Genomic DNA, 56,852 nt, shown 5'->3' with positions numbered 1-56,852 from the left:
GCTTTTCCTGATTCCTAATATCTGGTTCTTTGAGTTTTTGAAGTTTCCTTCTAATGTAATTTGTGGATTGTCCCAAAACCAAAGACACTAACTGTTGTTTGGCTGATTCTGATTCCGGATCCATAGTGGTAAATTTTCATACTGCAGCTCAGACACAACTAAATATTCAGTCGGGGTCTCATTCTGCCCTTGTTTAGTAGCATACAATACCGACCAATTAACGGCTTTAGGAATTGTATGCTCTATTCCATACTTCACCCATGTCCGATATCTTTGTAGCAATCGATACTGGGCTGGGTCATTAGGATCCCAACCTGGGTCTTCTATTGGTACATGGTTATCTACAGTACCCTGTAAAACCTGTGCATCAATCTGTGATTGTACGTGTATTCGAGCCGCTTTTATTATCATCTGTTTTTCAGTTTCAGTTATAGCCTCCAGCATCAACTGAGTATCTTTCCAATCCGGATCCAGATTCTTACTAGTCCACCCAAATCTCCTGGAGACTCCGCTAGGGTCATCCCTATAGTCTTTAACAGCTTCTTTCCACCTATCCATGCCTTCCATTTGGAAAGGCACCCTTATCGTTGTTGGTCCTGTGGGTCCCATTGCCTGTCTCAGAGGTGCCTCTATAATGGGTCCTATTTTATTGCGGGTTCTAGCGGTGATTGGAGTAAACCCCGCAGTCTTCCCGATTGCCCCTGCTCCTTCCCCCTCTGATTCCTCATCTTCACTACTATTAACCATCAGGGCGGGGGAACGAACAGTCGGGTTCACAGGGGGTGCCACAAAATCCTCTATCCTTTCTTCCTTCCTTGCCTTCAAACACCTTTGCCTGATACTACATGCCGAACAACATCGCTTCAGCTTGTTCGTCCCTCTTCCCTTCTCTAGTGCCAAAACTAACGGATCCCGGGGGGGCAAATTAATACCACATTCTTTCTGCCTCTTTGGGTGGTTTCTAAGGGTGAAAAACATATCTGCATATGGGACTTCATCCCACTTTCCCTCTCTCCTCAGAAACAACATTAGCAGTAATAATGTATTATACTTCAATGTGCCATTTAATGGCCATTTTTCCCCATCGTCCAACTTATACAGTAACCACCACTGATTACAATACTTAATCAATGGTTTCTTATTTACCGCCCCTCTGGGTGGTCCTCCTATTTCCTTCCAATGTTGCAAAATACAACCTAGGGGGCTTTTCTTAAGAATACCTCCACTCTGACTGCCACCCATTCTACTGGTGTTTTAATTCCTTCCCGTCTGTCCCACAAGAAACGCCTACGGGTTCCAATTCCACTACTATATCTCTTTTGTCCCAAGGAGTCCAAGTTTTACACTTCCCACATCCAACGTCCCACTCAAATTCTGCATATAACTTTCTCCTACATAATAAGCATTCAAACACATATATCGGTTGGCAACTATTATCTGCATGTAACACACAATAATCTGGTTTCCACATAAGACTTCTGATGTCTTTCTCTTTGTCCGTCTCCGGCCGATTCCCACGCGGGATAACAAAAACGCGGATCGGGACTCCGCACTCGCTTCGCACAAATATGCGCATCTCACTCATTCACACACAAACCGGACAATATTCGTTCGTTCGGCAACAGAAATAACACGATATTAAAACAATCGCCACTACTCCAGAAACAATAATACAAAAAATGAACACATGTCCCGGTAGCATTGCAATAAACGTTAAACCAAACTCCTTGTTCCCAAAGCTAAGATTCGTTACCCAAATACCATGCCTCCAAGTGTATCACAACGATACTTCCAAACGTGTACCTTCAAGGCGCTAGCAGCCCGGTACACTCCACCACGCGTGTCTCCGGCACGACTTACAGGGGTCCCAAACCAAAGACCGGTCCCAAACCGAACACCGAACACCTAAAGAATACCTTTTTGCAGTGGTCCTTGTCTGTCCCCGCGGCGATCCGATTGAGGCGAGGAGTCCCTGCGGAGAATTCCCCGGGGGTACCCGAGGGAGTCCTCTTCTCACCGGGTCCCGCAGCCGAACAGAGAAGGTCCCATCTGGGTCGCCAATTTCAAACAAAGAACTCGGAGACTCAACAGCAGATTCGCTACTGTTAAGCAGGTATTCTTTTATTGCAGCGCTGGGCACGCGGGGGATCGCTCCACCGTACGTGCGCACCGTTGCCTTTAACATACATTCTATAGAAGTGGTTCATTAATACATATTCATCAGATTTCCGAGAATCATTTACCTGCGAAGCGGAGATACATTTACACGTTATAATTGGCTCTGGCGCCTGCGCAGATGTCTCTGGTGGTCGTTGAGGTCCTCTGGTGGTCCTTCTCTTCTTCATCTTCATCTTCCTCTTGCTGTCCCTTTGTTCACCCTTCTCTACGCTCATGCGCGGTCTGCCTCAGGAATGTTGCCAAACTGCAGGTCTGATCAGACCCGCTTTCTACTTTGATAAGTTCCTGGCTTCACGGCTAAATTCCTGCTGATGAGGTTTGTTTTGTCCTTCGTTACAGCAATAAATTCTGTACGTAGCTAGGGTTTGTAACATACAGTGCTAGTCTAGGCAATACCATCCTTGTGACACACGATCCCCTTATCTTATACCCATTCTATCACCATCTGGAGACTTGGACAATTTCCCTTGTCTCCAGGGCCTTAACCCCTTCAGTGACACTGAAGGTTAGTTAAGCAATTCTTACGATAGTTAGACGTTTATACAATAGACAAAGTTTCTTTATTTCAGAACAAAGTAGTATTTAAATAGTGCTGCATGTGAAGATGACATGTTGCTTCTGGACCCAGAAAACTGGAGCTATGGAAGGAGAGATTTAATAGCTGTTAAATAAAAAGGAGGAAAAAGAGAGAAATCGTTGTATCTTTTGCTTAATATAAGGCAAGCATAGGGTTAAAAAAATTCCAGATCAGACAGCTGATTAGCAAGCTCCTGCAGGTGTGCCCATTGAGTAGGTGTTAACTGGGGAGGACTGGAGTACAAATAGGAGAGCCCAAGGCTAGGAAGGACTTTTTCTTCTTTTGTGTCTTTCTCTTTCATCAACTGAAGACAGGAGAGTGCTGGAAGATTAACTTGAAGAAAGTGAGTTGTAGTTAGAATTTTGATGTCTGTTAATGTCTTACCTGACAGGCTGTGAACTGCAGGATGGAAGCTGGTGGTGAATTCTATTTTATGGAAGGTATGTCACTCAGCAAAGTATTACAGAAGATAGCACAAGGTTGTCATGACTGCCTCTTCAAAGAGAATTTCCTTTCTAGTATGTATATTGGGTAGCTAAACCTAGTGAACAGGTTATTTTCTATAAGCCTCTCTTGCCATAAGCTGAACTAATTTCAATCAAAATATAAATTTTAAAGCTAGCAATGGATTTCTCCTGTTATTCAAGACAACAGCTTAAAGCTGAATTTGTGGGAGAGTCTGGGAATGCAAAAGTGAGGTTTTGTAGGAAGAGGTAATAGCTTTTTCTAGACAAATTCTGTTAAGCTTTCAGCTGTGAGAATAGCTGAAAGAAAATTGCCCTGAGCTTTAATGGAGAGATCCAGAGATATGGTTCTGAGGCTGAGTGTCATGTGCTGCTGTTCTCAAAACCTATGTGAATTACTTTCATAAAAGCAATAAAAAAGGATGCCAGACTCCTTCCTCTTTCTGCAGCTACATGCATGCCTTTTGAAGTATGTTGTGAATTTCCTGGATGTGAGAAAGATATTTACAAAGCTTCAACTGCTTGCTCAGGAACAGAAAACGTAAGCCCCCAGGGACAGCTTAATAAATGGCAGAAACCTCATACTCCATACTCCTGTAAGTAGGAGAGCCATCAAATTACCCAGCTTCAGTGGCTGCAACAGAAGCCTCCTGGCAGGAAATCGCGTTGCGCAAATCTGTTTCCTTGTTGCTTCCTGTGCTGTAATTTTTTTCAGAAACAATCCATCTCTTGAATGCTGTGAAGGAGTGAGGGAACTGAGTTTTTACTGTGTCTTAATTTATTCTTTGCTTGACTTTTCTCTCAGGTCCTTTTGAGAAATCCTAAAGCCAAACTTGTTCTCTCCAAGACGCTCTAGTGCTCTTTCTGCTCACTCTGGAAAATTTGTAAGTATTGAATTGTGAGCTGATTTTTTTCTGTCACTCAGCGATTGAGTCCTCTGTGAACAGAGCACAGATGTGAAAGGCGCTGATAAAGGAGGAATGCATTGAATGGTGACAATGCAAAAGGCAGTGAGAAAATGCAAGAGTTCGCATCAGTTCAGATAAAGAAGTTCTTCAGGGGAGTAGAGCGGATCTTCCTCATAGCTTTTGAAGTTGTGCCACTGATAATTGCTCAGATGTGCCTGGGATGCCTGAGACGCCTGAAACTCCTTTCTTTGGTGCAAAAGGAAAGATGTGTTGCTTCTGTATATGTGACTGTATACTTTATATATTGAAAGGACTGTGATCTTTTATGTTTTTACATATACATACATACATATGTAAAGATATATATAAACCAATATATAAGTATATTTTTATATATATATAAAAAGTAAGTTGCTATCTACTGAATCATTCCTCTAAGTAACTGCTGAGGAGATAAAAATACACACACGGCAGATGTATGTCTGCCTTGTTTAATAGTTGTATTTTCCAATAGCCCAAATGGCCTCATAGCCCAAACTCCCCGAAGAGCAGGGATGTTGATGGTACACTGTGTGCGCTGGTCGTATTTAACAGTACTTCTGGATGCTTTAGATTCAAATGCGAGTGTTGCCGTGTTGTGAATGCATTGTAGAATGTCATGGAGCTACAGAGTTTGTAAAATAAAAGCAGGTGCCCAGTTTATCCTGTTACATGGAGACTGGAAGATGGCTGAACCACATGGAGAGAGAGAGAAATAAATGCAGCGTACCTCTAAGACTCAAACTAGTAAAAGAGGCCCTTCTTGCTGCAGAGCTATTTTTCTTATGGAAACTTTCTTGCATGTCTAGGCTTCTAAATCCAGTTAGGCCTTTAGGAACAGCCATGAAACAAGAGTAATCTACCTAGCTTTCTACAGCCTCTGCTCCAAAGGCTCATCTGTAATCCTGCACTGATAATGGCTAGTGAAATTGTAAATGCAGGTCTTCCATCTTAAGACCACAGTTTATCTTTTAAAAACAGTACTACTCCATAAAGCAGTTCTCCAGTAAAAAAGTCACCAAGAAAAAAAAAAATCCAAACCACCAACAAACCCCAAAAACTCCAGGGGCTGCAGAGATTATGAGACTCTATTTTTAAAATGCAGTAGTAATTCTTCTGATTGCTCAAGAATATTGTGCTCTCAACTTAGCAAGACCCACTGCTGTTCATCTTGCCCAGATACTGCTCATTCATTCACAGACACATTCTAGTTAATTTTACAGCACATGATGCATGCCAGCACGTATTACATTCCACCTATGCAATACACTGATCTCCTCAGACTGCTAACATATACTTTCACTGACATTGATTTTTGTGCTTATCAAGCCAAATGAGAAATCCTACCAAAGCAGAATGCAATTTACTTCTTACTAAAACTTAAATTGAAGTCAATATATCACTGAAAATCTCTTTTCAATGTGATAGTAATTAAAGCTATATATTACTGGAAGCATTAAAACTTTAATACACTTTCACGTGTATTTATATAGCTTATATTTAATCTTTGTACATGCAGCAAGAGCCTCAAGAGTGATTCCCTGCCTCCTTTTTCTCTCTCCCTCCCATTCTTCCTGTGTGAAAGGTATAGATAATGTTTGCAAAGCCATGGAAATTGAACAAGATTTAAACCTTATTAGCTGTAATTCATATAATTATCATATTTGATAAATTTACCTTCAACTAAACATGCAGAAATAAATGTTTCATTAAGAATGATGAATATTTATGGTTTTCCACCTCCTACCTTAGCATGCTTTACAAATATTTGCATATGAAGACACTGTTATGTTTTATAACAAAGAAGGAACACCTAAGGAGAGAAAACCCCCAAATCTATAATATCACTTGTACAATTTGCAGAGTGCAACTTCTAGGACTAGAAAAGTTTAGGTAACAGACATCATAAATTGCCATGAATCTCTTCCATGTCCACATAGGAATAGCTTAAGTGGAAAGCTAGATTCTCCTCACGTAACAAATCAGCGGGGGGGGGGGGGGGGGGGGGGGGTGTGCATGGGGCAGGCGGACTGGGAATTTCTTTAAATACAGTGGAATCTACAGAATTTTCAATCAGTATTACATTCATCTATACAAATTGCTTAGTTCTATAGATTATATCTGTACCTGGATAATTTTTTTCAATACTTTTTTCAGGCAAACATTGTCTTTAATACTTAGGATGGGACAACCTGCTTTGGAGATTATGGTCCTTTGGTTACACATAGGTGTTTAGACTGATTACACTACATAATATTTATGGTCTTAAATTTCTATGCAGAATTATAGTTCCTTACCAAAGAAAATATAAAGGTGCTTACCTGTCATGTTTTGACCTTCAACTATTAGGGGGTTTTATGCATTTAAAAGCTGCATTTTACAGTTGTCATTTACACAGTGTCAAAATTTCAAAATTGTATATCAGCACCTATGTGGTCAAAAAGCACATAGGATCATTGTATCACAATATGGGAGAAAGCTTTTTATAAAATTACTAGAAATATATGCTAACATGTAAGGTTCTATCATAAATCTAGACAAAGCTAACAAATAACATTGTTTCAGGAATGAATGGTCCAAGTGATGATGTAATGACATTCAGGTTCCTCCCAGCCTGATGCTTGCTACCAAGGTCATACACTGGGCAGTATTTTCCAGCGTGATAGCTGTGCTCAGAATGGGGGACAAAGTATGGAATAGCAGTCACAAATGCGAGATAGCAGCTCTTGGGTCTTACTAGCGTGCTGCAGGTATAGGACAAAGGCAAGATAAAGGTGATGAGCAATTCCCAGCATGTCCAACTTCCACATGAAGCCTAAAAGGTTTTTAATTTGCATGCCACAACTGTTGTCAACCTGCAAATGTTGCCTAATGGCAGAACACCTGACGCAAATGAGTAGTTGACTTAGAAGTGCCAAATTTATATATATATGTGCTCCAAAGTGGTAGGATAGCTTTAGAATTGGGGAGGTTGCTAGTCCTCGTATACATGCAAAATAGCAACAGATTAAAGGGGAAAAAAATAAACCACACAAAAAGCAAGCCATAATAATGGCAGCACCTTGCAGAATAAACTTGCTGTGCCTATGGTGCCTAATCTGTGGTTTGCAGATATCTGAGAATGTGTAGATTACTTCTAAGGGATTTACATATCAGTATTTAGCGAAGGAAAAAAAAGGTCTTTTCTCCTGTACAGGAATTCTTCATAAAGGACTCTATACCTCCATTAGAGAAAAAATAGAAAATCAGAAAAGGTTGAAAAGCACCGTACAAAACAGAAGTTTTCAAACTTCTATTCTTTAGTTGTATACTACAATAAAAGTAGTGTAATTACACAGGCAAAGCCATTTAGCTATCTGACAAGTGGTATGTTTACAATAACACATAGCTTTCCACTGGTGTCAATAAAACCACAAGTACAGCAGTAGATTACTAGTGAGAGTGTGGTAGTACTTTTTACAGTAAACATAGTTGTAGAGCTTTGGTTTCCATATTTTGAACAGAAAGAAGGTTTACCATCGACAGGGACAATATTGTATGCTTCTGACCTTAATGTTTTGGGTTTGTTTTTTTTTTTTTAAACAAGAACAATTTCAGTTTTTAAGCAATATTCTTATTAATACTCGATCACATTTTCTTGAACTGCTTTTTGTTCTCATGTGCTTTTATCTTCAGTTCTTGTTGTATTTCTCAGGATAAAACTTGAATTTCAGCTGGTATATCTTAAATACAGACTCACAAAATATTTTAAATGGAAAGGTACTTCTAAGTTTGCACTGTGAAATTAACAGGCAGGAAAGTAATATAGGGTGGTTCTAGCTTGGGGGAAAAAAAGGACTTGAATTCTTCTGTCATAATTTATAGCTACCTTGGACAAGAATAATTTCTTGTTGTTTTTGAATGCCTTTTGTTCATTATCAGACTACATGTAGCCTGTGAATTGCTTATCTCATACCCTACTGTAACCCAGACAGCTATTGTGCCCATCTGTTGTTTTCTTTTGAACTCTGGAAACATCTCCTGTATCATGTATCAAGTCTGTGACTGCTTTTCATCTGTCTTCTACTCTTAAACTTTCAGGATTTACCATAAAAAGCAGTTGTGATTTCATTTTCCTTTCTAGACCACCACCTTAACAGAAAAAAATGTTTAAAGGCAACTTGTAAATAAAGTATAGCTGGTAAGTCAAGTGATGTGCATGTTCATCCTGGTAGTATTAAAAATCCCAGCTTAACAATAATAGGAGAGCAAGTTACTTTGATGGTACTATATTAGTTTCAAACTGTCCATGAAAATTGGTCTGGAATTGCCCCCTCCCCCCCAAAAGTTAGCAAATGGAAGTAAAGGGTGTATTGGGAGCAGAAAATGTTAAGTAAAGGGCTTCTACTTGATGGGAGCATCATGCATGGCAGCAGATAGACCTATTGTTTTAGTTCAAATGGCTAACACTTGAAATATCCTTTGGCTTGACTGAAAGGTGTTTCTTAAGGAGGTCTTTAATCCCCATAAATCATAATAAGAAGTCAGGGAATCCTATTCATATTTCTCAATTAACAGTTAAGCAATCTCAGAATGACAACTGTTAAACTGCCTCAATCTATCCAATTGCACTAGTAATATAGTTCTGAAGGGTTGCTATATGTGTCAGGAATATATCAAGATGTTTCCCCAGTTAACAGAAACATTGCCAGTGGATTAGCAGACCATAAAATTATGTCAATGCTAGTAGTCATTCTCTTGACAAGGCAACTAATGTTTTCACTTCTGTTATGTAGGTCATATCTGCTCAAGAGCAATAACTTTCTGCTTGACTCCCTAGCTGTGTGTCACCCAGGTACTCTTCCAGGAAAAATACAGGATGAGCAAATGTATTTGTGAAAGAAAGTATCATTTACCATCTGGTATGCATTGTTTGAGTCCTATTACAAATTTTACAAATAACTTGTATGTTCTTCTTAAAAACAGAAAGCTTTTGAGCTTTTCCTTAATATTTATGCAAATCTACGAATAGACTTTTATCATTTAAAGCTGATTTGAAAGAGAAAAGGCTTAAGCGTTCCTACTCCTGCTTTCATCAAAAGCAGACCTTTGAAACTGTCAATATGAAGTCAGCAGTGCTTGCTTAGTGAAGAGAAACCCTGGATATTTGAGATGATGTCGTTTAGAGGCACTGTGAGGGCAAGCAGCCTAATAGATAGAACTCCAGAGTAGAAGATTAAAGATCATGACTAATTTGGGGCAATTTGAATAGAGGCAAGTACATATAAGAACTGATGCTTTAATTTACTGGAAGTCTAGTATGTCAGCTCTGGGAAAACTTGTCAGCATTGGTACAGATGGTGTTATGCTCCACATGAGTCAATATTCCAAGCTTTTTCCTTAAGGATATGGTATTCACTGAAAAATGTCATCAGTCAAAGAAATAAGGAATAAAGTATGCTCAGAGGCATCCAGCTTTCTACAATAACCTGTAGTCTCATCCCCATTCCTCAAATCTATCAAAGCATCCTTTCAGACAGCAATATCAGAAGGCAGTTGGTCATTGTCTGTGCCGATGAAAGGAATGAGGTTACCTGCTAGTGTGCCTTAGCAACTTTACAGAACATCTTTCTGTAACAGCAGCTGTTGCATAGAACAGAAATCTCTCTGAAGAAAATCGCTGCCTGAATAACTGCGCACTGTATTTTCTGCTTTGTTTCAGAGCTGCTATGTAACATGCAAAGTGAGAGTGTTTTCACTTTGTCTCTTAGGGGAAATCTTGGTAACTGCCTCAACCAATTGTTAAAAGCCACAAATCAGGAAGTCTGAATGACAGAACACTTTAGGGGCAGTTGTGTGCAGAACAAGACAAGTCAGGAAGCTGAGTACAGAAATCTAATTAATATAACCACTGCAAAAGCAAGGCTAGGCTTAAACTTGCAAGATGCTGAAGTACCTCCTAAACGTAGCAGAAACAGTGCGGTTTCCTCCCAGCTATACAAACTTCTGGAGATGCCTACATATGACACAGAGATACTGGAAATACCCTACAGAGAAAATGGATAATATGATCTAAAAGGGTATTTTTTTTTCCTTTCTCACAGCCTGACAATAGAGTTGGTAGATTAGATCTTTCTGTTAAGCAACATGCAATAATAGTTGTTTTGTTTATTTTGAAGCAATTTGTAATTCTCTGTCTACTAAAGGAATGTTAATTTTGACACCTTTTCTGCCAAGCACTCAAACCCATATGCAACAGTTAAAACCACTGAAAAGTTATGTCTGCCAACATCACTTTGAAGAGATGTCTGGACATGTTGTGTGAGAAAAGTTTAATAAACAGAGCTGAATGGAAAAATTCAATATAGTAAGAATTATTTTTAAAGCACTATTGAGGTATAGTAGATATATTTTGAAAAGATTTTATTAATCATGTATCTGGTTGTAGTTAATTGTCATAGTAGTTTGCACTTTTTCACACAATGAAACTTTCCATAATCTCCCATTTTTCCCCCACCTTCAGACTGGAAAGGTCACTGCAAAAAAAGCTGTTTGAACTGTATGTCCCGTTGATTTACTCACTCTTTTGTTCTGGTAAAATATGTGCTCGTGAGCAGCAACCTAGTTTTGAAGGACTGCACTTTAGTTTTAGTGCTGCAGTGGCAATACAATGGGACCAGCCAGAAAGACAGATATTTAGTGTATTCATTTGTTTTGCCAGCATCTACAATTCTTTTCCAGAAATTTGATTTCACAGCAGTGCTGCCCTCTGAGTTATGGGGGGAAAAAAAACAAAAACCAAAACACCCCACCAAAAAACTTAGCTATGCCTGTCCATGTGCAGAACTTCTTTCTGCCTCATAAATTAAGATGTTTGTTAACCCTAAATTCAAACCTCACAATTTCTACCTTTCCTTCTTCTATCTATAAACTCGAAAGTAGCATATCTTGTCCTGCACAGGCATGTTGTAGAGAAAGATACTGAGTTTTACAGTGTAACCATAGGTACCGAGTTTTACAGTGTAACTATGGTTATGGAGAAATGTAATAAGTTTGGGAGTCAACTAAACTATTCATAGGATTTAAACCACAGCCTCTTACATGCATTGAATGTTAGGCAAGAAAAATTCCAATCACACTGTCACACTATGCATTCAGCCAAGTGTCCTATTTTGTGAAATGCTGATAGAAGGCTTGGGTGGGAAGGGATCACAAAAAGCTTACGAAGCTGCAGAACAAATTTCAAGTGACACATTTACAAAGTAATGCAAACCACAACACACAGCTAAGAAAAGAAGGCGAGAAACGTTTTTCCTGGCTATGAAGTCATTGTAAGTTTTATAGCTAGTGAACAGAATAAAAGGCAGAAGGTTTAATCTTTGAAGAGATAAGGATGAATTTGATATTGAGATGAAGTAGTACTTTTAAGTCAAAATACTTTGTCATAATATAATTTTATGTGGTTTTGCATCCAGTAACTCACTGAATCCAAAGGTATTTGAGAATCGTTTTAACTGCTGTTAATGTGCAAATTATGCATCTCAAAGTTCTGAGTAACTGCAAATGAAATCAATGATAACAATTTGTTTGAATTTTCAGCACTTGAGCTAGTCTGCATATTTATCAGAATCTGAATTCTGTGTATCATTGGGTGCTACACACAAAGAACAGAAAGCAAATAAGTCTGTCCACCCACTTTCCCCATTTTCATCTCTCTTTAGCAAAGCGTACTGAATTATACCATATATCCACACTTTGTGGGAGAAACTCTAGGACTGCTGTACCAAAAGTTCAGTGAAAGCTTTTTCCTGCTGACTTCTTCAGTCTTGAGAATAAGTAGTGCAGTTAAGTCTTTCTCTGAGATTCTAGGTTCTACTCTGAAACATTGCACCTACTTTGGAAAAAAAAAAAATAATCACAGTAAATTGCAGTTCTTCTGAGGAAATCTGTAAAGAGCTGCATTTAGTTTTCATCTGCACAGTTATATAAATATTCAGTAAAACTGAACATGAATTTTCTTGGTAAATATTTTTATTCTTTGTCACACTTAATTAGGCAGTTTCTTCCTTACTGAAAAAAATTTCCCTATATGGTCCAGGAGAGAGCAACTTTCAAATAATTTAAATATTTCAAAAACTTTTATTTTAAAAAAGCATACTAGAGAATTGGTATCTTTACCCAAATGATGTTTGGCATTGCCCATAATATTTGTATTTTAAATGTTACAAAACGCACTGCCATCTCAAACTTGGAGCAAATTAATCCTGCTCTTTAAGAGCTAGGTAACTTGTTGCGTGAAGGTGTAGATTTCAGATCAGAAGTGCAGCTTTTATCTTGCCTCCCGTTTGAAGTCTTAGTTTTGCCAGGAAGGGATCCTGCCCTTTCTGCCACATTTCAGCAGTAGTTAATTGGGCTGAGACGTGATGGTATCGGAGTATGCGTAGGCGAGCAGCTCTTTGGTGGGCGTCATCGTGTTGGACATGAGCGTTGCCCCGTGTTTCTCAAGGCTTCCTTTCTCTGAAATCCTGGTGCTTGTCAGGAGGCTGCTGTCAGGCAGTACCAAAGGGCTTGTGTAACTTGTAAAGGCTTGGGAGGAGTTCAGAGGCGCCGTAACCTCCTTGTGTCCCCTATCCCGACACTTCTTTAATGAAATATTTAATCCTTTCATCATGCTATCCCCCACTTGACAGAAGACCCGAGGCACGGGTGAATAGGCCTTCGCCTCCCGCCTGCCTACCTGCGGCTGGGTTCTCCCTCCCGGGGCGTCTGCGTCGCCAAGCAACGCCTAAAATGGCCGCGCCCGCGCCAGGCACACCGGGAGTCGCAGTGCCGGGGCCTGTCTCCGGACGCGGGACTCCCTTTCCCAGGAGGCACCGCGCGCAGGAGAGCGGCGCCGGCGAAGACGCTGCGGGGAAAGGCTGAGGGAGGGGATTTACCTGCGGGGAGGAGGGCACAGGTAGGGCGCGGCGCGGAGGCTGCTGGGACTTGTAGTTCCGAGCGAACGGGCCCGTTCGGGGAACCTGAGTGTCGGCCGGCGGGGGGGGGGAACTACAACTCCCAGGGCGCCGTGGGAAGGAGCGGGCAGGGCGCCGCCTGAGGGCGGGGGGTACGAAAGGGAACCTGCCGCCGGTGCTGCCGGAGGTTGCTTCCTCAGGTAAGGAGGCGGCGGGGGAGGGCGGCCAGGCCCCTCAGGCGGCGGAGGGGTGCGGGACGGCGGGCGGGAAGGAGGGCGGAGAGCCGCAGGGAGGGCGGAGAGCCCCCGGGCGTTGCCCCATTGTTCGGGGCGTGGGAGGCGCCGCCGGGCAGGTGAGGCGAGGCGGTGAGGGCGCCGCTGCAGCCTTCGGCGCGGCCGCAGGCGGTAGCGGGCCCCGCCAGCGCCGCCGGGCGGGGGAGCGGTCTGCCAGCCGCGGCCCGGGGCTCCCCCCCACCCCCCCACCGGTGTCCCGCTGCCGGTGGAGGCGGCGGAGTGGGGAGGGGTGTTGGGGCCGGCCCCCGAGCGGCGTCCTGGGGGTGGGCAGCGGCGGCAGAAGTGTACTGAGCGGCGGCAGCGCAGAGCGGGCGGGGAGGGCGCGTTCCCGCGGGAAAAGCCCCCCGACCCTCTCGGCGGGCCCGGGGCGGGCGAGGGAGCAGCGGCAGTGGTTTGCCATGTAGGGTAAAGCTGGGGAAGAGTCGCCCCTCGTTCCTCCTTCTTGCCCAGCTTTTTCAAGGCTGCTTGGTTCCTGGTAGGTTTTACGTTGAAGTGCGGTGTTCTCAAGACGCATTTGGAAACGAATCATCTCTTTCTCATGGTCCAATACAACTTTGGATACTTTTTTTCCTAATAAACTAACTCAGTTTACTACAGTTTTTGGCAGTCTGAGACTTTTTAGGGTTGTGGGTGTTCGGCGTTTTTTTGGTTTTGTTTTTCTTTTTTTTTCTGGATAAATTTCAAGCCAATATGTACCTCTATAACACAGATTTTTGTTGCACTGTTTAGGGGGGGAAAAAAAAGCCCTAAACAGGCCATGCATATGTTCAGTTTCCAAAGCATCTTTCCCTGTAGTGTATAGCTATACTACTGGCAACCAAATTGCACTAGTATTCATTTCTGCTCAGTTTTTAAGCTTGCAGTGACTGTTGTAACAGCAGAATGTGTTACTGCCAAATTTCTGTTGACTGAACAACAGTAAAGGTTGGTGTTAATTAGTATTTGCTCTAGGCACATTCCAGGTATGTAACTTGTGAAGCAAAGCCTACCTTAAGGTAGATATCTTCATTGTCTTGAACAGAAGGTGTGTATTTTTAATTGTTGGTTGCTGGCCTATTACAAAATCATTTTGATGTAAGAGTAGGGATAGTAGTTCTCTTCATGGATGCATGTTAAAAAAGCTGGAAAAACAAGTCCTCCTTCAGCTTTAATTTATAAAAGATTGTTCTAAGCACAACCCATATCTGTTCTTTTGCCGTGCAGGTTTATTGTGAAACAGTTGCAGTGTCAATGAGAAGTTAGCAGTAAACCACATACCACAAGCGTTCAGTGTTATCTGAGGAAGATGCAGTGTTCTAGTGCATACCTCTGAAGGAGCTGGTAAGTGAGAGTTGAGGCCTTTGCAAGTCTGTCGTTTGTGAGACTGCATTTTGACTTTTCTGGTATCAGTGTTTTATCATGAGTAATTCAAGGTCACATCAGAATTGAGAAGCCTTTGGCAGCGGAATGAGTGTGATCTAGTTTCAAACTCCGATCTGCTGAGTGAATTATAAAACCACCTGAAATTCAGGCAATGTTTCTTTTTACTGCCATCTTTTTCCATGTACCTGATAAAATTACCTTGCTCAAAAAAATGCTCCAACAACACTTTAAGCGAGAAAGATACTGATAATAGAACAGAAATAATAGATACACAGCTATATGTATAGAAAATGTAGACATAGAGATGAATTAAAGAACACTTGCTTCCAGGAGTGGGAGGAAAAAGTCTTCTAGTGCTTAGTGTTCATGAATTGTTTGCGTTCTTTTTTAAAAGCAACAAGAGGAAGAATTCCCTTAGTGAATCTTGATGTGTTTAGCTTATGTGTATTGTGGCACTTGAGATCCAAGTTGACAATGATTTGAGATTTGTTTCAAATGTGGAACTCTGGTGTGAAATACTTGTTTTAATTAAAATGTCTGTGTTCTCAAAACTGTGTTGGCATCTCAAGCATAAATACTTTCTAATTTGGGCTACAGTTTGTGCGTGACATTATCTTTTTTTTCTGCAATCCAAAGAGAAAATGCTGCCAAACATGAAACGTGTTCTATGAGCTTGTAAATTGTTTTGCTGTGGGTGTCTGATCCTGATCAAATACACGTACTTAATTTAAAAACTAAAACTTCAGCTACCTCATTCAGAGGCATGGTTAGTATTCATGTATACTGAATGTCTTGGAGGCTCTAGGGCTTTTTCCTTTCTAAAGTTAAAATTATGGTGTAAAATACTGTTCAGGTTGGCAATAGAATGGTTATGATTGACTTGTGGCTGGAAAGCAGTAAAATGAGTTGTGTTACTTCCGTGGTTTTGTACGGGGAGACCAATTAACAGTACAAATCCCTGCTTGAAGTTGCTGTCTTGTTTGGAAGTTCTGGACTTGATTTATTCTTTGACTTACAAGTCACAAGCTCTTTCCAACCTTGCTGAGGTGTGGCACAACCAGACTTTAGGAACACATATATATGTTTTTCATATTATTACATATAAAGACTATGGATGCTTAAGTCTGATATCTTTCATGGGCATTACCCTAAAAAAAAGTAGATATCTAGTGTTACCTTCATGGTTTGAACTTCTGCCTCATTCAGACAGATGTTATTTATATATTATGTTAATAGACTTCTAATTTTTACTGGCCAATAGCGAATCCAGCAGGATGTGAAGAAGTGGTTCTGGGACCTGGAGTAAAATGTAAATTGAGTAAACATAACATACGTCTCATACGTTTGAAAGCTTTAAAGCAGCTTGTTCATCTCTGCTTTCCTTTTCCTGCAGTTAAAACTGGTTCAAACAAAAAACAACCAAACAACAACAAATATATATATAAAAAGTTTAGATATTGTCTCTCTCTCACAGAAATAAAAAATACTGGCCAATGATTTGAGGGAAATAGATCTCGTGTCCTATTTCTACTGGAACAGCTGCAGGGCAGATGTTCTAGTTTGTTAGAATCACTAGTGGCTGTGAACAAATATCTGCCCATAAACGCAACAGTATTGTTGATTAGTATCTTGATTTATTTCAGGAATGGAAATAACAACCAATATTGATCTTATGCTGTATAGCTATTTGCATTCACAAAGAGGAGGATTGGGCACTTAGAAGTGGATAGTTTCACGAACGTTTTCTTGTTTAGTATGACTTGTTCCTGAAAATAAGTATTTTTCTAGATAACAAGAATATACTTGTTTAAACAAATGCCGTTTTCATCTGCCTTTTCTTAGTATTTACAGCTATTATAATAATCGGGTATTGACAAAAATCTGTGCATAGCATCCAAAAAAAATGAAGAATTTATCAGCAAATGTCTTTACCAACTCTAACTATTTTCCCCAGAGGAAGTCTTTCTCAGCCAAGAAGCAATATCTCATTTCTGAAGATAGATTGTAGAAAACTGATAGGTAATAAGGCAAACAATATGTATGTATTTGTTTAAAATACATCCATCCATATACACATCCTGAGGATTGTTTTAACATTAGACTCTGCTGGACTGCCGTGAAAAACCCTGAAGTTATGTTACGCAACTTTTACTGCAATAGAAAGGCACAAAAAGAAAAAAACCTGTTTTTAAAAGGTTAAATGCGCAAATTAAAGTTACACCCAATGTGATCTAAACCAGAATTATTCATAGCATTTATGTAAGTACTCTTATACTGTCATATACAAGTGGAAAGCTCTCTGTCAAACTAGGTAAGTGTAAGGCCTACATCAATCATTTACTGACTTGTAAGTAGCTTCTGTTCTGCTCAAATATGCTGAAGAAGAAACTGTGTTCTTGGCTTTTGGGGATATGTACTGCACTCTAGAAAGGTTGTCTCATCTTCTGAGATGACTTCACCTTTTTGTTAAAACAGGTGTTTGCATTTGAGGTATCTTGTCACCTCAGGTATTGTTGAAAAATAACATTAAAGCTTTTTAATCAGCAATTTATAAGCTTAGCTGTAGATTAGAAATGTATCTTTCCATCCTTGTGTAAAATTCCCAAAGCTAAATTTTCCCTGCTGTTTTTGGCAGTGCCATCACTTCCCAGCAGTTCTGTAAACTTCCATAATCTATCTTAATTTTCACTCCAGGATGTGGTGGTGGTACCATTCCTGAAGCTAACTAGCTCTTAGTATCTCATTCTGGAGAATCTCTGTGTACAAAGGCTCCTTGCTGCGTCCATTCCTTGGTTCCTGTAATCTGCATTGCTAATGGCAAGGCTAATTGGGCGCTGTCTCAGCCTTTGTCAGCTAGCATCGCATGCATAGTGCACTTATATTGACTGTGTGCTTTTCATTTTAGTATAGGTGTCATTTTATTTACGTGTACGTAAATGTGAACTGATGAAATCATGGATGCTGCAGCTTGACGCTGACAGACTTGACATCCGTTGTTGTGCTTAAACTGGAAGGTATCATGACAGTGCAAGCTTTTCCTGCTCTGCCCAATCCTCACTAACTGTAGAAATTAGTTGTAGCAGTAAGACTGGAGTTTGGTTTTCAGGATTTTCAGTCCTTGATCTTGGAGCTTTCAGCTGATAGCAGGGGATAATAGTAAGTTTTCCCACTAAGCTGAACTAATCTTATTTTGAAGTTGAGGCAACAGGCTATGTGTAAGTGATTTAAAATACTGAGTGGAAATTAATCATAGGAACTGCGCAATGATTTTGTTCTTTAGAAAAAAAACTTGCCAAGGGTCATGATACATATTTTGTGGTAATTTAAAACTCATCCACTGGATTTTTATTTAACAAAAATAGTAATAAATTTCAGTTTGTGAAATAAGTCTCTAAAGGACTTTTCCCCTACAGTTGAAGGCTTTCTTTCAGACACTTTCCTCTTATTAAGCTCTGGTTAGAGGGCCTTGTCTGTCCCCATGTTTTATTTATAATATGAAAGACTATGTTTTCCCAAAGCTACCAGGCTGCAGGTACAGCAGTTCTGAGAACTGGATGTGGCTTCCAACATTATATTGACTAGAGAATAGGCAGATATTATAATATTGACATAGGGAGTATCTGAACAATGCAGATCAAGCATGACGTAGCGCCTTTTAGTTTATCCAAACAATTTAACGTAAGAAATGTGGACTTTCTTTAGGTTATGTGTGGAGTTATATAGCAAAAGCAGAGGGGGGGAAAAAGCAAGGCTTGTGGCAAACTGACCACAATATTCTGTTCCACATTGAGAAGGTCTGTTCTCAGGCAATTGAGAAATACTACTTATTAACAGACTTCATTAATGCTTCATGACTGTGCTGTCATGGGAGAAATTAATTGCAGTATTGCCTTTTCAAAGTGGCGTGTGCTCTCTGTCCTGATACAAATCCATCACAGTTCAATGCTGCAGCCAGAGGAGCCTGTAACTGTGGGGAGGCTTATCAGCGGTGGTGCCAGGCAGTAACCGTTCTATTGCAATCACATTGATTTTTAGATTCTGGGTGTGGAATAGTCTCTGCATGGCCCAGTTTGGAGCAGACTGATAAGACTCCTTGTTTCTTAGCAACCACAGTCTGCCATAGCCAGAAACCTGCCCCTCTGCAGCTGGAGGGAAAATTCTGAGTGTCTCAAATTTGTACCTTGAACCAAGGTAAGTCATTCCCCCCGGCATGTTTAATTTAAAGGCCTTTGCATTCAAATAAAAGGAATGTGTTGGCAAAGGTGCCTTAACAAAGGGAAAGCATAACTTCTCTGTCATTAATAAGACATTCTAATTTCTTTCCCTGTTCTTATTTAGACCTGTGTCTTTCCTGGGCATGGAGGTGCCATATGTGCTTCTCTTAACTAGACTTATAGCAGAAGTTGCCAGCAAATCTACTGAAAGTTCGGTAGGTACTTCATGTTTTTTGTCATGCTAGGCGCTATAAAAACAGAAGGATCAGATTATTTTCCTCTCACGCTGCAGTTTATAGAAGGCTAATTCAACAGAAATGACCTATACTGCTAGCAGTCATTAACTGAAACTTTTACAGTGGGTCAATTTGCTGTGATGGCTGATTGCCTATTAAAGCATTGAGTTCTTCCTAGTCATGTGCTTGTAGGCTAGCAGGGATGCAACTGATAACACCTCACACCATGTGGAAAAAGCACCCTGATGATCAAAAAAACACTCTTCAAGCTGCTTGGCAGTTTAACTACAAACAATCCAAAGCTCTGAAGCAAACACTGCTTCAAGTCACAGAAAAAGGTCAGAGTATAAAATTCTGCTTGCAGGAGAGTTCAACCAACAGAACTTTTTAAGAAACTGGTCTTAAGCATGTTATCTATAGATCTTCTGGTTCTTTACTGTAGTCTGCCTCCCCATGATGCACTGACAGTATGAAGTCAGCCTACTAATTTCAGTTTTGACAGTCCCAACAATTTCTCCTGATAGCCTTGATTTTTGTCACCCCTGGATTTGATGGGTTCTGCTGATAAGCAGAATAATACTGGCTGTTACATGTTAGGTATATTTAAGTTACTTCTATGACTGAATATAGATCAGGTCTTGTTACTTTTGGCCAAGAATACTTCATCCCTTTTTAAGACTGATTTGACTTGATATATTCTTTAGGGGAATGTACCTGTAAAACTTTAAAAGGCATGGGAGTTTTGTGGCTTATTTTTCTCGTACAGATTCAGAGAGTGGATATGCCCAAGTCTATATGGGATGTTACTAATATCTATCAAAAGAACCACAGAGTTTCTAACAACCATTTATCTCTAAGCTTATGTCACAGCTTGTTGTAATTTGTAAATAATTTTGAAACTGGCTTTTATATAAACAAACAAAAAAAATAGACTACATGCCTTCAGGATATGTGAAGTTATTCTTTTATATTAAACGTTGAAGGAAGAAGCTTTCATAGTTCTGCTGGATTGCTCTGCCGAATGTAGATGTTATCATCGCTTGCAATATGGGCATTCAGTGAAAACTGGGTTTTGCCAGTCATTTTGCCAATAGTATTTCTGAGCAAATCTGTTAGGGCATTTGTGTGGTGCTGTGGGAAGGCTAACTCCCCCTCTGAACTGCGCTTCACTGAAGAATTTAGCAAGTATATTTCTAAAGCAGTTTTTTGAGGCTTTGTCCAATGTCAACAGTACAGTGTGCATTTGTTCTCAAAGTGTTAGTTTGGGTAGCAGCTGCCAGGTCAAAATCAGCTTGATGGTGCATCTAACTTGTTCTCTCCTTGTAAGGTTGTTTAATGCAAAAAGAAAAAGTTACAGCAAGTTTTAACTGCAGTTATTCTTTATTCCTCTACGGTCTCTGTAGGTTTTTTTTTGTTGAAGCATTTTAGTAGACTTAAGAACTGTGTGAAATGTAACGTAATTTCTTTTCTTAGGTTTCAGAAACAGAATGCTGTGTGGATATGTTGGATTCAAACAGTTCCTGTCCAGTAACCAACCAGTGCAGCCCAGGTATAGTGTGTCATTGTTTAATACAATTCCAGATTGTTTTTGACAGTTAACACCAAAATACAGTGCCTGATTAATTGAGGAGTGAAAACAAAATAATTAGTGCATGTAGATATTGAAGTCTTTCTTCCTCTTCATACACAAGGTAATGCTTCTTATGACTCACAAATGTTGTTTGTGCATGGTAAGGAGAATAGACAGCTATTAATAAGATTATTCTTTATCTTTTTTATTTAGTGTGCAGTTGGATTATGTAAGAGCTATTGTAAATGCTTAAAAGCCCATATAATGAGCATAAAAAGCAAAAATGCTGTAATGCGTATCTAAGGGAGCATTAAGAATAATTTCAGTATTGTCTTGTTAGCACAGAATGCCTTTCTTCCTTGTGCCATATATGTAGAATTGTTTTCTTCTAAATGGAGTTAAAAACTTTTGTCACTCTCCAGCAGTAGCAAAAGGGTGGTCTTTTTTTTTAATGCCATTTTATTTAAAATCAGAGAGTAAAAGTGGGAAAATGGCTTCAGAGCCCACAGAAACAAGAGAATTAGTGACTTAAAAATTGGGGTCCACTTCTGGGTTCAGTCATTTCCATGTGACGGTTGCTAAAGCATTTTAAGCCTATCTATTTTCACTGCTTCGTTAGCTTCTCTAACTGTTGCTTCATTTAATGCATTCATTTCTGCTTCTAAATGATCTTAGATATGGTATAAACAATTGTCTCCAAGTTATGGGATTGTGTTTTCTTAAATCTTATTGTAAACTGATAATCTACCAATATCTTTGGTGTCACATAAGTACTTTGATGCTTCCTTCCTATTACTGTAGAAAGTCTTTGCCCTTACATTGGGTCTGTTTGTGTTTAGATTAAATGTCAGATGTAATTTATTACTGTGGGCATCAAATGTGCTGCTTCTCTCTAAGGAAAACGTAGCAGCAGAGCTGTTTTCAAATCAGCACTTTACTAATGGTTTGCTTTATGGGATAATTGATACTAGTTTGGCTCAAGGCTCTATAGAACTGGATTTTAGCCAGCACAGTAAGTTTTTTTTCCTTTAAATGTAGACTGTAATATGATCTAGTAGGAATATCCTTCTAATCTTCATGTCTCAAGTCTAAGCCTCAAGTGAAACCACCACAGCTTTATTGTATTAAATGAAGTTGTTATTGAAGATGTGCCCTAACTTTTTTTTTTTCCTTAACAAAGACATACAGTATGTGCATTTAAACATAAATTGAGAGATTTGAGCATCAAAGACATAGGCCAAGATGAAAGTTTAATCAGTTTCCAGCCTGCATGGTAGGGTGACTGATAAAAAACACTCGCCATCTGTCACAGAATAGTTTAAACAGGCTTGGGTTCTTCTTAAAGTGAAACAAATAGTACAATACTTGAGAGGACTGAGGCATGGGAAAAAGACTTTATTATGGCAGTATTCGTATTTTTAGCTTGCCATGCTTCAAGTGATTGACTATAGGGACGCCAGCATCTTTTTTCATCCAAGTACACTCTTTCTGTTTCTTAGCGTCTTTGTCCCTGCCTACTTCTATTTTCAATACTATATAGTAAAATGGCATTAAATTTTGTTTCAACAGTGTATGACCTCTGAAAATAAATGGTAAAATTCTGCTTCTTTTTTAGTATTGTTGAGGGTAGTTACAGGTTGTTAGACACTTCCCATTTTTCTCAAAACTAAAACACGTGAAGCAGTGAATGGAGCTATGTTGAAATTGCCTTCTGGGAGTTGTTTGCTTGTAATTCTTTCTCCTTTTTGCCCCTTGAAAGGTTATATCTTTTCTGGAATAAACACTTTGAAATGGAACCTGTTAACTTGTGTAATGTAATAGGAAGCAGGAGGTGTTTGTAACCAGTAGACCAAACGGAATTTCTGTTGCCTCTACCTCTTTCTGAAGACTAGGAAATATTGCCAGTGTTGCGTTTGTTGTTTTCAAACCTTTGTACATCTTATTCTTATGCAGGTTGTTACAGACGATGGAATGAGGATGGTAGTAGCAGCTGCATTAAATGCAAAAATGAAACCCTTCCTGTTTCATCTGTTTACAATCTCACTGAATGCAGAAATAGTGAGTCATTTACCATCCCTTTCTTTTGATGGATGTCTTTTGGTACTGAGATCTCTTCTTGCGTGCGTGGTCCAGCAAAGACTGTTCAAGGCGGCATCAAATGTTGCAGATTTTTTTTTTTTCCCCTCCCTTGTAAAACTTCAGCCTTTTCCAAAGTCCTAATATAACTTTGAGCTTTTGAACATGCAACAAAACCTATGGAAACTTTGAAATTTAGTTTGCAGAAACTGTGCAGTGCTGTAGAACCATTCCATAGTCTTGGGGCGGGGGGGGGGGGGGGGGAATCAAAATCTTGTTATGTATTAGAATACTTAATCTGCAAAGCCAAATGCAACATTAAAAAAAAAAAAAATCATTCTGCCCAATGTAAGTTCTTAAAATAAAAAGAAAAGTCCTAAACATCAAAATGATTAAACTTACAGGGTAGGACCTGTATCAGACATATGGTGAACACTGAATTTTGTGGCTGCTTTAATCTCTGCTGTAAGAAAAAGGCATTTACTGTGGGTGTTTGCTAGGGACTTCTCCAGAGCACAAAATAGCTCAAACTGTACTTGAGTGCTTTGAAAAATCTATATTAAGAAGGCTAGATTCATTTTGTTTGATTTGTGCTTTGTTTGAGAGGTGAGAACCATTCAATTCCTTGTAAATGTTTTTAATGAAAGAGATCAGAAACTTGATCTAAGTTTCTGGGAATGCACTAGTGAATTATTTTCTTTTTAGACAAATTATGATGATGCTTGTTTGCTTCCTTTTTTTTAAATTCTCGAAAGTGATACAAAGAATGAATTTTTCATGGGAGAAATCAGGATTCTTACTTTTCAGTAATTATTTGAAATTGTGTATAATAGCCTTTTATGAAGATTTTCAACAAATCTGTAGTTTTTGTCAGATTTTACTTTAAAAAATTCTTTTTGATTACAGCTGGTATCAGAGGAATGAATTTCCAAATGAATATAAGCACCGTAACTCCTTTCATACAGAACATAGGTGAGTAAATGGAAATAGCTATTGAGTGCGGGCTTTGATTATCCACTGCGTACCAGCCCCTTCATGACAGGGCATTTGAAACAAGTTGTAAAATATGTTTTTCTGTAGCATAGGTTTTATTCTAAATGTAGTAGCCATTTTTACTTTTTCTGGCTTGTTCTCAACAAGAATCTTTTATAAGTGTTAGAGTTGAATTTTGGGGTAACTGTATTTTACTGAATGGTTCTTTCATCTTGTCCTAGTGATCTTGAAGTGATTTTCTGGTACAGGTTGAGCTGGTTATTTATGAAACCTCATAACTTGAGTTTTGAACCTTATGCTGCAAGAGTTTTGGGGGCGAGGCAACATGTTACGCATCTGTTACATCTTGGTTAGCCTTTCCATAAGTTGATTTTTATCACTGCTGACCAGTCATTTCTGTTTAATCTCCTAAAAATACTTGTTCGACACTGGTAACAATAATACAAATTGAGAATATTGAGATAGCAACATTGCACACTTCAGCAGGAGATAGGATGCCAAATAAAGTGATTTAGTGTTACAGGCTGAATGCTTATCATCAGTGCTCTTAAAAAGGAAAGCTGAACAGCCATGTCAAACTTGGGTGATGCTGATCCCTTTCTAACATTTGTCTTGTCATGTGTGTATACTTGACCTGAAGTATTTAGTGCTCTTCAGAATGTGGACTTCTCAAGCAGAGCTTGTCAGATAGATCTGTTGTCCTAGTTTGTGTGCAACAAGATCATGAACAACTTTTGTTTCTTAAAATACATGCTCTTTGGCATCATAATCTTAAATAAATAAAACAGCAGAATAAATATGCAGGGCATTTTTTGAGGCAGGGAAAGCAGAATAGAGGTGAGGGAGGGCACCTTTTGCTAATGTCTGCCTCCTTGGGATGGTTTCTATGTGGAAAACATAGTGCTGGGTGTACTGTACCAGTCATATGTTGTCTGTTGGCAAGTTCTGTCTTTAGGAGATTTCATTTAAGGAATAAAAGAACAATATAAACGTTGAGTGCCTCCCAGCACTGGTTTTGAAAGTTATATAAAAGCAACAGAACGATGGATTAAAAATTTGTGCCTATCTTCAGGAAAGTAGAGACTAAAGCTTTCCTGACATTTGGCAGGTGGGGTTGGGGAAGTTGTTCATATAACGAAATGAGTATTGAAAGATCTTTGCAAATGTTTCAGTGAGGTCTGTCTGTATATTAAAAAAAAAAAACACTATTTTTTTTTCTCCTATGAATATCAGGAGGTTGGTCTGCATCTTTTGTTTAACCCTTCTATGAGAAGAGATTTCTAGTGAATAATAGTCCTTTTTTTTCTCTCTCTCCCCCTTTTTTTATATTTTTTTTGTACAGGGGGCCCAGAAGTGGCAGCCTCTCTCATCTTAGGGACATTTTTCATCAGTTTATTCCTGATTCTGTCTGTTGCTTCTTTCTTCTACCTCAAACGTGCCAATAAACTTCCTAATGTTTTCTACAGAAGAAACAAAGGTAAAATACCTCTGATTGTCTATTTAATCTCTAAAGCTTTGGCCTTTGCTCAGTTTCTTAATTTAAAACCTTTTAAATTTCTTCACGTCAGTGTTCTAACTTAATGTAGCTACTGCTATCTCTTTTGATCATCCAAAGCAATGCAAACTAACGAAAAATTTTCTCCTGCTATGTGTTTACAGTATCATGTTTTCATGGCAGTACAGAGGATGTCTATTCTCACTCCAAGTGTGCTTAGGTGCATATTACACAGTATCTCTCACTAACCCAGCTATTGTTTTTTGTAGCTTTCAAAGATTTGCCAGAGTACAATACTTGATGTTAGTTGTCACTGAATATTAGATATCTGATTTCAAAAAAAAAAAGAAAAAAAATCAATCAGTGCTTTTTGCACAGAGAGCATTTTTATAGAACTTAATAATACTTGTTTATTTCAGTACACAAAATGCCAGACATTTATAAAGCCTTACAAAAAGCAGTTGTTGTTTATTCTTGGTTTAGAGAGAAGGGAACTGTAATACTAAAGGGCAGTGTACTTCCCATGGATATGTCAGCAGCAGGAGAAAGGGAATGGAATTTGAAGTTCCTCATTGCACTACTCATTCAACTGTGTTTGCCCTCTAAATTCAGGATTTACTGGGGCTTGGAAGAGCTAACTGCCTGATTTTTTTTATTTTTTTTTTTTAAGCAAACACCCCTTAGCTTTTCTTCTTATAATGAAATTTATTCTTTATTTCTGCCATTCCTGTTACTGAGAAATGAAGCCATGTAACTAAAATGCAGTGACCTGACTTCAAGCCAAGGCAATTCCAGAAAAGCTAGGGAAAGAACACCTGGGATGTGCTTAGCCATAGGGCACCAAGACTTTATGTAGACATCTCGCTCTTTCAGATGTTTCAGTTTCTGTGAAGTTGTTTTATGTGTCCACATTTTACTGAAATTGGTCTTCAATTTCCGGGAGGTGGTGAGCAAAATAAGTGGAAGGTGATGTCTCCATTTTGCCCAGTGTTTTGCATGAAACTGAGGCTGATCTATGACTCTGTCTTGCCCCTTCTATGCAGACACTTTGAGTGATTCCCATGACAAACTCTAGCACAGCATTTGCTGTGTTAGAGCTCCTTCTGTTGAAAGCAAGCTGTTTACTGGTTAGGTCTGCTAACAAATAGGCCTCCTGTTATTTTCATTCATGTCTTACAGGATCAAGCTCAAGCTAGACTATCACAATAGAAATAAGCTTAAAAAGAGAAAAAGAAGGGGGTGGGTGGAGCAATACAATTCCATTGTTTGGCTAAGAATGTTGTAGCTAGTCATAGTAACTTAATGGAACATCACATTTCCAGTCTCTGTGGTATCATTTCATGTAAAAGTATACAACAGTAGCTGCCTAAGGTCTAAATTGATCAGTGCCACAGGACCTACTAGTATCGTAATCACAAGTGTCATATTGAAACCTCTAGGTTGCTTTTGCATGTGTCTTCAATTAAATTTAGTTAGTACAAGATTCTCCTTCAGTTTTTAAGTGGGTCAAGAGGTGTTGTGCTATGACATTTCTAAGCTGGCAGGACACCAGACCTCTGTTGAGGCTTTAGTGATACTGGTCTGACTTCCACATTTTGTACTGATAGTTTACTCTGGTCCAGCAGGCTAAAGCATTGATGTCCTCCTTTGAAGGAGAAGCATTAGAAACATTTCTCTGGCTTATTATCATGTTAGCTTTCATTCTGTCTGGATGATGATTATCATGTGGCCAATAAAGGCAGCAACCTCTTGTATAAAAGGGTTGCATCTTTCACTGCTCAATTGTTTTCTATTTGTACTGCCTTTTTCTGGTAGTTGGCTCAAAGTGCCATTTTTCCTATTGAAGCTTCTTCATATTATAGAGATACTGCTGTGGCTACCTTCTTTCAAAGCAAAATAAGTCATTCTTGGAGACCTTTGCAACCCTTTATCTCTAATCTTGAAAAGAGTCCTACAGGCAATGTGTTCTACTAATGGGATTTCTGAATGTTCTGATCTGTTTTGGTAGTCTTTGTGACAAAACTATTTTTTTAACAATAGAACTATTCTGTTGCATGCATGTATTTTTAGAAAACTAGCAGTTCTAGCCTTCTAGATTAATGATGGTTAGTCTCTCTCTTTCTCTCTCTCTTTTAGCATCTGTTCTCCAGCCTAGTGAAACAGTAAGTAAATTCTGTCCTTCCAATAGGAACAAGCAAGCATAAACCATCAAGTAAACAATAACTTAAAGTTTTAACAGTTCATTAGGGAGCTACTTAATCTGATGTATGAGAGACTGAAATAAAAATAAAAGATGTTTTGGGGTTCTTTATCCAAACTGGAAAAAAAGGTGAAATACGAATACTGACCGTATGGATTCTATTGAGTTACTTTCTCCAGGAAAGACTATGCACACAGTAAATATTATTGGAACCCTAAAATGTTCCTGTATTTTTTAATGAAAGACTGTGAAGACAAAAGGTGCTTTGTTTGACATGATCATTCTTCTGTTATGCAGGCATCCATGATACCTCCCCCAGCTTCTTCAGGTGAGGAACTGTTCTCTGGGGCATGCTGCTACAAATATTTTACCTGTTGGCTTCCCTTTTATGTATCTCGTTATTGAAAAGCAGGCAAACTATCTCAAAGTGGGTATGCTAAGAACACACAGCAAGTTAAAACAATTACCTGTAAAGCCTGGTATAGAACTGTGGAATCTGTTGAGGGGACAGAAATCCAATGAAATCTGTCTAGTAGACCTTTTTGATAGGATTTATTGCTTTAATTAATGTAGGCATACAGTATTGATAGAGTACTTTACGTTAAAATAGATCTTTGACAGCTCCTAAAATAGATCTTCGACTTCTCTATCCTAATAGAGAAGTCTTACAAGTAGATGCAATATTTTTTCATAAGTGCTCAAAAATAAATTATTCAGTCTGGGACCTATTTTCAGGATTGGAATCTTCTTGACAGTGCCAGGTTGGCTCATTTTCAGGCTTGCTGATTTGAAGCTCATCAGCTTCTTGAAACAACAGACTGTTTGGAATATACTGTTTTGTGTGTATGTGGTGTGTGGGGTGTTTGTAGGTTGGCTCTTTTTGGCAAGGTGGGTTTTTAATACGTGTGAAACTTAGGCAGAAATTTATTTCTTGGGGAAGATTTCATCTAATCAGCTTGTCTCAATTATCCTCCCCGATTTTTCATAATTTCAACCTATAAATATTACTAAGAAGTTTGTACTCTAATCCACTGTTTTAGACCAGATCTGGGTAACCCAAGAGCAAAAACTTGCTTTTTGGTGGGCCTCTAAATTTGTGCTACTTCTAGGAAATAGTACATGCTGTTCTTGTATCATTAATAAGCCAGTGAGAGCCTAATAAAGCATGAAATATCTAAATATGACTCTCCCAAAATAGATATTTAAACGGGTGTCACGGTTAACCCCAGCCAGCAACTAAGCACCACGCAGCCGCTTCCCCCTCCCCGCTCCCAGTGGGGTGGGGAGGAGGAAAAAAAAAAGTTAAACTCGTGGGTTCAGATAAGAACAGTTTAATAACTACAGTAAAATAAAATACACTACTAACTAATAATAATATAATAATTGTAATGAAAAGGAATAATTAAAAAACCAACAAAAAAAAACCCACCCAAGAAAAGACAAGTGATGCACAATGCAGTTGCTCACCACCCGCTGACCGATGCCCGAGCCACGATCCGCCCCTCCTGGCCAACCCCCCCCATTTATATACTGGGCATGACGTTCCATGGTATGGAATACCCCTTTGGCTAGTTCGGGTCAGCTGCCTCAGCTCTGCTCCCTCCCAGCTCCTTGCACACCTGCTTGCTGGCAGAGCATGGGAAACTGAAAAGTCCTTGGCTTAGGATAAGCGCTACTTAGCAACAACTAAAACATCAGTGTGTTATCAACATTATTCTCACACTAAATCCAAAACACAGCACTGTACCAGCTCCTAAGAAGAGAGTTAACTCTGTCCCAGCTGAAACCAGGACAACGGATTGGATTACACCTAATCAAATCAAGGCATTCTTTTAAGTGTCTCTGACCATATAACAACGTTCAAAAAGAAGCAGGTAGTAAAGGATATATTTTGCAAATGATAGAAAATTTTATATCTATACATGAAATTAATTTAGAGTGGCTAGGAAAGTGGATTTATTTGGCCAGGGTAATAGAGGAAAATATCTTGGCTCTGTGCTTGATCCATGTACTTTCAGGACAATGACAGAACTTGCGGTGACTCAAAAGTGAGACAGACCAAATCTTATAAAAACTTAAGAAATAATGGCCTTGTAAGCTCAGCAAAAATTCTGGTCTCACTTCTTGCATAGGCCTTTTTAATCAAGATGGTATAATTAAAATTTATTTTTTATTAATGCAGTCTTTAACTTTTAAACATTTTTTTAGATGTGTTCCAAACTTGGTCTGGGTCTGGCTGTTAAAGTGACAGCCAGTGCTGCTTCTGAAAAGTCTTAGTTTCCTTACCTTAATTTATACGCCTGTTTAAAAAGAAAGTACAGCTGTGAGGGTTTTTGTTAGGGCTGAAAATGGAAAGCTACATGTACTGTAAACACTTACAAATAATGGAAATGCAGTTTGTAATGAGCACCTTATTTAGTAGGCCATTAGAAGCTTGTTTAAAAATTTTATTTGTGGACTTTTGCTATATCAGCTCTATGTAGGGTTTTTTGTGTTTTGGTTTGGTGGTTGTTTTTTTTTTTTTTTTTTTAAGGTCCAGAATGACTTTGGTCACTCAGGAATTGTTGGATGGCATGTGGTGTTATGAATTAATGATAAAGGCATGCTTATACAGCAGGTGCTAATGATGTTTCTGTACCCACCATTTCAGTTCGGAAGCCACGATATGTCAGACGAGAACGGTCACTAGTGACGTCTGCATCTGCTGCTATGATCTCTTCTTCCGAAACCAGGGTCAGCAATGTTTAGCCTTCATTCTTGACTGAGGACTTTATAAGTGTACACAGTGTCGAAGAAACTTTTTCTGAATCCACTGAAGTGCCAGGAAAACATCGCAAGCAGCTGACCTAAATGGAAGCCAAATTACTGTGTCAAAGGGTTTGTGCCAAATGTTAACAGAGAAATGAACTAATGCAAAGACACTGATGGCAGGCTACATCCAGTTTGGTGAACTGCTTTGGTGATCTTGAAATGCACTATTCCAGCTCTGTGGTTTCATGTGTCTCCTGCAGATGCTGTGTTTAAAATCTTTAAAGAATCTGCCTTTCTTTGGTACACTTTGTTTTGGCAAGTTTTTCCTGTGTTGTGATGTGTTCTGTGTCCCCAGAGCTGAATGTCTCAGTGCTGCAGGCCAACACAAAATACTGGGATTACTCAAGGATGTGGACTTGTTTGAAGGACCCACTTGTAAATGCTAACACTAAGTGCCACTGCTTTAACGTTGTAGGACAATATAACAATATTTAACATGCAGTATCCTTTTGAAGCAAAAAATGATGCCTCCTGGAGCATCCTCTTCAGCCTATGACATAGCTGACCCTGGTTTTTAACTGTGACTATAGACCCACTATCCAGATACTGTTGTTCTTGGTGCTTTTGAAGGCCGTGGTCAGTATGGGTCCAATCCCAAGTGTGGGAATTTGTTGGGAAGCTTTTCCAATTGGCTTCATCTCAGTCCTTGGATAAAGAGCTATTTGCTATGGCTTTGTAACTGATAGGTTGCTATGTCTGTCCTGCGAAGACTGTCTCCGCTAGCTTCCTTCCCTTAACACAGCAGTTGAAGGGAAACCAAAATTCCTGCAGGGTAGTTGTGCATGTTGGACGCGTCAGTGAGTATTGAGATGAACTGGAGAGGTCAGGTGAATTTCTGCCAATGCAATAAGGGGTTTCTTTGGTCAAGCCCTTGATTAACATGCCTGACATCTGCAGGCCAGCACCTTATGACAGACCTCAACAAGTATTTCCGTGTTGAAAGTGCCAGCCTAAATAGCCCCCGCTCTCAGATGCTTGTTCTTGCCCATCTTGTGCCAGCTGTGTGGCTGAGTAGTCACTTGATCAAGAAATTAAAATAGCTGTAAAAAAATTATTTTTTTTTTTTTTTTGGCTAGGTTATCCTTCACCATTTTTTTTTCCTGGCATGGTTGACTGTTGCCATGTGAACACCTATACCGGCATAATGGACACAGTGGTATGGGCATAAGAGTGGGTGACTGGGAAATAAGTGAAAAACCTGAGGTTGCTAAATTGGTTGAAGTGTCACTGTCACCATATGTGAAATTATAACTATGCAGCTTGTGCATTCCCACCTGCCTGTGTTGCTATTGCCTGTTCTGGTTTAGCTGGCACTCCGTTATGGGTCTATGCTCCTAAAATAAATTACTTGGAAGCTCTTCATCAGCGTCCACTGGCATGAACATAAACTGGAACAGTTGGTTCCCTTTTTCAGGAAAATGTGAACATAACTGTCTTGAGCTGACATGACACCCATATGGAGAGTCCAAATCTTGTGATCCAAATTCCCTTTTCTCTGTGGTTAAAAGCTTATTCAAAGCTAAAAGATGAGAACTGGGATGAGAGGAGATAAATATATCGTATTGAATAGACCTGGTTTTATGTAAGTTTCCGTGCAGTTGTATTTACTTTTATCTATCTCCTTACAAGGTCATGAGATCTCTTGCAGCATCCAAACAAGCTAGGGCAAAGACTGGGGATAAAGAACAAACCATGAAGAGGCCCCCATGCCAAAAAAAAGCCTGAATTGCTGTATGCAGAAACTTAAGATTGTCTTTCTATAGCAATGATAAATAAAATTTTTGTTCTACTGGACAAAACTAAAGACAGCAGACAATGCCATTTTGAGACCTTTCACCTTTCAATGTGAAATGTGCTTTATGGTTCGTATGTTCCAAGTTCAGGAGGTGGCAGTTTTGTTTCTGTCATTTTGATGTCTTTCTATCTTTGTGCTGTTGCGATTTTCCACAGGTAGAAATTATGTCTAGAGGTCATAGGTGTTTCCTGAACTTACTTGCTGAATATTTTCTTAACCACTAAGGAAAAGGAGTAACTATGCAAATAATGCCAAGAAACTGCACCTTTGAAAGCAGGGAGTTTCTGCTTGCGAATCTGTCAGTGATAGTGCATTCTTGTGTTGCTTAGTTGCTAATATATTCTTTCTACACATAAATTATTGAAGGATCATTCATGTCATTGTATTGTCTGAACCCTATCTTAGCCTCAAGTGCATATTGTAACTTAGTTTAATGTCAAGCGTCTAGTGCTCTAACTTCTGTGCAGTCAAGTTTTTCTCAATGATAACATCTCTCTTCCCCTTCCCATACTCTTCCCCCTCCAGCAAACTCTTTTAAATGCAGCAGATATTTTTACTATTTTTTTGCGTTTCAGGAACTGTTCAGCTTTTGTTATTGCTGTGTGACACAGTGGACTCCTGGTCTAAACAGTTTCTCATTTGTTTGCACTGTCAAATTAAATATATAATGTGGTGTTTTGTTTCCATCTCCCTTCAAAATAATAATACATACCTATATATATTTTTAAAAATTGGCTTTAATAAACCCTGATATTTAATGTATTTGTATATTTTTAAATTGTGCCAAAATAAACATTTGAGCTTTTTTTTTTTAATGACTGTGGAGGTCATTCATGTGTTTCCTTTTCAAGCACAGAATGAAGAGAGCAAAATTAGCACCTGAAGTAGATCATTGTTTCAGCTCATATGGCATGTAACCTCCACCAGAACTGAAGTTTAAAAAAAAAAAAAAAAAGTCTGCTGAATGATCCTGCCCACTTCTACAGTAGGATAGCCAGGCTGTTCTTCTGCAGACTATATCTTCACACCTTATAACCATAACCATATGGCAAAAGCCACCCCTAATGGCCTTACCTGTAGTGGTGTGAAAGTAACTCTTTGGCAGAGAATGTAGCTTTAGTAAATGACAGAATTTTTACATTACTCTATGTTCACTTAAATCTCATTCGAAGAAGATAGCAGGAATAGCAAGAAAACTCTAAAAGAGGGGGCTGCTAAACAGTGCCAAATGTACCATAAGTTGAGACAATCAGGATAATTTCTTATCGATTGCAGTGAAGATTATGGTCTTGGGTTTGGAGGTTTGGATATCTTCCCCCATCTGATGTCGGATTAATTTTAAAAAGTGTGTTCTTTTTCTCCTTTCCCTTCCCTCCCTGGGAGTTTGGTACTCTTGTTGGACTTCTTTCTTACAAATGTATCTTGTGTTCTTAACTCCAGTTGCCAAAACAATCCATAATAACAAGAGCTGAGCCAAAGGAAATTGGGATGCTGAGCTATATGGTCTGAAATACTAGTAGTTAAATTCGGCAATGCTCTTTTCCCTCACAGAACTAGCTGAAGTAGCCTGATGTATGAGAAAGATGCCTGCTTTTAGTGAAGTATGCTGATGAGGAAGGATGAGCCAAATGCTTTAATGCCTACTGTGCATGCACTGTGGAAAGTCTAATAAATTTTGTTGTCAAAGCCAAGGTGACAGTGTCACATACAAAGAGAAATTGACCTGGAAAATTATCCCACTGGGACAGGAAGACTTAAAAGTGGATTTGTCAGTTAAATGGACTTTGACCACCATGCACACCAAAATATAACAGCCTTTGGGAGAGGAAGTACTAAGTGTCCTTGTCATTAGTCACCCAGCTGATTTCAGTGGGTGAAATTGGCAGTAAGTGAACTGGGGAGAGCTGTAAGTTGGAGGTACAACAACAGGGAACAATTTGAGACTATTTTGCACACCTGAGAGGAGATGTCTCCCTTATCCATATGACACCATCTGAAGGTGAGTGCATTGTAGATGGAAGACTGTGACAATCATTTCTTAAAATTGTAAGTGTAAAACCTTGTGTTTCACTAAAATCTGTTATCCAGTTATAGGGCCTCGAGAAGGCTGGTGTCATATGCATAAAGAATAAAACAGAAATGATATTGCATACAGACACTCTAAAGTATTTTGCTGTATGAAACTGCATGAAGTTTGCTAGATTAAGTGATAAAGCTTTGTGCAAACATAATGACTTAGGTTCAACTACCTTCCCCTAGGTATTAATCAAAGTTCACAGAAACTGTTCTAAAGTTCTCTCTTGTGTCTTTCTCTGCTTTTTTTTTACCTCTCCCCTGCCTCCATCAAAAGCTTCTTGGGAACGTTGCTTGGAAATACATCTGGGATTACAGGCACAAGTCTGTAACTTCCTGACAGTAAGATCTGAAGGCTGAAAGTTGTTAAACTATAGAAGAAACTGAAGGGGAGTGGAAACAGAACGTGGGGGAACAACTTAGGTGCTAATTGGCAAAAAGGAACAATAAGGTTTTTGCTCTTGTCCTTCTACAGTTACACAGGATGCGATCTAAGTTGCGTGGGCAAAGAGAATGGAAGAGTAGGTAAGAATACCTAAGTTGATACAAAAGCTTGAGGCTCTCTCATCTCCTTGTGATTTGTAGATAACTGGGTGGAGAGATTCAGCAGTGTGTGACTGCACGGAAATGCTGTCTGCTACAAATGGCTGAGCTTAGCAGGAAAGTGTAGCTGTACTGTGCCAAGCTAGTACCTACAATGCTGTGATAGTAACTTTGATTGAGAGAACAAACAAACAAAGGTTGTACCTGCTTGCCCTCAGAATTAATTTGGTTGTCGTTTTAAGTTGTTTGAAAGAATGGACTTAAGATATTGACTATATCTGGTGTGCTTGCATTGCTCTTGCTACCAACACTATGAGGTTTGTTGAAATGTCTAAAGGCTGCTTTGCATTTTTGTCATTTATTTTTAATGCTCCCTGGTGAGAAAAAAAAAATGAAATTATATAGTGTTTATCATTTTAATAGCCTTGACGTATTTTTATTGCTAACTGATTGGAAGCAACAGTATTCAGATAATTGCACTTCCTGTTCAGAGCGTGGTGATTTATGTCCCTTAGTAAGGTGTTAAAAGTGTTTTAAAATTATAGTTTCAATAAGATGTGATGCAGCTCTGAGATATTTGCTCCAAATGATTAGGTCTTTACCATTAAGATTGCTGTATTCTGTAACAGGACTAATACAGAAGGGGTTAGGTTTTAGACATGTCATACTGATTTTGTAATGAATGTTGTTTATAAATAAGTCATCTGTTTTGTTGCGATTTTACATCCATCAAATTGTAATGTTCTCTTCTGCTTCACAATCCCAGTCCCCACAGGAATGCAGTCATTTGGAGTGGAGTGCTCAACTTCCTAAAACGCTCAGGCTGTTCCACAGTGCTGTAGTATAGTCCATCAGCTCATCAAAGTACTATGACTTGATGTCAGTGCCTGTAAAACTCCAGTGATTTTCTGATGGCAATTACTCCCCTTTAAATACCAATATATAACTGTTCTTTCCTAGAACTGTTCTTTCTTTTCTTACAAAGGTAAACCTTATTCTGCTACTTTCTCTCTGTTATCTCCATTGTGTTCACACTGCAGGCCCCCAAGATACAACCTACAAATGACAGGAGGTGGCACTAACACTTGTATGTGCTCCTTACGATATGAAGAATTCCTAGACTTACATAATGAAATCTGAAACTTTCAATGGGGGTAAGGAAAAGGGGAGACCTGCAAAAAGAATTCATTCTAAATATATATATATATACACACACATATATATGCATATATACGCATACACACAAAATGAAGCTAATTTTAAATGCTGCTCAAACTATTTTTGGCAGAGCATAAAACAACTACAGAAATGTTTTTAGCAGTAATTGTGCTGAAGATTATTTAGGAATAAGTTAACTATGGGGAGGCATTTTGTTTGCATGCAACTTTATATATTACATAATGAACTGCTGTTTATAATGTCTTGAGAAATGAGCCATAAGTAGTAAGGTTCAGGACCTTACTTGACTGAGGGCACTTGCAGTTAGATATGTTACAATGAGGGAAGAATGCTTTTCATCAGCATCTGCTGCCAATTCACATCAAGCCCAAATCATTACTGACTGCAAGTTTCTGCAGCCTGACTGCTGTGAAGTGAGTTTGGCAGTCCACTTCCCAGCGCATAACTGACCATGTCCCAGGCCTCCAGAACTGGGACATTTGGTAATTCGGTTGATATTGCTGCTGTCTTCCCAGCAGAACTGCATCATGTCTACTGCATTCAAGAATAAGGGTGGGATTTGCATTCCCCATCACCACGACCCCTTTCTGTGTGAAAATTGAGTGTACATCATAGCTGGCAAAAAAGAAAAAAAAATTCTAGAAAAGACAAAAATGGCAGTCAGTCGTATTTCAATGGTGTTGGCTGGACCATGACCTTTAAAATTAGAAGCAAACGACAAATCAGTCTTGGCAGTGCAGAAATTATGGATGAGACAGAAGCTTCTTCAGGTCTTGGGACCCCTGTCACCACAGAGTTATTTTTAGCATGACCTTATCTGATAAGGCCAAGTTTACGTAGTTAGGTGCAAACAGTCCGTCAGTAGCTTTGCTACTGCCCCAGTTATAAGTTAGCAGGATTTGAACAAATTCTCCTCCAAAACCCCTGCGGCCTCGACAGTGTGGAAGTGCGCCCATGCTAACACATCCATCTGAGAGGCATGGGTTCTTATTAGCTGTGTGGGTAAACAATTTCTGATTCAGTGTTGGCTTCTGTCCTGCTGGCTCAGAGCACTGGCGGGAGCTAATACACAGTTTTACGTATCTGTCTAATGAGAGCTACATGTGTACAGTCCTGAGTCTCCATATCATAATACTTCACATACCTATGAAATTAAACCTATGAAATTAAACCATTGGGAACCCTCTCCACATTCAGTAGAAGTCAAAAAGGCAGTAGGTATGATTAGTTTAATGTTGTGCTTTGAATCCAAGCAGCTGAGAAAAAGCATGCTCTACAGCACTCTGCTCTCTCACTAAGCCTTTAGCATCCACGCTGACTTAGCTTTCTCTATTGCTTGTGCTGACAAACTCAATAGACGAAAGCTTGATAACAGCTTTCAGTTATGGAACAGTTGATACAAATTGTGATAATCAATTTGTATATATGTGCCATCAACTGGATGAACTAAAACATATCTTCATTCTCAAAGGAATAGGTTGAACCTGCAATTCTAGTGGTCAAATACCTGACAAAATGCAAAGAGCATCCATGAAGGTTAAGTATTACTTGAACTGGACGCTCATTTGATGAGAATTTATGGTCTGTATCTTAACTAAAGAGCCAGTTAAAGCAGGGGAGGATGAGATTTTACTCAGGCCAGATAGTTACATTTCTATTGCTGGAGTGATAAATACAATTATCTAGATGGAATATGGTATTACACACTGCAATTCGGTATGAGATTAAACCTCATATTTTGACTTTGATCACGCCCTGATTTCTTGGTATGGTTTGTGTTCCTTAAGTTCAGTGGCTGGTGTCACAAGCCAATTAATGATCTTTCTGTAGGTGTTTTTAAGTAGTATTTACGTGACACTAACTTCATCAGACTTCTGAATTTTGTAGTTGAGGGGTTTGGAGGGGGGACGGACAGGGGAATGAGCCATAGAGGTGAGGTTTGGTTTGGGGTGGTTTGTTTTTTTTTTTTTTTGCATTCTGGGTCATTGTCTTTTAGATCCCCAAGCAAGATGAACCAGAAAAACAGCTCTGGCTTTTCTATTGAGTTTGCACAGGCTAATCTGAGACTTGAAGAGTTTGGAGTGTCCTATGTGCAGATCTCCACAATGTGGGTACAGAAGTAGAGCTTCCCAAACTGTGGGACAACCCCTCCTACCAGTAGAAGGCCAAGCAGAGGAGGATCTGGGATGCTGAACATCCCATACTTGCCTAAGCGTAGGCAGTCAGAGTGCTCCATGTTGCACTGCCTGGTCGACATGTATGGCTTTTTCAGGCAGCGCAGTGGAGCTTTAGCAGGCTCCGCATGATGTTTGGTGCTGTATGTGAAGGCTGCTTCTTGCCTCTGAGGCAATAGAGATTGCCTGACTACAAACCCTGCACTGCTCACTCAGCTCGGGGCTGTGCCTGCTCTGCAACCTGTCACTGAGCAAAGCAGGCCTTGAGAAATACTGGAATTGGTGTTCTGGAAGTGGTCTTCAAAAAAACGGCACAAATGCCACAGTCCTGAGAACGTGAGGGACTCTGCCTGAAGGGGCTCGCTGCTCACTTTGGTGTCTGCAGCCCGATTTCTTGAGTGTGGTGCACAGAGGGAAGCTGGAGGCTGGTGCTGTGGGGGCTGCAGGTGTGACCCTGGCTGGGCCTGGTAGTGGCTTTTGGTGGGGGCAGATCCCTTGGGTGCAGCTGGTCACTGTGAGGGCTCCAGGCAGGCGAGGGCTCCTCAGGCAGCACAGGCCAGTTTGTGGAGCATGGAGGGGGTCAGGTAAAACTGCTCGGGGCACTTGGCTTGTGCCTCCATGCCATTCTCGGTGCTGGGCTGGGTTGTGGGTGTGAGGGTGGCGCTGGGCTGTTCTGCGGCTTGGCCTCATCCCTGCTGAGGGTGGCTGAGTCATCTACGAGGCTGGGGAGTGGTGGGTGATATCTCGGGGGGCCGCAAATAACGCGAGCAGAGATTGTGGTAACTTACCAGGGGCTGTGAAAGCACCTTTGTGCCCGTCTCTTTATCTGTGAGGTTGGTTTAGCCTGTCAGCTTCTGCTGTGTGGATCCAGCCTGCCTGCCTGCGTTCATTCCCTTGGCCTGAGCTTGCCTGGAGCCTTCCCTTGGCTCTCGTGTGAACTACAAGCAGCTACAGAGCATGGTTGTGGGGTGGCTGTGAAGTCTAGACAGCCCTAGGCGCGGTAGGCAGCTCTGGTTTGTGGCATGCTTTAGTTTCTCTGTGGGTTTGCTCTGTGTCTGGGTGTTTTTAATGGCTTGTCCCACTGAAGTAAAGCAAGGCTGCCTGCTGGTTTCAGTGAGCTGTAAAGCAGGTCCTAAATCCATCCAGACAAAAACGTTTTTAGGTTGAGTACTTGTACTATCCTTTCTCCCCTCCCCAAAGAAAGAGCAGCAGAATTTAAACCCCCATTTTTCTTGCATTTAGCTATGTTTTCTGTACAATCTCTTGTGTCTGCACTTGCGTTTTGTAGGGTGAGGGAGTGTGGAGAGAGAGCAGGGAAAACATAATTGGTGAATACTCTAACATGTTGCTGATGGGTGGCATCAGGAAAATTACTGCTGGGTGATGTCACTCTTCTTCCAAATGCACTGCTTCGTTTGGACTTTCTTTTGGTTTTGAATCTGTTTCCAGTTGGGTGGTGGTTTTGTGTGGACCTGGCTTTATGAAGCACAGTTACTCCTGGGCAAAACAGCTCGGGGCTTTTTTCCAGTCCCAGGAAAGCACGTCTTGCTGACTGTAAACCCTTTTCAAATTTATTTACTTTGGCAATCCTGAATCTGAAAGAGTTGCTATTTTGCAGTTAGACTTCCTTTATGTTTTACATAATTAGGAAGACAGGTTTTATCAAAATAAAATAGGGTGATGTTTTCTTAAGGAACTCCTTGGGAAGTTCAGTCAGCCCAATGCTGGTGATGGTTTTATGCTCCTGGTGGAAATCTAAGTCTGACTCACAGAAAGTAATGGTGTAATTCTTTGTCTAGGTTTAACATTCTCAATCTTGAAGACAGGAAGTAAAAAAGTGGTGAAAAAAGAATAAGAAGACTTAATGGAGGAGTACTTCCTGTTGCAAATATATGACTGCAGAAGAGCTTACTTTTGATTTTCACTGCCTTATCTCACTTTGGTAAGGCAGAAAATAGCTGAACTCCCTAGTGCCAGGAGTTGTATCAGTCAATCCTTTAGATATCAATATTCTAGCTCTTCAAATTAGGTGAAGGGGAGGTGGTTAGTTAAAGGTAGTTAATTTAAAGCTAATTACAACAAAAGGAAAAAAAAAAAATCCCTGACACCTGATTTAAGTGTCCTGGATTTAGCCTGTAGCCAGGCAGTGCTGTTCTCATCTAGCTGGAAGGCTCTTGTTATACGCTCTTTTGACTTGGGCACTTAGTTGACGCTGTTGAAGTCTTTACCTTGCCTTTCTCCTTCTCTGGAGTTTGTGATGAAGGTGCAGTTAGTGGTTCTGCCTGCCCTGCAATGAGTTGTGAATATGGTATAGAAAGGAGCAGTGAGTGTCTTTTCATTCCTGCAAATCACTGACAGTGCTGGGTGGCTTGGATTACCAGCCCAAACCTGGGCTGGGCCAGCGCAGCGCTAATGTTTGATACCTCTGCAGGTATTGAGTCCGAGAATTGCAGACGGGGTCCAGATTCACGCACTGTGAAAATGAGAACTATGAATAACTTGCTGGCTCCTGTCTTAGTGGTCTCAGCCATGGTCAAAGATCAGGTAGGCTACCAAGTGGGATGGATTTTATTGCCTGTAAGGCACAAATTTTTGTACTAGCAAAGCAGTAGGCTCTGATCATATTGTTGCTGCTCTGTACGCGGAAGCACTTCCATTCTTTACAGGCGGTCAATCATTCTGGCAGCTTTTAGCAGCTGTAAGTGAGCATCCATTGTTAATTACTTTTTCATCAATTTCCAAGGAGGATGGCAAAGATCCTAACTAAGTTAATTGCATGATAGATTAGGGTGTGCTCTGAACCACACAGAGTATTTTACTGCTGAAAACCTTTGGAGCATTAGCTTTTTTTCCTCCTTTTTATTTAAAAATAATAATAAAAAAATAAATTCAACTCCAATACAATTTAAAAGAAGCACTGTTTAAAAAAAAAAAAAACAACAAAACTACCCAGAGAAACCAAGAAATTCCAAATGGAATTGCTCCAGTCTACTAAGTGTAATATTGTAGTTCTGCTTACATAATGTAGGACACATTTTAATTGTAATCTCTTGAGAGGCATCAGCTTAAATCTACTCTCAACAATACTTTTTGTGTGTGTGTGTGTATCAGTTAAGTTTTATCATTTTAACAGCCCATTGGAGCATGGGGTAAGGGTTTAGGCTGGGCAAGAAACATGGAAATAGAGAACTACATCAGGCTTTCTGTACTCATAATAGATAGCATTGATGCAAGTTTGCAGCAGCTTTCATGAGCTGATGAATTTGAAGAGTGTTTACATGCCTGTTGATATGAATATTGTCTTGAAACTATTGTTTGTGTCGCAATTTGTGCATTCAGGTCAGGGTTGGGAAATGTAGCCTGCAACCTTCACCCCCTTTCTCTCTTATCCCTTCCATTGTGCTTCAGTGTTAGAGTTATTGTGTTATACTCAGAACAATATCCAGAATGAATGAGAGCATATTGCTTTTCTGTACAGATTCAAGGTGAGCAGAGGGATAGTTCTGTGACTGCAATGCAAGAGTCTTTCCTTTAGGCTTTCCTCAATGACCTTGAACAAGTTACTTGAGAACAAAAAGGCAGCATTATTTTCAGACTTACTGGAGAGCACATTAAGGGCTGGGAAGTGCTCAGGCTCTACGTAAGTGCGTGATGTGGTATCTAGACTTTCTAGCTATGTGGTGTTAGAAAGTGCAATGCAAATACGGAATTTAAGCACCACTTGAAAACTCAGGGAGTGAGGAGTAAATGGGAACAGCTTCAGACATATATGCCTAAGAGTGTCATCTCACAATAGCTCTGTCTGTGAGCCCATGTCCCTGCCCTCCTTGACATATCTGAGTCCTGTTTTAACTGCAAAGAAATGCTGAAGTACTGGTGAAGAAAGAGTGTGAACAGGAAGATCTGTTAACAAGAGCAACTTATCCTGAAGCTTGCTAAATCCAGTGCCAGGCCAACAATAGAAGTCAGGGGAGTGGGAGAGAAAAACAATAGTTAAAATATTGCTCCACAGGGAGCCAGGTCACAAAGCAAACACTTGAGGGAGGTGGCTTTTTCTTGGGGAGTTGTAGTTGCTTATTACTCTGTGGAGGACTGCTGTACTCTGTGATAGAGATTCCTGTCAGGAGAATGGACTCTGGTGCTGATCTGAAAAATGGGCAGGATATCTGGAGAATGATAGGTAACATGCATATTGTACACGAGACTCCTAAGACCCATGGGTTGCAGGTTTAAACCAGGACTTAACATGTAACTATTTTGAGATACAAAGCAGATTTTACTCTCCCATATACTCGGTGTGATTGCTTTGACTTTCTGACTCTGTCTAAAGGGCAAAAAAGCCATACCCCTCGCTTAAGACATGCTCCAGCCCCAATTCTCAGTAGATCTCACATGAGTAGGTCTATGATGAGGGGACTGGGTGACTTAGCAGAAGGGATGTGAGGGAAGATCATTTCAGTGATGAATCTGTGGCCTTGCAGCCCCAATAATACTGATAGCAGGATCTTTCTGAAAATGTGTAATCTTAGGTGGACTTTTTATATGGGAATCTTAAGCCCTGTTCTACACCAGAACCCTGTCAGTTGTCCTTGGCTTACCGAATTGCATGTGGGCAAAGTGTGCTGCTTACCAGCTTTCTGTATTACACAGAACCTCTCGTCTGTCACTGCGTACGAGGTTTATGACCAGCTGGTGCACACACACCCCAAAGGCCAGGTGTACCGAGACTGGTGCTGGCTTTTCACCTTTGCTACTAACAAAGAACTCTTTAAAATGCTGTGCGTTGCCACCCTATCCCTTTCTTGTACAATGCGGTTCCCACTGCCTCAGGCACTATCTGTGACGCCTGTCTGATGATTCTTGCTTTTACCAGCATCCCAGTAAATATTGTTTGAAGACAAGGTATATATTACTGATGTGCCATTTTACAGCACACCACACAGCTCTTTATTGCTGGGTGACACGAAGTCCAGGACCATGACCTTTGGAAAGCTCTCACTCTCCCCTAAGGAATTTTGTGAGTAAATCACTGACTTTTCTTGCTGGTTATTGCAGTTAAGCAGTGGGGAACAAGTCCCCTGCCTAATTTTTTTTTATAGCGTTCTATCCAGTGAAGTATCAGTATCTGATGGTGACTGTCACTTGATCTGTGTGTCCCAAAAGTTAGATTCTATTTAAAATCTTGATACTGGAGGCTTCCATTTCCTTCAAAACTGACTTGGAGCAATTGTCAAACTGTTTTAAGTTTGATTTATGAAAATCATGATTCATGCCAGCTACAAGGTCCCCTTTATGCCTTACAAACTTTCCCTGTGATATCTATGCTTTGCTAAAAATGCACCTTCTAAAGAGAAGAAGGTGAATGAGAATTTTGCCTCTCCAAAACAAAACTTAGTTTCAAGAGTCCTCATGCAGGAGCAAATTGAAAAAACGTAACTGAATGCTTGCTGGAAGGAAAGTTTCTGCCCCTTCTGGAGGTAGGACTCTTCTCTGGTGTCATAATATCTAACCAGATATAGCTCAAAGCAAATGCTAGTCCTGCTCACAAGTGCTCTCACTCGTGACTAGTTTCTAAGAATGCTCCTCTTGTTAAAAGAGCTAAATCAGTCTGAAAACAAGTTTTACAGCTAAATCCCAGGGAAGAGATGGCTGGAGATACTTGTTCTTGTTTACATTTTAAACACTTTGTAACTGCGTCAGTTCTTGAATGAATTTTCTTTAACAATGATGGCTTGAAGAGATAAGTGCTTTCTTTATAACCCCTGACTTACACAAGTAAACAAAAAGCTGGTTATGACCAGTATGGAAACAGAACCTGTCCTGTTGCAGCAGAATCACGTTCCAGCCAGATCTGCAGTTCTGGGGCTCTAAGAACAATTTGCCTAAAGGGCAGGTGGGTAGACACAGGGAGTATGTTCGCTTGTTCATGCCCATCTAAGGAGCAAGGGTTCTGATAAGCTTCTAGTGCTAATGGTGTTTACCGTAACTAAAAGGAAAGGATCTTTCATTATGTTCACATTACATGAAAACTACAGGAGAGCTGTGATGTGTGCAAGAAACTGATTCTAATGGTTGTCGTTTATACCACTTAGTATTTTTATTTGTGTATGGATCTTTGGTGTCTCTTTCTTTTAAAGTAAAAGCTGCAGGCTGATACCGATAGCCAATTCTGTCTCTAATATGTATTGTGGTACGAACCTGCATTTCTGTGGAAGGCAGGTGATGGGCCATGCAAGCGGGGTGTCAGGTATTGAAGACTTCATGCAGCATGTTTCTTCCTTAGGCTCCTGGTGCCCTTCATCAGGCTGTGGAAGAGAGCTAATTCCCATTTTTACAGAGCAGGAGACTTTTTGTCCATGCAAGCCCTCTGGCTTAGATCCCAGCTGTTTTGATTTCCAGTGTCTGTTCAGCAGAAGACGGATTGTGTGCTAAAGCACTTTGCTGAGCACTCAGACCTCTGGGCTCAGTCCTGCTCTCCTTTGGAGTTCAGTGGGAGTTAGGAGGGCTCAATAGTGTTACTTCCACTAGCTAGGCAGTTTCCTCCCAGAGCTCGTGCATCTTGCATCTGTGCAGCAGGAGGTGGGGCGTACTGTAGAGGAGAGGTTGCTCTTTATTTGATGTTCACATGGCTGTTGCTCCACCCCTTCCCCATTGTTCTGCGAGCACATAACAGGGCTTCTTTCTGGTTCTGCGCTCAAGCCCTGTGTTTGAGGCCTCTGCTTTTCCTGGGAGGTGCAGAGTCCTGTGGTCATATTTACATGGAGGAAGAAAGGCAAGCATGTTCAGTCGGATAAAGCTGGCATTGTGCTACACGCCCAAACAGAGGCTTGTCAAAGGCTTCATGCTCTAAACATCCCCTGGGCACTGCTTGCTCAAAAACCCCAGGCAGCTGAACAGAGTGAGTGCCACTTAAGTGAGGATTCTTTGTCTCCAGGGAAAGGAGAAGGCAGTCTCTAGTAAGAGTTTAATGCACTCTACTACCTGATGGAGTTGGTGTCTAGTGTTTCTAAAGAGTGCTGTAAGAGCACTAAGGCAGAGAGGAGGATGTGATAGGAAGCAATTGTACAGAAGCAACAAAGGAATGCTGCCCCTGCTCCCAGCTGATAGAGGCTCTGGACAAAAACAGGCAGGGGGCCTTAAAGCCTATTCATGCATGAAGTTCTAAGAGATTTTCTCTGTTTTCCTGAGCTTCCTGCCTGTGTGATTGCCCAAACTATCTTGATTTAAAAGATCTCCTTGGTAAACTTCTGGGGATGAAGAACTATCTTGTAATTGGCATAGACCAGCTATCAGAGGTTTTTCCTCTCAAAGAACAGCTAGGCAGCTTCACCAGTTTTCATCCATTAGTGCAAACTGTACAGTCTTAATATATCCGTGCAGTCTTAATATATAAAGTTTTCATGCCGGAGTTAGTTCAGAAAGCATTGGGGTATCTGTCCACCACCAGTGAGTAAAACAGAGATCCTATGCGTCATGTTCTGGACCACCCTTCCTTAAAAAATTGCTCCTTGTCAAAACTTTGACATGCTCTGAAGAGATGACTCATTCTGCAGCGGCTTCCTGGGATAGTAAGTGGTATATGAGTGACACCTTGTGGTACATGGCATAATCTCAAAAATTACACTTGCACATCTGCAGAACGAATGCTGAACCAGTCCACAGCTCTCTGCTCTGTGATTAAGTGTGCACACACTAGCCTAATGTATTTGTTGCCAAAATTTCATTGCCTGTTTGCTCCTTTAAGGCCAAAGTAGAAGCAGCTGGTGGAGTTTTGCCAGTGCAGGAGTTGTTGAAAAAAGAGAATCACGTCTTTGGCTTTGGAATGTGCTGGGTGCCACTCCAGAGCTGACTCTCTGCACATTGTAGCACATCACAGCAGTGAAATGGCAAGACACAAAGTATTAAACATCAAAAAGAATCCAGTCTTTCTCAGTAGCAGTCTCCAGATTACATTTTTATAGCAGATCAATAAACCGTTCAGCAGAAGTATTTGACATTTTAATTGGCTTAGTTATGAATGATTTTGAATATGTACACCACAGATATAAGGGTGGTTGCTTTATTTTTCATTACAGATTATTTCCTCATTCTACAATACAATTTCAGTAAGAAGATTTCTTTCTGATTAAGAGAGAGAGTGGTAAATAGAATCTTATTATCTGTCATGATGATAGGAGAAGGGCTTTATGTTGAATGAGGAAAGAAAAAGCCCTAACATTGCATTTAATTTTAGTTTTGCAACCTGTCAAAAATCTTCTACTTCATGAGAAATTCTCAGTTGGAAAATATAACAAAGAGAACTAGTGGGGAGATAATATTTGAAAATCTAATTCAAAGCATATGCTGCCCTCAGATAACACAGCAAGAGCTAATCTGGTTCTACAGGTAAATATCCTTTCAGGAGATTCAGAGCTGAGCAGTGATTAAGATGAACCAAGCGTGTAATTTCATGAATTATCCACATTCCCACTTCAGATTCAGCAGGGAGAGTGCTTTATCTAATTCCAAAAGGGAGACAAATGTCTGAACTACTCTCTGATGGAACCTTCATTATCTCCAGTGTTGATTTTTAAAACAAATTTTAATTCTCAATAACTCTGTTGGCTTGAAGGCTTCTAAATTTTGGCAGAGCCCTGAAAGTATGGTTGATAACAGTGTAAGCATACCCCACGTGAATATGGTTTTTAGTTTGAGTCTATGTTCTCCTGTGATGTGAATATCTGCCCCACCAGGACTACAGGTCAGTTAAACACAGTGAATATAAGTTACTGAAGACTTGCTAGAACTGAATTTTTATTCAGCAGAGAATGGGGATGTAAGGAAATCAATATATGTGATGTGAAAAGCATCAAATTTAAACTGCAAAAAAAAAGTGCATTTGGAAGGAAAAAATTTTTCTGAGTGTGCTTTTCTGTGGAAAACGGGATTTTTCTAAACAAAAGGCGAGTAGATTTGGGTCTGAGCAACATGAATTCTGTATTGTCCTGACACTGCACTGCTGCAGAGGGATGTGTGAGATGGGTGATGGAAATGGGACCTTGTTAATTGAGATGTGGCTAATCAACAGTTACTGTACTTCTTTTGCCTGGTTATTGGAACAGCCTAGGCAATCTAGAACATGAATGTTCCATCCGAAGGGATCCAGTGCCCTCAAATACAGGGTAGCTGTCAGTGTTGCAAATCCCAAATGCCTACAACACAGAGTTGCCAGTTGCTCACTGCCCAGTTTTTGTAGATGGCTGCTACCTATTCAACATCAAAATGAAGCAGAAACCTTCCAATAAAGGTTTAGGATCCAGTTTGTGTGTGTGTAATATGAATTGAGCACTCCAGTCCTACATGCTGAGATCCTAGGACACACAAAACTGTTATAGAAATGGAAGGAGTGCCCTTTTCTTCTGTGGTGGTTGTTTTAGGCTGGGGAAGGCTTTGCGGCATTCGGGCCTAGAAGACTTGGCCATGGTACTCTTGATATGCTGGTGGTAGACCTTAGCGAATGGCCGATTTTACTGTTCAGCTGGCCTAGCCACAGCACTCTGCTATTGCCCTATCTTTTCTTCTGACCTTATTCTTTCAAGAATGTAATCCCCTGTAAAAGCATCATCCGTAGTGAGAGACAGCCTGCTGAACTATTGGTGCTCTAAACTTAGAAGATATTACACGAGCCTTTGGTAAAAGGTTAGCCAAGCACTTGCTATTCACGAGTTGACTACCATGAAGGAAAAAACATAAAACCAGTCCTCTACATATTGTAGCTCTTCCTTGGTGCTGCTGTCTTTAAAATTAGTTCTCTGTATACAGGGGTTGTGGTAATTGCACTTTTATAAGGGAGTAAATGTTTAATATCACTGTTTAATAGTGCATGTTAGGCTGATAAAATCCACTTTAAGAGCCTGAGCGTCCCTGCTGCTGCTTCACTTCTTTTTAGCATTGATGAACACAGAAGGGATTCTGCCGCAGCTTGGACAGTGGATTTTGCTGTGGTATCTCCATCTATTTAGTGCCTGTACCACAGGGCAGATTGAAAGTGGGAGAATCTTCCTGGGAAATCCACTTAAAACTTTATCTGTGGACCTTTTCCCTGATGGTGAATCCATGCTGATGTTTTCCTGTTTGTGTACTACCTTATTGGTGGGAATTTTGCAGAATATGAAATAGTTAATATATATAGACTCTCACAATTAATAATCTAAATGATTAAGTGAAGATGGAAGAATAAGGACACCCCTCTACTGCATGTGCATTTATGCAGAGCAGGAAGCAGGAATTTGTTGGTCTGCCTCGAAACCAAGACCAACAAATCTGTTGTGGAGCTAGTCTTGTCCTGAATTTGGCAGCTAATTCATCTTCGTTAGAGAGTGAATGCAGCTGCATCTTGAAAGCCAAAACACAGAACAGATAAGAAAGTCTTTGAGCTACAGATCTGGTCCACAGTTGTCAGGACTGAGTCTTGGGAATGGTTTAGCAAAGCATGGTTATTTAATACTTAGAGGATTCAATAACACAGAAAACACTCAGGTAGCAGCCTAAGGGTAAAAGCTTGGGGAAGCACCTTATTGAGTCTGTGCCCAAGCAGAAATGATTGCAGCTATCTTTTTCCCCTGACACAGCTGGGGAATCCCCTTTTGAAGCATGATGGTACCTCAGAGGCTGCTCAGGCCATGAGCAGACTGTGCTGAAATGGTGACCTTCAGGAGATTACAGCAGCAAAGGTGCAGCTGCTGGTTGCTGCACTGCAGCAGGGTTGGCGCTTCCATGTCTTCAGACTTAAGGATAGTGAGTACAAGTGTCTTTTCACAATCAATGTGATTTTTTTTTTTCCTTTCTTCCCCACTTCCCTCCTTGTCTTTGGAAGACAATCTCTTGGGCAGCAGACCCCACCTGTCTTGAGACTGGAGGAAGAGGATTGTGAACTTTTCAAAAGTGTTTTCAGTCGTTGTACCAAAATACGCTTTATAGGTATGCTACTCTGTTTCTGTTGCAATGCTGGGACTGGTATGCTATATTTATGATAGAATGCCAGCACTTACTGAGGGAAGCCTTTGTTAACTTATTATTATAAAGCAATGTTACTCCTTTGAATTCTGTTTCCACTTTCAGGAAGTATCAAAACTGATTTTGGAAAAAATGGAGTTATAACCTTAACTAGCTGGGGGACTTTCACATAAAGTATTTTTCATTTTAGTGCTATGTAATTTATAAAACTGCTCAGAAAAAGGAAAATACAGCACCATTCATTTCAACGCTATAAAACATGCTTCCACAAATCCCATTTCACATCTGTTTCCTTAACCCCATGGACACCGTTCTTTAACTCTTTAAGTAATTCTCATACTGAAGAGGATAGCAGTTAGAGTTGAATGATAATGAAAAAGCTGATGTGGAAGTAGCGGATCCCTAAAAGTCAGACTATTGAACAGGTGAGGGGATTAACACCTCTCCCCAAGTAAACTCCAGTGATCTGTCAGGAGGCTGTAATAACGTAGGGCTTGTAGTTCAGAGTGTGGTTCAATTAGGCAGTATACAGTACAATTAACTGCCTGCAATTAGAAAGAGTGCCTTAATTACTATGTTTACATTTTGCAAACTCTCTGCTCTGATCAGACAAAGCCTTCTCTGCACGTAAAGCTGGGCATAAACATTTTGCTTTTCACTCTTGTTTCCCTACCATATGCTAATTTAAAGATCTAAGATTGAGTTTTGGCAAATGATTATCTAGCTCAAATAACATAATATAAAACCAACAAAGGCAGCGAAGTTTTGACAGTTGTTTTGGTCTGCCTTTTGCCTTTATTCTTAATGCATATGGATGTTTGCTAATCACTTCACATTCATAACTATTCCTCCCAATTGCAAGCATACATAAAATGGACTTTAAAGCCTCTTAAAAGATATTTTTGTCTGGAGTTGCTTTCTTTTCCCTAAGCACTTTGGTTGAACAGGGATCTTTGTCTGCTGTTGCAGGCAGAAGGATATTTTTTTGCCCTATCCCAAGTGGCTGCTGTCTAAGGCTTGTTTCTAAGGTGTTTCAGAAGTTAACAACACAATATCCTCAACTCCTTTGTGGTGTCAGATTTGGCTTTTGAAAATCCAGAACTCCCACACTATGTAAGTTTGGCTAATTGGCTCGCTCTATAACTTCAAGACCAGTTTCCAGGTATGGCCATCCAAACATATATCATATCTAATACGAGATGCTGAGGTATTTATACATCCACCGAATGGACCAGAGCACACTATGTTGCTATACTGTAAAATAAATTGCTTACATTATGAATTCAGCTGTGTAGGTGAGACAAACTAAGCTTACATATTAAATCCAAAGCAACTGATAAAGCAGTCCAGTAGATCAGAATACCTATTCCCTGTGTACAGAATAGTGGAAAGAGTCACAAAGGAGTTCAACATACAGATGATGACTTCTAAAGAAGATCCATAATTACTCCAGAAGGTGTCTGGTATGACAATTTTTTGAAATCAGATTTTCTTAAAGCTGCAATATTTCCAGATAACAGATCTGTACCCCTTCTGTCAGCAGACATTTTTGGTAAGAACTTCTAAAGACTCTTCCGTTTTCCTCTAAAACTCTGCTGCATACAGGTGATTAACTGAGGAACAGACCCATACAGAAATCGGGGCTAGGTAGTGTCTTGCTGGATTGCATACCTGAGGCTCTCAAGCCTCACCACCAGGCATCAGCAAGTATTAATAACGCTAAAGCTGCAGGGGCTGTCCCTGGGCAGGTGCTTAGCAACTGTACCATCTCCTACCAGAACAACCAGAAAGCAAAAGGTCCTGCAATGTTCATGGAAGAGTAGGGAGTGGAAAATGGGCCTTGAGGCAGCTATTCCCTTTTCTCATTTATGGAGCACTAGCGTTCTCATTCTGGCCCAGGAATTCCACCATCATGGATGGTTTTGGCCACAGAAGTGCCTTTCACTTAAACAAGTTCACCTATGCATTCCTTCTTTTGAAAAAGTAACATCTTTAAAAATGGCTGTGATAAGAGAAGATATTCTTCCTGTCCTTCATAAGCCTATGAAGTTAAGCGTTTTGTTGAGCACGTACTGGGAAGAAAGGGAAAGATAGCCTTTGCCAACCAGTTCACGTGAATATGCTGAAACACTAAGCTAACATACTAGGTTCATTTATCTTCATAAGAATAATGAAGCCTGCTCTTTTAGCTTTCATATCTACTCAGCCCATCTCACTTATAAGGAAAGATGATTCTTTGCTACTTTTAGTTAACTTATTGTTTGCTGTCTTCAACTCTTTCATGTGGACTAACTGCTTTTGGAAAGCAACAGTTCTTTAAACTTGCATGACTCAATTCAACTTTGTGTTGAATAAGAACCCTCATGCATTTCTTTCCTGGTTCCCTCTACTTCTGTGTATTACATGATAGAATAAGCTCAAAAAATGTTTTAGTGCCGTGAGTGTTGCCATTGTGAGAAGTGGGAAGTCAACAGTTGCAAATCAATAAGTGTTATTGTCTGTGCTTTGCCCTGGAGAACAGATGTGCAAACAAGTATTGAAAACCAGTGGGGAGACGTCAGGCATTAAGCCCAGCTCTCTTCCCTTTGGCCTTGTGTTAATGATGCTTTCAGGTGGGTGGGCCAGCTAAATGCAGACAGCATAACACCGGCACATCTTGTCAGAGATGGTCTTTTGTTTGTTCAGAGGTTCTGCTCCAAACATGAAATCACTTAAAGCTTAAGGATATTTATGTCTAGGATTATTTGAAGGCCTGTTTCTGCTGTAGTTTTTTAAAAATATTTAATATTGTTTCTCTGTGTTCTTTATTGTAAAAACTCTGCTGGCAGCAGTGGTCTCTGTTGCAGTTGTTTTATCCTCAGCTGATAAATAGGAATATGTGAGAGGCTGATAGGCAGCATGTACAGCAGAAGTTCTGTGACATTTCAAGATTTTGGGAAGGAGAGGAAGAGCAGCATATATAAAATGTGTCTCTCAGTCAGCATATTAGGAAACAAAAATTGGTACTGTTCCCATCGAAATGCAACAGGTGACATACTGTGTCACCTGACATACTGAACCTAGCTTCATACTTTTTGCATGTGTCTTGTCATCTTACCAAACTTCCACAAAAACCAAGACAAAAACCAGTTTCACTAAGACCCATCATCTTACTTGGTTGCTTGAACCTCTTCCTCCTGCCAGCTCTGCTCACTGCTGGAGTCTGTAGTGAGGGCTAGAAATTCTAAATCTAAGGGGAACATAATGGTCAGCTAGTCTGGTCTCTTTTAAACAACAAGCCCTAACCCTGAAGTAGTGATACCCACTTAACTTCCAGTTGCATTAGAATATGTCTTCCTAGAAGACACCCAGCCTTGATTCCAAAGATTTCAAATGGGGGAATCCCCTATGTTCTTAGGTAAACTGCTCCCATGCTTTAATTTCTCTTGTGCTGACTTCTGCAGTGCTTTTACATTTGCAGACCACTTTCAAATTAAAGCAAGATGAAGAAAGATCTGTTTATTGATGTCTTTTGTGTACCATCCCAGTGCCCTTGGCAATAGGAGCTACCACCAGGCAAATATTTACTTTACAAATTGGGTTAAACGGGATGGAGAGACTGAAGTATTTTGTGCTTTAATTGGAGTAAATTATCAGATTATGTGAGTAAATCTATGTGGGAGAGGCTGCTTATCTGTTTGCCTTATCTTAATGCATGCTCAAAAATAGGAAGGCAATGATAAGGATGGTTCGTGAAGGGAGGGAAAAGGCTGAAGGGGCAGAAGTCAGAGGACAGAGGGATGAAAGTGAAGCAGCTTATAAGTGAATATCCCAAACCTCAAGGATTTAACTAAGAATTCTGCTGGTGTTAGAGGGGGCTCAGAGGCCGAAGGCTTGCATACTTCAGGGTAGGTGGAGCTGAATGCTTTAGGTCACTGTTGCCCCTGCAGTGTATAAGACTGCATGTTCCAAAATAGCTAACATTCTCTTCGTATCAAGACCTTTTTAAGGGTGTTTCAGATTTGGCAAGTTGACTGGCATGGTCAAATAATTCTGAAAATACAGGTTAGGGTTTCCTCTACTGTAATAGCATCATAGACAGCAGAAAATGCATTACCTTCCTTACGCTGTTCTCTTCTTTGATGATGTTATCTATTTTAAAGGTATTTTCATTTCACTGGGTATTAATGAGCCTTGAGAGGGAATGCAAAAATAGAACTTGGTAGAGAGATGTGTGAATATGCAAGTTGATTCCATGAGCTGTGTTTTATTATTTGATTAGCTAGTAGTGGACTAGTGAGCTCTGGGATTGTGTGCATTCTTGCTGCTTTGCTGGTAATAGGCAATTTTTTAAAATGTTGGGCAAACATGTTATGAGTGTGACTCTATGTAGTAGAATTAGAAGAACAAGTGTATTCTTATTACTTTCTTCTTTGGATAAATGTCTGTGATTACTGCAGCGGATGTCTGGTTTTTATACTTAAAATTGCATGGTAGCAGTCTTTTGGGCTTCAAATGTGACAAGCTTCGTGCTGAATGTATCCCTAACTGACTTGAACTGCTTATGGAGCGAAGGAATGGAGTTAGAGAAGGTGAAACAACAAGTGTTATAACTGATCAGTGGTAGGACTAGATGCAGGACTGATTAGTGTCTATATTTGTTTTTTTCCTAGTGAAAGCTGGCAGATGAAGGAAGTCCTTGTAAGCATTTCTGAAGTACCTTTATTCAAGAAAAGTAAACCATTACAGCACTTCTAAATTTTATGTAGGCCGTACAACTTCAGTGTCAGCTTGCCTTCGTTTCCCTAAATACCCTAAGTAGTATATGAGCCATTTATCCTTGGACAGGTACAGATTAAATATATTTTTAAGCCATAGGTTCCCTCTTCAGGTATTTTTCACACTGGGCAGGTATTTATATGCATAGCTGTCAACAACTCTGGGTGTTAAATAGATGTATACAACAATGCCCACTCATTCTGTGAGAAATACAGCACCCCAATTGAAAAGGAACTGACTTCGCAGGATCCAGAGCATGGGTTTGTTTTGTTTTGTTTTAATTGGGTCTCCCAGGGAAATGCACGGGAGTCGTGAGCTGTTTTTCCCTTCCTCGCTTCTCCCTCCCCCCATCAATCTTGGGGAACTTTTTAGCAGTTAATTGCTAATTTTTTTGATGCATGTGGAATATCACATTGCTGCTGGGGTAAGCCGACATAGAGCCACTGACTGCTATAGCTGTATTTAATTTCACTGAATGCTTACAATGATTCATTATATAGCCCTAGGTAGAACTAGGGTAAATGTGGTGGTGTCACTTTGCAATGCAGTTGCGCCTTGGTTGTAAAGCTACAAGCTTTTCAGAGTTTGCAACACAACAAAGTGTCTTCGGCATACCTCAGTGGCAGCAGACTCCATGGATTTCAGATGTACTTTTGATGAGACACAGGAATTTAAGTTGTAATGCACACAAAATTGTCAGTCTTGATGAGCACTTCTGCTAGCAAATGTAACATGCAACTGAAGAGGGAAAAAGACATAGCAGTCTATCAATTAAAATGGACATGGCTATAAAAGGAGGTCACCAGTTTGCTGAAGCAGACAGAACTGCATTGGATGTATCTTTCCAAACAGTTGACTATTCTTCCCTTTGTTCTATATTGGTACAAATCTTGGGTTTCTCTGATCAAGACCTTCCCTAACCTGGACTATTGTTTTCACCAGTTCTGCCTCTACCTTAAACACTTAGGCTTTCTCCTGTGAAAAGTCTGTGTCTCCTCCCTCCTCCTTTTTTTCCTTATTTCAGTTTTCCTTTTGCAGTCACAGCACAATCTCTCTGTCCTCTCCAAAGTTTGGGCAGTGGAAATCCATAGACCCGGAGCAAGTAGCGCCCTGTTGTTGTGGCCACTTGGGGGTGTTAGAATGCAAGGTGTAGTGCCCTCCTCCTGCCCAGGAAGCACTTGACTTCCCAGCAAAGCAGTGGGGTGAGAATGGGGGGAACTCGTGTTCCAGGAGATACTTTAGTCAGTGTCGCTGGCTTGGTCAGGTTTCTGAGTGTCAGGAAACTTGGTGGTTGATGGCAAACACAAACTGGTAGCAATTTACACACACCAAAAAAAAAAAAAAAAAAATCATCTTAGCAAGAGAAATGAAGCCTTTCTCCTTCTACAAGGTTGGGTTTTCTCCAAAGAGGTTAATTTTTGGCTTGCAGGCTTAACTGTTGTTGGAATAAGAAACAAAGGACCCCACCTGGACTGCAGCCAAAAGCGTCCCTTCTCTTAGTGGTGTTACACCTACCTCTCAGCATTGTTCAGTCCCGTGTGGGTGTCCCAACATAACTCCTAGTACTAGCCAGTTCTCCATCCACCAGTTGGCTTTCAGCTGGTGATTTGGTCCGACTGCTACTTCATCTGAAGACTACAGGAGACTAAACATAGGCAGTTAACTTTGGTGCTGTTTCTGTATTGTGTTCGTGTGCTCCTGAAAAATACAAGTACTGCTTAAGGGCACTCCTGTAGGAGAAAAAATAAAACTTAGTCTCTGAAATACTCTGATTAAACTTTGAACTAGAAATAGATATGGATGGGAGGAGCATGGTGAGCTCTTCATCCTCATGGCAGCTTTTGAATATTTCAGGATCATAAAATAAGCGGACTTTTTGAACATAGAAGTTGTGTTGTAACCAAACTTTTCATATAATCATCACCAGCAGGTTAATCCTCTCAATGCACACCTACTCCTGCAAGCTGTTCATTTATACCGGTTGCCTCTTTGCTAATAAGCTTTGAAAAGCAAGTTCGTTAATGTGCTGACTGCCAGACTGTGCTTTAATGAGCCTTTCTCAATGCCCCCTATCTTATCTTGAGCTTGATAAGTACAAAACGTTCCTGTGACATTGCTATAAATCACATTTTATTGATGCATCTCAGTATGAAATGCCTGCTGCAGTTTGATGGTGTCTGTTTGCTTTGGAAGGGATAGTGTTGTACAAATACAGCTCTGAGGTTTTCTTGTGACATGGGGATTGCCGGGGAAAGATTTTTTTGAGGTACATGGGAGGCTTTTGCATGCATTTGAAAAAGGAGGACATTGCCAGTTCCCTTCCACATCAATCAGTTCTTGAATTGTGCAAGGTTATTGTTGATTCTGAGCACTAATTTTACCTGAAATTAGGAATTTTTTTTTTCCTCTCAGAACTACATAAAAACTACTGTGTTGCCTTTGCTGTATAGAACAGGTAGGCAGGCTGCCTGTGATTCAGTCTCCCGAAGACCTGAGCTGATGGTTAAGTTAGGTACTTCTGTTCTGCTTTATTGGCACATGAATGCATTTAAGATGAAAGGAGTAATTGAGAAGGCACATGTAATAAATAAACTATCTGGTGCAAGCTGTACAAACCTAGTGGTGATGTGAACTATGCTGAACGTGAGGAATCTACAGACAAAGGTAATCCATGCTGGACCTGTTTGTTTCCCACACTAATCTTGAGCAGCTTTAAGACTGCTCTAATGGCTTACTGCATCAGCCTGCAGGAGAACATGGTGGCTGAGTATCACTGGAGGCCAAACCACCCTGGCTGTACCTTCTACTCTGCTACAGATAGAAAGGTGGAAAATGACTTTTACAAATGTTACTTAGCTGCTTTTTCCAGAGTGAAGATTCCCTATCTGCTGGTGCTGCACAGAGTAGCCCGGCTCTGGGACATACATATCGGCAAAGTTAAGCTCCTGTAATTAATCTTGTAAGCGTGATTTTAAATACCTCCGTG

The 56,852-nt window shown here is 40.2% G+C and overlaps 1 protein-coding gene across 3 annotated transcripts; it reads left to right on the top strand.

The window, feature by feature from the left end:
* Positions 1 to 4,077: 4,077 nt before the first annotated feature.
* Positions 4,078 to 32,963, top strand: C21H1orf159 (chromosome 21 C1orf159 homolog). 3 transcript variants are annotated; one of them, XM_050909461.1, is made up of 10 exons: positions 4,078 to 4,103; positions 14,596 to 14,712; positions 19,093 to 19,183; positions 20,678 to 20,753; positions 22,728 to 22,832; positions 23,757 to 23,822; positions 25,186 to 25,320; positions 27,475 to 27,500; positions 27,836 to 27,866; positions 30,189 to 32,963. In XM_050909461.1, exons 3-10 carry the CDS (start codon positions 19,112 to 19,114, stop codon positions 30,284 to 30,286), a joined length of 609 nt encoding a protein of 202 aa, XP_050765418.1. In that variant the 5' UTR covers positions 4,078 to 4,103; positions 14,596 to 14,712; positions 19,093 to 19,111; the 3' UTR covers positions 30,287 to 32,963. The 3 variants fall into 3 exon arrangements, with proteins under 3 accessions (XP_050765418.1, XP_050765417.1, XP_050765419.1); XM_050909460.1 differs by lacking the exon at positions 4,078 to 4,103 and adding an exon at positions 13,278 to 13,299; XM_050909462.1 differs by lacking the exons at positions 4,078 to 4,103; positions 27,475 to 27,500 and adding an exon at positions 13,278 to 13,299.
* The last annotated feature ends 23,889 nt before the right edge of the window (positions 32,964 to 56,852 follow it).

This window comes from Gymnogyps californianus, chromosome 21, assembly GCF_018139145.2.
Source record: "Gymnogyps californianus isolate 813 chromosome 21, ASM1813914v2, whole genome shotgun sequence".
In the NCBI taxonomy this organism is placed as follows: Eukaryota; Metazoa; Chordata; class Aves; order Accipitriformes; family Cathartidae; genus Gymnogyps; species Gymnogyps californianus.
This window is presented reverse-complemented; position numbering and strand designations above follow the sequence as displayed.

Excerpts from the sequence above, each read along its gene's own strand:
- C21H1orf159 (XM_050909461.1), top strand. The coding sequence starts at position 19,112 with ATGGAGGTGCCATATGTGCTTCTCTTAACTAGACTTATAGCAGAAGTT. Across the intron at positions 20,754-22,727 it reads AACCAACCAGTGCAGCCCAG|GTTGTTACAGACGATGGAAT; the intron begins GTATAGTGTGTC and ends ATTCTTATGCAG. Across the intron at positions 22,833-23,756 it reads TCTCACTGAATGCAGAAATA|CTGGTATCAGAGGAATGAAT; the intron begins GTGAGTCATTTA and ends TTTTGATTACAG.